This window comes from Garra rufa, chromosome 18 (genome assembly GCF_049309525.1).
Source record: "Garra rufa chromosome 18, GarRuf1.0, whole genome shotgun sequence".
Lineage (NCBI taxonomy): Eukaryota > Metazoa > Chordata > Actinopteri > Cypriniformes > Cyprinidae > Garra > Garra rufa.
In genome coordinates, this window is record NC_133378.1 from 30,252,856 (window position 1) to 30,316,280 (window position 63,425).

Below are 63,425 nucleotides of genomic sequence, written 5' to 3' on the forward strand. Positions count from 1 at the left end.
TAGTGCTTCATGTGCTTCGCGCACGCTGGGAGGACGGGGAAAAATTGCTTTCTCGGGCCGGGAGGGAGTCCCAGCAGCTTCCCGTCATAAATATCCCGCTCCTGGTCGGAAGCGCTCTGTGGCGCCGGCCACTCGATTTTGAGCCGCGCGGCCGCGCGTTCACAGACGTCCAGGAGGATAGACTGAGGTGTAGGCGCAGGGGCGTTCATCTGGGGAAAGCCGGAGGGCGGGAAGGCCTCCTCGTCCTCTGACATCCCGAGAAGGCCCGCGTCATCGTCGTCGCCGCCGGAACCGGCCGGTTCGTCGGTCAGCGGGAGGATATCCGCGAAGATGTCCTCTTCGGGGAAAGCAGGATTGGGCTGGTCAGCCCAGTTGAGAGACGTTGCACCCCGGGAGTTCCCCGGTTGCGCAACGTCATCACCGACTCCACCATCTGAGTCCGAAAGGTCGAGCTCGACGCACTGAGTCGCGGAAACTTTAAGACGGCGCCGCAAAAGCTTCTTGGGCAGCGCGAGGCAATGGCTGCAGTTCTCCGGGTTCTCCAAAGCCTCTTGCGCGTGTTGGAGGCCCAAGCAAACGACACAGAACTGGTGAGTGTCCTTGGCGGCTATTAGAGCTCCACACGCGGCCGGGCAGGCCCGTGATAAAGTACCGCCGGCAGAAGAGGACGACTTGGAGAGCGACATAGCGGCAAGAACTGGGAGCAGGTGAATGAGAGAGAGCGTGGGCGGCTCAGGATGCAGCAACAGGAACTGACCTGTCGGTTGAAAACAGACTCTCACGTCTGGCGGAGGCTGATCAGATGATTTGTCCTCCTGAAGACACAAGTGAGCAGATGCAATCCAACCGTGCTGGTTTACGCAGAGATCGCGAGAAGCGAATGTCAACTGAGAAAAGGTAGCGCGTGCAGGGGTTTTTATGCGCTCGGTAAGGGGCGGCCCCTTACCTGCCAGTGGGCACGCGCTCCTGTCTGTCAAGCCAGACTTGGTGCAATTGGATGCTTCTGCAGAGGTCAGGTACGGATGCCCTTCCCATAGGTGGATCTCGAACACGAGATGATGAAAGAGAACCAAAACTATGCGTGCAGAAAACCCAACACTGCTTATACGTCACGTGACTAACAAAAAGGTTGTGTTCTCAATTAAAAGTTTCATCTTGTGTTTCTGTGTATGACACCAGTAGAGAGCTGACAGAAAAGACTTACTATTTTATTTGTCGAAAGAATAAAGAGTATCCAAGACATATTCAATGTCAGCTGACAAGACTAAAAATTGCCAATGTGTATATAGCATTGATTCAAGAACCTAAGGGCTAAATGAGACACAATATCTCTTTCTTGTGTGTGTATTATACAGAAACATCAAGTTTCTGGGTCTCATCTAGCCTGGCTAACGCCAGACCACGTTATGACTTCGTCATGATTCATGGTCTGGGAACCACATGTTCATTTTCTCGTATTTGAGGCGTGGTTTACGAATGCCCAGAGCCGTTTATTGGGCGCTACGAATGTCTATCAAATGCGCCTGTGTGTAGCTCATAGCCAATCGTTTCAATCATACCGGATGACGTATACAGAGTGATGGTTTAACGCCAAAAGTTGCTCTTTTTTCAAAATAAACTTGCGTTCTAAACTACTTAGAACACTATCTAAGGGGCCGTTCACATGTCGCGCTAAAGTTCATTATTTCAAATGTAGACGCGCGGTATGCGCGCGCATAATGGAAGCGACGCGGTTGCGACGCGCTTGCGTTTTCCATGCGCAAGCTACAAAGCGGTTTGGAAAGGAGAAAGCGACGTGCCTAGCGTTTTCCACGCGTTTTTAGGCGCGACATGTGAACGTCTGCATCGAATGATAACTTGCTGCCATGCTGGATCCATAGTTATAAACAAACTGCTTCGGTGAGTCGCGACGCATAGGAGGCGTCATCGTCTTGCTGCTCCCTCCCCGTTCTGTGATTGGTTCCCTATCTGAGGTGAAATTTTGGTCCATGGTTTCCATGCTACCTTCCAACGTGAATAAAATCGCGCTGCACGGAAGGCAGCATGGGGACACCCAGGCTAGGTCTCATCGGTAATGGAAAATGGATCAGCACTCTCATTAAGGCAAAAGGCAGTCTAGGGAGATCTTAGTATGCTAATCCCAGGCTAAAGTTTTTCTTCCTGTGCACATTCATTAAGGTGTCTTCAAACTTTTTAAAAACAAGCCAAACAGCTTTGATGGAGAATAAATGGGTGACCTATTTAAAGCATGTCTACGTCTGGAGATCTATTTTTTAGCAACTAATAATAGTAGCAGGAGTAAAAGTTAAAAACAGTGACTCTGCATGTGTCTGTGAACACTGAAAACTAGCCACATATTTAAAACCAACAAACAAACATATGCAAAGCTTTCGTCTGAACAACAGGAGTACTCTAACCTGACACCTTGTGAAAGTTTGTTAGCATGAATTGTACTTTCAAGGCAGTTTATGTTCTTTCTCGAATGAAAGAGCTCAGAAACTCTGACACGACAGAAAAGGCAGAGAGGATGAAGCCCGTACACCCACTCCTCTCATGTGATGTGAGCTAACAAAGGGTCACACCGTTCTCAGCTAATTCCCTCAAAAGGTTAGTGTCGTTGCCTAGGAACTTTGTTTGTGTGGCCTATTCCATGTATATGTGGGTGGGTGTATGTGTGTGTGTGTGTGTGCCTGAGAAAGAGAAAGTTGGGAAAACAGAAGCAATACTTTTCTGTGAACAGCGGAAGCTAGCTGGTGCATGACACAATGTTTTACATACACACTGCAGTCTTATCAATCATTTTGGAAAGACAGAGGAAAGATTATTTTCTTGCACTATTTTTATGACAAATGAGTACATCCCCTTACACGGAAATTCTTATTCTCATGAAAGAAATTTGTGAAAAAAAAATTCTCATTCTCATTACATAATACAAAAAAAGGATATTCCCGTTATTTCAAAGCTTTTAAGCATCATTACTCCAGTCACATGATCCTTCAGAAATCATTCTAATATTTTGATTTGCTGCAAAGAAAAAAACATTTATTATTATGATGATGATGATGATGATGTTGAAAACAGGCGAGCAGAATTTTCCAGGTTTCTTTGATAAATAGAAAGCTCAGAAGGGCAGCTATCTGAAACAAATCTTTTGTAACATAAATGTTTTTTTATCATCACTTTTGATCAATTTTAAGCATCCTCGCTATATAAAAGTATTCATTTCTATCATTTCTTTTTTCTATACTGAATATATATTATTTTATACTGACTCCAATCTTTTGAATGTATAGTGTTACATAGCATAATTTTTACAAAAGCTTTTTATTTCAGACAAATGCTGATCTTTGGATCTTTCATAATCATAAAAGATGAAAAATTATAAGAATAATAGATAATAGTAATAATAAATGTTTCTTGAACAGCAAATCAGCATATTAGAATGATTTCTGAAGGATCATGTGACACTGACTGAAGACTGGAGTAATGATACTGAAAGTTTTGCTTTGATCACAGGAATAAATTACATTTTAAAATATATTCAAATAGAAAGCAGTTATTTTAAATAGTAAAAATATTTCACAATATTACTACTGTATTTTGGTTTGGTGAGCAGAAGAGACTTCTTTAAAAAACTTAAAATCTTACTGTTGAAAAACTTTTGACTGGTAGTGTACTGTGTAATTATATTTTTTTCACATTGCTGTAATGAGAATGAGATTTTTTTGCATTTCCATATGCTACAGACAATTAGGAGAGGGGTTAAACTGTCTTGAAAATATTGTCACATTTTCTCTATAAGAAATAGGGCTGGGTTTTGACACAAATTTCACAATTAATTTCAATTCAATTCTGATTTGCGATTATTTTGGACATGTATCAGGCACAGTACATGCCAAAAATCTCATGCTGTGAAATATACATTAAAAGTATTGATGTTGATGTCTTTCCACGACTGAACCACTGATTGCGCGGTTACGTGAGACAGGATACAGATTTCGTAAAGTTTTTTAACCTTCGGTGGATAATAAGCCTCCAACTCCAACACAATGGATTCGTGATGTGCTTTTTCTAAAGTTGGAGAAAATCAAACATTCTATAAGAGGCTCATTCTAGCCAGTTTAATAAAGCTTGGGACCCTTTCAAGCAATATGTCAGGGAGCATGTTTCATCATTGGACAGACTGAATTTTAGTTCTAGCATTTTTTTTATCAGTTAAACTTGTATTGTTGTATGCTATTGATTGTGAATTTTTCTTGTTTTCCTAAGCCACACTTTTATTTGTTTACCTTATTTATCTTTATTATTATTATTATTTATTATTATTATAATTTCTCTTTGTAATATTGCCTCTCATAAATAACTCTAAAAGTTTTTTAAAAAAGTTTTTTAACCTTTGGATGTTTATTTTGAGCTGTAAATGTTTCAAGGAGCGGACACGATCAAGTCGTGTGCGCTTCATGCTGCCGCTTCTGTTGAACTGAGACACTACAGCAATCTGTCACTCCATATTAAACAGCGCCAAAATGGCATTTATTGTTTGAATACTGCAATAAATTTGAAATCTGAGACTTTATATCAAAAGTAACAAATCACAAAGCTTATTGCGATTTATTGGATGGGATGCATGCTACATTCATCCCTTCATTTAATGAAAACAGTGTGAATTACTGTGAATTACTTATCATGAAATCAAGCAAAACACTATTTATCTATCTTGTTTTTTAGTCTTATGAGTTTTGTGTGAATTATGACAGTTTTTCATGATATTCCACAAAATGACAATAAGCGTAACACCAACAGGACGGTCATATTTGATACTGACAGTCTTGTTTCACACCAGTTTTAACAGTCAGTTGACTGCAGTTTACCGCAGCTGATGGCTGCAGGTCCTAGACTCTCTCTTGCTGTCTCTGTCTTTCTGAATCTCTAATTGTTTGGCTTGAGCACAGAAGCGTGGTAATTTGATTCTGGGCTTCCTCATCACTTATTTGCATGCATAGCTCTCTGTTTTATGGAGGGAGACAAATCTCTGCTTCACCAAACACTTAGTCCAGTAAAACACAGCGCTAAGGGCTCTTTGTAGCTCGGCTCAGAGTACACAGTGTTTGAGATCACCCACAAAAACAAGGTGCAAACCAATACATCACACTTTTGGACTGTAAATTGTTGTCATGTATTCAGAAACAGCTGCCAGTCATTTATACAATAAAGATGCACATTCATTCATGCCAATGTGTCCATTAGCCCAGGTGGACAATTTGTTTTTTCCATTATAGATGAGGGCTCAACTGGATATCATTATTGATTACAAGTCTCTCAGGTCATTTTTATATTTTTATAATTACCACTGTAGCCCCAGACAACCAATATACATACAGTTGAAGTAAAAAGTTTACATAACCCTTGCAGAATTTGCAAACTGTTAATTATAGTAATGTGAATTATAAATTAATTCTTAATACTGTGCTCTTACCCTTGTTTGTCCTGAACAGTTAAACTGCCACAAATGCTTTGGTTTTTCTGCATTTTTGTGTATTTGAACCCTTTCCAACAATAACTGTATGATTTTGAGATCCATCTTTTCACAATAACTACAACTTAGGGATGCAACTATTACAGAAGGTTCAAACACTCACTGATGCTTCAGAAGGAAACACAATGCATTAAGAGCCAGGGGTGAAAACTTATTTTTAACTTTTTTTTGTCTTTTGGGAAACATGCAAGTATCTTCTATAGCTTCTGCAGGGCAGTACTAAATGGGGAAAATATGATATTTAGGCAAAATAAGATAAATGCACACATCTTCATTCTGTTCAAAAGTTTTCACCCCCGGCTCTTAATGCATTGTGTTTCCTTCTGCAGCATCGGAACCTTCTATAATAGTTGCATATGAGTCTCTCAGTTGTCCTCAGTGTGAAAAGATGGATTGTTGGTAAGGGTTCAAATACACAAAAATGTAAAAAAAAAAAAAAAACAGAATTTTTGGGGCCTTAAGGGTTTTTCTGAAGAACAGCGGGCAGTTTAACTATTCAGGACAAACAAGGGACTCATCTAAACAAACAAACAAAAAAGTAAAAACACAGTGTTAAGAATCAAGTGTATGTAAACTTTTTTTTACATAAAAAAAAAAGTTTTTATAAATAAATAAACTATTTTCTCTTGTGGAGTATATATAAATGTCTTTTATGTGAAATATCTTATTTAAGTCAGTGCTAAATAAAAAAAATAACATGCATTTTGTATGATCCCATTTATTATGGTAAAATAATTAACATTTTGCAGATTCTGCAAGGTGTACGTAAACTTCTGACTTCAACCGAATATATATATAAATATAAATATAAATATATATATATATATATATATATATATATATATATATATATATATATATATAATATTTTACGCATCCACTCAAATGATGCTCATTATTATTTATTTATGTAATTAATTATCAGCATAACATGCAGTATAATGTAGTTAGCTTCTCCTTATCAGAAAATAAATATATTTGAAGCTACATATCACGATTTGCTCTGTAACTCTAATATTGCACTTTGCAGCCTCCACAAGTGCATGAGAGTCATGTGTTTCTTCAGATGATAATCTTTATGTCATCCCAAACCATGCAGGTAAAAATGTCAGCAGTATTACAGAAATGTCAGTAACATTAAGGAAGTAGTGGGTGTTTCTAGTAGTTAGTTTCATGTTGCTGAGAGACTCCCCTGTATTGTGCATTGTGGCATGCTTCTCTCTTCCTGTATTTGCAACTTGTTAGCTAACAACAGTGTACTTAATAGTCCTGTTGTGTGACAATGTTTAAAAAGTACATGCGCACTTATAAAAATATAAGGTCCGAAAAAATGGAATGAGAATAATTATTTAGTATTAAGAATCAAGTGTATGTAAACTTTTGAACGGGGTAATTTTTATAAATAAAATTATTTTCTCTTGTGGAGAAAAGACAGAAAAAACAGGTAAACTACTACTGAACTACTAAAGAGAAAATATGCAACGATGTAAATGACTGTTGCATAAGGCCACACATTTAATTAGGGCAGTAAATCACCCAGCCCCTTTCACTATCTCGCCTATTAAGTTGCATTTCCAACCCACTTTACCAGAAAAGCTGGACTTGGAACGCAACATTGACTAGACAGAGGTGGGGTGCGTGATTCTCACGCAAGTTAAAAATACTGCGGTTACAAACCTGTTCTAGTGATCTAATATTAGCTGTTCATGTATTATGTGCATTTACAATGCCATTTAAAACTATATTTAGAAACAATACTTTTGAAGCTCCATGCTGTTTGTACAAACTGTCACCCTGTATCAAGTCAAACTGCTGCTTTGTGTCTGCAAGTTTATTCAAGTGTTTTTCCCCTTCCTTTTCCAGAGAAGTATCTGATTGCTCAAAGGTTGCTCTTTCATAACACAGAAGACGTAATGAACAACTGAGTTTTCTTTTCTTGTTTTCAAAGTTATATGTATGTGTGTGTGTATGTGTGTACCTGGTATTCATCACGTTGTGGGGACCAAATGTCCCCACAAGGATAGGAATACCAGTAGATTTTGACCTTGTGGGGACATTTCTCAGGTCCCCATGAGGAAACAGGCTTATAAATCATGCACAGTGAGCTTTTTTGATGAAGTAAAAGTGTGCACAATCTCCTGGCTAGGTTTAAGTGTAGGGTAGGGTTAGGGCGATAGAAAGTATGGTTTGTACAGTATAAAAACCATTACGCCTATGGAATGTCCCCATAAAACATGTAAACCCAACATGTGTGTGTGTATTTGTATGTATGTATGTATATATATATATATATATACATATATATATATAACTGTGGCAACGTCTTTAAGATGCTTGACCTACCTGCAAAGCTACCTGAAAAACTATGCGCAAGTGCACCTAGGAAAACATGAATCCTAAATTTGCAAGGGTTTAGATTTAATTAATTAAAATATTAGGCTTTTATATAATGGGCTATATTAAACTATATTATTATTATTATTATTACTGTATTTATTGTACATATTTATTGTTGTAGTTGAATGATTTACATAAGTTTGCTATATATGTATATGTATATACACACACACACACACACACACACACACACACACACACACACACACACACACACACACACAGCAAACATCTCAATTATGATCAGAGATTGCTTTCATGTGAGAAACATTAAAAATGAATTAGCATAATAATATTAATATAAATAAACACATAAATAATGCTTTATTATTTTTACTGTTAGACTACATAGATATATTTATATAGATTATATAATAGATTTGATAAATAATATATACATATTTTAGACATACTGAGAATTTTGAAAAATAAATTTGCAAGCATTTAGATTGCAAAAATATTAGGATTTTATAATATGGCATAAAAAATAAAGAAATTATTATTATTCATAATTATACTGAGACATTTGAAATATAAATTTGCAAGCATTTAGACTGCAACAATTTTAGACTTTTATATAATGGCATAAAAAATTTAATGAATAAATAAATAAATATTATTACTACTATATTATTTATAATACATTTTTATTGTTGTAGTTAAATCATTTTTATATTGTGTCAAAATTCAGGGAATAAATAAATAAATAAATATATATATATATATAATTTTAATTATGCAAACATCTCAATAGATTGCTTTCATGTGAGAAACTTTTAAGATAAATTTGCAAGCATTTAGATTGATTAGATTAGGCTTATATATAATGGCATAAAGAATAGAAAAATATGAAAATATATCAATATTAATATAAATATTGTATAAATATTTTTATTCGTTTTACTATTAGACTACATAGATATATTTATATAGATTATATAATAGATTTGAAATGTTTTTAAATAAGTCAATGATAAAATATTAATTTTAAAAAACAAATTTGCAAACATTTTATATATTATATATATTATTACTACTACTGTATTTATAATACATTTTACTGTTATAGTTTAATGATTTAGATATTATTGTGTCATAATTCAAATAACAGAACAAATAATAGAAATATCACAAGGGAAACCGAAAAACGGGCTCTGCAGTTTGGTAATAAGTACACTTAAAAAAAAAAAAAAACTGACATAATTATTGCTTGTGTGATCAATAAATATAATTATAATTGCCCCTTCATGGGTTTCCCTTCTGGCTCTGATGGAAAATGTTCATTTTGCTGCTTATGAGCTGCTCTGTATTAGATTAGGTCAAATCAAATCAACTCATTGCAGCTTTTCCAAGGAAACACAGTGTACATCTGGTCAGTAAGGAGGACTGCCAATCCTGGTGGCTCTGGAAAGAGTTTCCCCATCAGCTGCGCTGCCTCAGACCGTTGCCAAGGGTGACTGACAGGATGAGAATGAGGAAGGGAGGAGGGGAGAGACGGATGAGGGGGAGGAAACCCGGCCAGCAGTCGCGGGTCTTCCCCCTGCTGGCCCGCTCCACCTACGCATGCTTCTCAGCATACACAACCTTCAAACAGACTGCTTTGCATTCCACCTGCTGATGTAAGGGTGAATCATTCACCTCAATAAAAGCAATGATTTTTGTCTCTTTAGGGCGGTGTAACAGGCGTTTCTCCACCTCAAACATGACACACTGTAAACAACAACTGACAAACTAGAAGTATTTGGTTCCCTCGCCGCCCAAGTGTCTCAAGATTGTTTCTCATTGTTTCATTTGGCTTCAAAGGGTTACTCCAACCCAAAATGAAAATTGTGTCATTAATCACTTACCCCGATGTCGTAAAAGCTTCGTTCGATATTCTGACAGCTCTCTGACCCTCCCATAGACAGCAATGTAGTTAACACGACCAACGGAGATCGGTAAAGTAATCCATGTGACATCAGGGGTTCAACCGTAATTTTACGAAGCTACCAGAGTACTTTTCGTACGCAAAGAAAACAAAAATAACGACTTCTCCGCGTCACCCTAGTGCCTAGACTTGTAGTCAAGACCGCCTAAACCGAGACCAAGACACTACCAAGACCAGAAGGTATCGAGACCAAGACAAGACCAAGACCAAGACAGACCATGTCAAGACCAAGACCAAGTCGAGACCAGAGAAAAAAAAACAGACTAGTGTTGAAGCTATGCAATAACTTGTATGAACTGCAGCATACTAGGGTTCAGCCACAGTTTACATTCAATACATATTAGACGGTATTATTTCAACTACTGGCAGAGCAATACAGAGACAGACCATGTCATGTGTGTGAGCTAACTGTAAATGTTTTTTCAGACTGGGTGAGATCAACTATGTGTAGCTATTGTATTGTACGTGCATAAGAACTCTTTGTGATCAACGAAAGCAAATTTTATGACCGAGGAATTCGCTGACATACTGACTGTCACTGTAATCTACTAGCTGCTGGATATGTGCTTGTCTCTTCTTTACACTCTACGCTACACTCACTGAGGCATAACCATTGACTGTTAATATAGAGGGCATAACGTTATATGGATGGATGAGCGCCAACGGCTGTCGCAAAAAAAAAAAAAAATCCATGCATGTGATTGGTTGCATTTGATTTGAAGGGCACAAAATATTAGTTGCATTATCAAACGTTGTGTTGTCGTGGATACCAAAGATTCTAGAGCGTGTAGGTTTTTTTTTTGAGCGTGTAGTACTGCTAAATTCCCGACCACTATGACGGTCTGAGACAGCGAGACCTTTTCAAGACCGAGAGGTCCGAGACCAAGACAAGACCGCCAAGGCCGTGACAAGACCGAGACCACGTAAAAGTGGTCATACATCACTACTAGTGCCACCCAAACGCAAAAAGCATACGCTTTTCTGTGTCTGTCAGCTGCGTCACGCGGATACGCTGTTTACATCGTTTACGCTTTGATTTGAATGAAAGCAGCGTATCCGAGTGACGCAGCTAACACAGAACAGCGTATGCTGTTTGCATTCAGTGGATACTCTCCAAAATGCATCAAAAACATTTGTGTTCCGAAAATGAACGAAGCTTTTATGTGTTTGGAACGACATGGGGGTAAGTAATTAATGACAACGTTTTCATTTTAGGGTGGAGTAACCCTTTAAAAGAGTAACAAAATGTACAGATAATGTACTCACCTCATGTCATCCAAAATGTTAATGTCTATTTTTCTTCAGTCATAAAGAAATTATGTTTTTTTGAGGAAAATGTTTCAGGAATTATCTCCATATAATGGACTTCTATGGTGCCCGTGAGTTTGAACTTCCAAAATGCAGTTTAAATACAGCTTTAAAGGGCTCTAAACGGTCCCAGTTGAGGAAGACGGGACTTATCAAGCAAAACAATCGGTTATTTTCTAACTTTTTTTTTTTACAATTTATATACTTTTTAACTTCAAACACTTAGGGTACAGTTAGGGTCGAATAACTCCCATCTCAATTTCTTGTTTGAACACACACACACCGTGAACACACACCCGGAGCAGTGGGCAGCCATTGTTGCGGCGCCCGGGCAGCAGTTGGTATTGAGGGTGGAGAGAGTGCTGGTAATTCACCTTCCCCACCGACAATCCCTGCCAGACCTGAGACTCGAACCTGCAACCTTTGGGTTACAAGTCAGACTCGCTAACCATTAGGCCACGGCTGCCCCCAACACTGGGTCTGTATGTCTGCAGCTATGTAGGGAGCGATTTTGAAATTGGAGAAGAAAATACATTTTTTTTTTTTCCGGCATAGTATGGAGTATGCATGCACATTGCAGAGCTACACAAGACAAGCGTTTGAGTTTAAAAAAGTATAAATTTGTATTATTTTTAGAAAATTACTGATTGTTTCACGAAGCTGCAATAAAACTGCATTTTGGAAGTTCAAACTCGTAGGCACCATATAAGTCCATTGTTGAGATAATTCCTGAAATGTGACCCTGGACCACAAAACCAGTCTTAAGTCGCTGGGGTATATTTGTAGCAACAGCCAAAAATACATAGTATGGGTCAAAATTATTGATTTTTCTTTTATGCCAAAAATCATTAGAGAATTAAGTAAAGATCATGTTCCATTAAGATTTTTTGTAAAATTCCTACTATAAATATATCAAAATGTAATTTTTGATTAGTAATATGCATTGTTAAGAACTTAATTTGGACAACTTTAAAGATGATTTTCTCAGTATTTTGATTTTTTTGCACCCTCAGATTCCAGATTTTCAAATAGATGTATCTCGGCCAAATATTGTCCTATCCTAACAAACCATACATCAATGGAAAGCTTATTTATTGAGCTTTTGTAAAATTTTACCTTATGACTGGTTTTGTGGTCCAAGGTCACAAATGTTTTTCTCAAAAAACATAATTTCTTTACGACTGAAGAAAGACAGACATTAACATCTTGGATGACAAGGGGGTGAGTACATTATCTGTATATTTTTGTTCTCTAAGTGAACTTCTCCTTTAAACACTTAGCTTGCAAAACAAATGGCAGGCAAAGTTCAAGACGTGCCATAAAACAGGCCGCAAACTGTAAAGCAACACAAGTCACACCTCATCTGACTACAGCTGCTGTGCTTCGCCTTCTTCAGCTCCTTGCTCGTCTTCTACAAGTTGCATTTCAGTGGAAAAAGCGTCACTGAATGTGTAAGTTGTGGCAGGACTAGTTTTTCGTAAAAGCAAAGGGGCCTCATCGGTGCGCAGGAAACCCTTTCAAAGTCACTCACTACCCACAGGCACGCCTGAGCTTGCACAGCAGCCGTGCACGCCGTCCTCCTCCAGAAAAGCCTGCTGCAAGGTCTGTGCAAAGGCACACGCTCGAGGAGACACATGTTAGAAACGTACTTACACCCACACGGAGAGAGAGAGAGCACTACAGAGAGCAGACACGCAGCAACTGTTGAGCTAGTCTCCTTCCTACACAGAGCAGTATCAAGAGTCCAAGCCACAGGGTGAAGCCATTTAGACTTCATTACCGTCTACAGGAGAGGGCATGAGAAATCATAGACTGTCTGCAGCTGAAACAGTCTAGAGTGAAACATTTAAGGACATATAATTATATCGTTTGTGCATGTAATTACTACATTTATGCAGGCTAAACGAAACCGAAACACTTCACAATAAAAACAATGAAACACTTCACGATAAAAACAACCACTAGAAAAATATTATCTCCATTAGGTTTCATTGTACAATTAACATACTCAGGACTGAGATATGCTTTTTTTCTGATAAAAATTGTGAATTAAAATGCATTTGAAAAAAAAAAGCTCCAGTTATTGCCAAAAATGTTGTGATTATACACCAATGTGACTATTAAATAAATATTTCTTATTATAATAATTTATTTAATTTAATAATAATAATTAAATTAATCATTATTTAAAACAATACTAAATTGATATTATTAATAATAATAAATAAAATGTTGAATTTTTATTATTATTATTAAATAAAATATTGAATTATTTTATTATTATTAAATAAAATATTGAACTATTAAACAAAATAGGCAATATTACTATTATAATAGTATGCCTTAAAATAAAAAAAAGTGTATTTCAGATAAATAATTTTATTTTACAGAAATTAAAAGTTACAATTCTAACATTTATTGCCATTTTTTCTTTTTTACTTCAAACATTAAAAATGTGACAAAATTAATTAATCTTATTATTTTTAAATAGAATATTGCACTATTAAACAAAATAGACAATATTACTATTATAATAATAATAGCTAAAAAAAGGGGGAATTTCAGATAAATTATAATATAATAATTTATTTTACAGTCAAAATTTAAAAATTACAATTCTAACATTTATGGCCATTGTTTTCTGTTTTACTTCAAACATTAAAAATGTGACAAAAATAAATAATAATAATAATTATTAAATTAAATATTGAACTATTAAATAAAATTGTTAATATTACTATTACAATATTACACCTAAAATAAATAAATAGTGTATTTCAGAATAATTATAATATAATTAATTTATTTTACAGTCAAAATGTAAAAATTACAATTCTAACATTCATGTAGTAAATTATTATTAGTAGTATTATTATTAAATAAAATATTGAAATATTAAACAAAATAGACAATTTTACTATTATAATATTACACCTAAAATTAAAAAGTGTGTATTTAAGATAAATTATAATAATTTTATAGTTCAACTAAAATTTACAATACTACCATTCATGGCCTTTTTTCTTGTTTGCTTCAAACATTAAAAATGTAACAAAAATTTAATGATTATTATTAATATTAAACAAAATAGGTAATACTATTATTATAAGATTACTACATATGTTGTATGTAAGATAAATTAAAATATAATAATTCAAATAATCCAAAAACTTATGCCATTTTTTGGTTTCAAATATTAAAAGTGTGACAAATTTTGTCTATATATCTATCATATAGAGTCTCATTTGCTAGTGTCAGTGTTTTACAATATAAACTCAGTACCAAGATGAGCTGTTAAGTCTAATTTGTGAAATATTTTTCTTTGTAATGAGTCAGTCGAAAGATTCACGAAACAACAACTCATAAATGAGTCAGTTTCACTCACGTCAATCGCTCTGAGTTGTTAATTCTTGAATGACTCCCTGACTAAACAATTAATCAGTTTTTGTTACGCTAAAAGGAAAAAGCGATTATGTGATGTGTTTGTTGTATTAGTACATTTGTGAGACTTCATTTGGCGGCTAAATGTTTCATATCTTCACCATTTTGTGTTTGTCTGCAGCCCTGATACTGTTAAGAATCTGCACCACACAACTAGCCAAAGAAGATGGTGGTGTTTTACAAACCACTGAATGGAAATGTGGGAATACACAAGCTGTTTGGGCCAGCAATATTCAGTTTTGTTCCCTCGTTTTTCAGAGATAAATAAGTACTCACCATTTGGCGAGGAAATCTGTGGCAAAAATGAATATTGACCTACATTCCATTCACAAAGCTAGACCTTCCTCTGTTTCTGTTGCGTAAACGTGGTTAGATCATGACTGAGCTTCAGGAAAGACGGGCTATTCCCGAGTCTAGTTTTCACTGAGTTATAAAAGCAGGAGATTACTGGGAAGACAGTAAACCAACCCTGTCATTTTCTGGCCAAGCCTATAAGGCTAGAGATTCCTCAGAGAATGAGTTACCATTATCAGGTAAGCTAAGCCAAAAGCTCCAGAGAGAACGTGGGACTAAATTAAGTCTTTTAATTTCTTCAGGGACATCCACAAATTTAGTATAGGCTTTCAAATGAGTCAGAAATACAAAACCTCAAACTAAAATAATACAGTGTTGCACCGAGATGGGTAAGTTTTGGTCACGACAGCAAAAACTAGAGTGGAAAAACAAGAATGACTGACTTTGGCAAAAAGGTGCAAATGCAGGGAAGACGAAAGAGCACTTCAAACCCCTACGCTTTAACTGTCGTGACTCATGTCGTGACCCAAAGACATTCGACAATGCTTCTGGCTGTTATAAATATGATGCATAACTGAAAGAGTTGAAATCTTGTATGGTGATGAAAGAGGACGAACTTAAATTACATAATCAGTTCACAGTTATTGGAAACCTTTAAATAGAAGAACGATAAAATTTATATTTACATAAACTCGTAAATGTATTATTAAGATTAAGTCTACTTTAAGGCGGGCATTTAGACAAGAGTGAAGAGATAACAGTAAAGTAAACAACAACAGTTGCTTATTCAGATGAGATAAATGTGTAACATTTAGCTCAAAAAGTAATATTTAGTGTCATGGTACACTACTGAATAAAACATTTTAAACCAGGCCGCTTTGTACTTTTTCGGCTGGTCAGATTGGGAGACCACCTTAGCCCAGATCAGACTGCTCAACCAGTTAGACCATCCTAAACCACATTAAAAACACATTAAGCTGGGTTCTTGCAGCATGATATTCTTTGAAGCACATTGGAGAACTAAATCAAACAGTAATTTCCAATCATTTAACATAACAGTATGACTCAGGAGCCACAATATATGCAAATAGTTCAGTGAAAGAAAATAACAAAGCATGTGACAAAACAACTCGAGTCAACAATTTCGAAGCAAAGAGGAAAACCACCAAAATGCAGTTAACTGGTACAATTAAAAATAGATTGCTTTGTGCTTTACAAAACACGACAGAGTTGCACAGCTAGTCTGTGTCTCAAACTCCAGTGGTCTATCTTTAGCTTACTAAAATACTAAACCGAATTATTTTCATTACGTTCGGTTGAGTTAACATGCATTTATATGGAACGGCGTGCTAAAAAAACACTATGGCGATGTTTCCTGCACCACTATTCACTTCAATACTACTAAGTTACTGAATTTACAGTCTGCTCTGAAACGTACATCAAATAGTCTGATTGTCAAACTGATGACTCATATGAGCCGGTTCTTTCTAATGAACCATAAACATGCAGAGCGACCAATGCAGAATGACTGTCCAAAGAATGAATCTTACGAGTCGATTCTTTTAGTAAATCAAAAACACGTACGAATCAAATACCATTATTGATGTATTGAACCGCAACTTAATAATTTCATTATCATTTTATGTTAACACCATGAGTTATTGACTGTTCATATGACAACAGAATATGAGATACACATATTGAGTTTATTTTATACAATTTTATGAATTTTAGTTTAATATTTAAATATTTAGAAGCAGAAAAGTCTGTGAAAAGCCATTAAAAAGTATACAAACTGTATTTAATTAATTTTTGTGCAAATGTATTTGTTAAACACGTTTTGAATCCTGAATCTTATCATTTGCTAACAACTGTTGAGGGCAGTAAATCTTTAAGACATTTGAAAAGATATTTTGTCGTCTAAGTACTAAAAGAAAGGAGTTCTAAATGGAAACTTTATGGAATCGAACTCGTTGATTCGAATTCCTTATGAATCCCATCGTTAACTAGACAGCATTCTAGGCAACAACAAACGCGAACACGCTTTTTGGACAGTCAGAGCTTTTGAGACAGTCACTACCATAAGAAATCATGCATAAAAACTTCATGCGACACAGTACAAAATCACTGTTGCTGTTTAAAAGGTTGTTACTTCTTTAAAACTCGCTAGTTTTACCACAAACATAAATAAACACTGGCGTTACCTTAATATCTTGAGGTCTGCAGCACCCGGTTAGTGATTCTGTCTGATCTTTAAAATAGACGCCGAGAGTAAAATCGTCAGTGTGAGGTGGACTTTGAAAACTGTTTCAGCGCTTAAGAAAATGAATAAATAAGTGGCGACGGAGGTAGAACCAGCTTCGTCTGTGAGAAAGCGTTAAGCTGTGTTTGCCCGGTGGAGAACTGACAGTGAAGTGAACACGCCTAACTGTGACTGACACTCCCATAGAGCCACAGCACCGCCCGCACTCATGTGTCTGAGCTGAGTGATGCACTTTGATCAGACGCTTTTGTGTGTATGGACTGCTTCTCATCGAGCGCACTAACTCTACAGATACATAGATAGATAGATAGATAGATAGATAGATAGATAGATAGATAGATAGATAGATAGATAGATAGATAGATAGATAGATAGTTTATGTATGATTGACTATTCAGCTTAAACTTTTTGGTTACATTTTTGGCTACGCATCGACAATCAACAGGGTGGTGTGATATTTAAACTATTGTGTGTGTCAAATGGCACCTCTTTTAGTATGATGTTTGGCATCTGAGTGATTGTAATTATATCTGTATTTTTAGGTTGTGCAATTGCTTTAACAGTTACCACATAATTAAGCTGCAATATATTTGATTACCCAGTGCTTGATTAACTGATACAGGAATTTGTGGTACCAGATTGTAAAAGCTCTAAACAAATCCTTACTTTTTTGAAAGGGATTAAGGACCATTTAATTTATTAGGGAGACGTGAAATAAAAGTGTTTTACTGTTTTTTATCAGAATGAAATCCTGACTAGATAGATAGATAGATAGATAGATGAATGGATGATAAAACAATAGACAGATAGATAGAACAACAGACACATAGATGGATGGGTGATACAACAACAGACAGACAGACAGATAATAGAACAAAAGACAGATGGATGGATGGACGGACAATAGAATGACAGACAGAAAGATGAATGGATAGATTGGTGAAATAACAAACAGACGGATGGATGGACAATAGAACGACAGACGGACAGATGGATGAACGGACAATAGAACGACAGACAGACGGATGAATGGGTAGATGGATGATAGAACAGACTAACAGATGGATGGATGGACAGACAATAGAATGACCGACCGACAGACAGATAGACGATAGATAGATAGATCAACAGATGGATAGATGGATGATAGGACAATAGATAGATAAACAGACGGATAGATGGATGATAGGACAATAGATAGATAAACAGACGGATAGATGGATGATAGGACAATAGATAGATAGAACTACAGATGGATGGGTATATGAATGGATGACAGAACAACAAACAGATAGAACGACAGACAGATGGATAGATGATAGATAGAACGACAGAGACAGAAGGATGGATGGATAGATGGGTGATAGAACGATAGACAGATAGAACGACAGAACGAGATAGAACGATAGACAGATAGAACGACAGAACGATAGATAGAACGACAGACAGAACGACAGATAGAACGATAGACAGAACGACAGATAGATAGATAGACAGAACGACAGATAGACAGAACTACAGATAGACAGACAGACAGACAGATAGAATGGATAAATGATAGAACAACAGACAGATAGACGGATGAATAGATGATGGATGGATGATAGAACAATAGACAGACAGATTGACAGAATAATGGATGGATGACAGACAGATAGAATGACAGACAGATGGATGGCTAGATGATAGAACAACAGAGAGACAGATAGATACACAGACAGACAAATAGATGGATGGATGAATGGATAGATAAATGGATGATGATAGAATGACAGATAGACAGACGGATGGATAGATGGATGGATGATAGAACAACAGACAGATATACAGACAGATAGAATGACAGACAGACAGACAGATAGATTAATGGATGGATGATAGACAGACAGATAGATAGATAGATAGACAGATGGATGGATGGATGATAGAACAACAGACAGATGGATGATAGACAGACAGATGGATAGATGGATGGATGTGTGATAGAACAACTGAGATAGACAGATGGATGCATGGATGATAGAGCAAGATAGAACAACAGAATGATGAGTGGATGGATGGATAGATTAATATTGCATACATACTGTACATGCAATACACAAAACCATAAGAGAATATTATTACCAAAATGAGACAGCAGTAAGTGTATTCGGTGTTGAGCAGACGCTGGTAATGAGAGCTGCTGGGAAAACAACGTGGCATTCCGATCCTCACTGGTACTATAATGGACTGGATTAAAATGATTTGCTGCATTAGTGGCAACAGGCTGGTCAAAGAAAATACCAACAACAGGAGGATTATTTCAGCATGAATGTGAATGTGTGCAGTTTGGCCTTAAAACACTAAACTGAGATCAGCAGATAGAAGTGACCACACCAAATAGCAATAATAAAAGCTTATAACACAATAACAGAAATACTTTCAAAACTTTACACAGATAATTTGCACTTTAGTGACATTGTGTGGTAGAAGAGAGAAAAAACAGCAAACATGAGGAAGTAAGCTCTCTTCTCTGGTTAGCGTTGCATTAGTCACTTTTAAAACAGCTGATGTAAACAACGACCAGCAAGAAGTTCCTGCTACCATGTGAATAATAAAAACAAAAGACACTGGTGTCGTATTGCAAAAATCGATGATATTTATTCATATTCTGTCAGTAACCCACAGCACAAAAGCAAGAATAAAAGACAAAAAACAAACAAACAGAAGAATGCCACATCCACGGACAATGCTGCAGCGGGAAACATGAGCTCTTTGAACGTTTCATCCCTGACATCAGATGATAAAACCTGAGAGTCAAGAAAGTCTTGCGTGTCCAGTAAGAGATAATGCATCGGTCTCATTTAATCGAACGCAAAAATGTGAACTATCATTTCATGAATGATACTGAAGGTGATCAGCTCCATCAGAACCAAGAAGTGAAGCACACTGGGTCATGTTTAATCTCTCCAGCTTCAGGGTGTGAATGCGACACGATGTGCAGAGAAGCCATGTGACATTACACAGCGATCATGCAACGAAGTGTGATAAGGCAAAGTTCACAGACGTTTCTCCCTAAATCACATAGACCTGGCTGAATATTGCAGAGGAAAACATTCTCGGTCCTTAGTTTTCAGCTCTTTGCAAAAAAGCTACTGTAAACAACGCAATGAGCATTCAGGTCTATGTAACACTGAAGCAGATGACACACAATAGCTCCGGAGATACATTTCAGAATCGCTTACATTTTCGGTGTCCGTGCGACGACAACAACAACGAAAAAAGCAAGCACGATGTGCATACAACACAACAAAACACTTTGGTTGCAGAGACGACTATCGTACAACACAAATTAAACTGATTCTCAAATCAACTATGTACAACGAAGGTACACAAAATAATATGCAAAATAAATTCTTATCCAGTCAATTGCACAATATACACAAACATTCAACCGTTCCATCTCTCTTTATTCTTTGAAATTCATCAAATGATGGATAAAAAAACAGTTTGGATGTAAACCACAGTAAACAGGTCCGGATATGATAAGAGCATCTGCAGGAAATCACACAAATATCAGCTGTGGTTTGGTCACTTTTCATAAGGATTTTATACTTCATGTTCGATTCATAAGCTTTTCATCCATCATTTATGGGTTCGCATATGGTGAATGCACTAGAAAAAAAAAAACCTTGAGGTCACTAAGACCATCTTGAAGAAGAAAAATCTGGTTCTGATTATTAATAGCCAGTGATGCCAGTAGAAAATGATCAAATAAAACAAATAAAAATATTAAATGTAAGTGAAATAAAAGTTATTAAATCAGCGGTCTATTTTCCATCATATACAGTTGAGGACAAAAGTTTACATACACCTTGAAGAGTCTGCAAAATAAGAGGGATCATACAAAATGCATTTTTTTTTTATTTAGCACTGACTCAGGTAAGACATTTCACATACAAGATATTTACATTTAGTCCACAGCAGTAGAAAATCATTCAAGTTTACATACACTTGATTCTTATTACTGAATTGTTACCTGAATGATCCACAGCTGTGTGTTTTTGTTGTTGTTTTGTTCAGGTGATAGTTGTTTATAAGTCCCTTGTATGTCCTGAACAGTTAAACTGCCCGCTGTTCTTCAGGAAAATCCTTCAGGTCCCACAAATTCTTTGTTTTTGTTTTTTAACATCTTTGTGTATTTTAACCCTTTCCAACAACGATTGTATGATTTTCAGATCCATCTTTTCACACTGAGGGACTCATATGCAACTATTACAGAAGGTTCAAACAATCACTGATGCATTAAGAGAGGGGGGTGAAAACTTTAGGCATTTAAAGTTCAGGGTAAATTTAACTTATTTTGTCTTCTAGGAAACATAAGTATCTTCTGTATGCAGTACAAAATAAATAAAAACAAAATAGGATTTTTAGGCAAAAAAGAAAAATGCATCTTCATTCCGTTCAAAAGTTTTCACCCCAAGCTCTTAATGCATTGTTTTTCCTTCTGGAGCATCAGTGAGCATTTGAACCTTCTGTAATAGTTGCATATAAGTCCCTCAGTTGTCCTCAGTGTGAAAAGATGGATCTCAAACTGAACAAAGTCATTGTTGGAAGGGGTTAAAATACACAAAATGCTGAAAAACCACAGAATTTTGGGGACCTGAAGGATTTTTCTGAAGAACAAACTGCTCAGAACAAAAAAACTGACTCATAAACAACTATCAAAAAAAAAAAAAACAGCTGTGGATCATTCGTCTAACAACAGTATTAAGAATCAAGTGTATGTAAACTTTTGAACTGGGTCATTTTTATAAACTCAATTATTTTCTTTTGTGGACTATATGTAAAAGTCTTTTATGTGAGATCTCTTATTCAGGTCAGTACTAAATAAAATAAAAATAACATGCATTCTGTATGATCCCTCATATTTTGCTAAAACAATTAACATTTAGCAGATTCTGCAAGGTGTATGCAAAGTTTTGACGTCAACTGTATCCTCTTCATCACTCAAGAAAAACAAACATCTTCACAAAACGAGATCCATGACATCTTGTTTTTCCAATCACCACACAGTGCAAACACCGAGCAGAGTTCTGTATCTAGCATACTTTAATCATAGCTCTATTGAAATAAAAGAGATCCATGGTAGTTAAAACACTATTCTAAATAGCAAACTGAGATGAAGACAGCAAAAATGTCCACTACTCTATCAGAACAAGAACAGATAGCATATTTGTCTATATTTCTTTATCATCTGTATTTACAGGAATCTTAACTCGTCTTAAGCTGTGAGTGACATATATTTGCTCTCAAGAGGGAAATAAATGTTAAAGGGGAAATTAGACATCACTTCAAATCCGCTTGATTTCAATGTTAATGTTAAAACGTACGTGTACCATCGTCCCTGATAATGTTTCAAGTTGGTTTTAGTCATTAGGGTCCACTTTTTTGAAAAATGTCCATTTAAGGCAAAGAGAATAGGGAATGCTGGAAGTCCACGAGCGGAGAGCCTGTGTCCTTCCTTAAAATTTGAGGTAACGACAGCCCGAAGAGGTCTTGACATTATTAGTGGGATGAACTGAGATTTTTTTCTTTTTAGAGGGGGGAATCAATTCAGTTTCTGTAAACCCCTTTTCTGCTTTTCATCATTAGCACCCACCTATGTACAGACTATAAGATCTCCTCGACGCCGTGAGCGAAGATCATAACCAACCCTGGCTCCAGAATCATATCTTCACCCATGTGCTGGTTCTCACAAGCCATCACCACCACGGCCTGCTTTCCCGGAATGCGCTTGGCCACATAGTTTTCGTAATATCGGCGGTTCATCTGCCGCGTCTCCAGCGTGGCCAAGCCCTGAGGCCAGTTACGCTCGTGGGCGTTCTCGATGAGGTCATTGACGATCGACAACGGGCATCCACTGTCTATGAGCGACCGTTTGATGACGGCCTGGAGGACGGCGTCGGGCGTGGAGATCATTCCTCCCCAGCGGGTCACACGAGCAGGCTGGAGAGAGTTCACCCACCTGTGGCCACACGAGAGTAGTTAGTTTGAGAGTCATCTGTTTAGCAATTATGGAATTAGCATTACGGTTATTCATCAGTATTTAAGAGCAAATTACATAATTTACCTCTTAATGTCTATAAGTAGTCTTAATGTATCCATAAATGTCTTAAGTAGCATGGGTATATTTGTAGCAATAGCTAAAAATACATTGTATGGGTCAAAATGATTGATTTTTCTTTTATGCCAAAAAACCAGTGTTGTTTTTGACAACCATCTTAGATTTAGTCTTAGTCTTTTGGACTAAAATGCTTCTTAGTTTTAGTCAAATTTTAGTCACTTCTATATGTGATTAGTTTTAGTCCAATTTTAGTCGACGAAAAGTCAAAAAGGTTTTAGTCTAGTTTTAGTCAAAAAAAGGGAAAAAAGTAGTCTTTTAACAAATTAATGTAGGTCAGTAAGTATTTTGCTGTTGGGTAGTGTCACTTATAAGTTCTGAAAATAGCAGATCTATAGTTCAACACAATGTGAGCTTCCGGATCGACTATTTTCACCAATAATTACAATAATGAAGGAATGGTTTTAGACATAAAAGACAAACAAGGATGGAATGCTAAAACGGCTTGCCATACTAGTATAGTAAAGAGTATTTAATGCTAAAACGGCTTGCCATAGCGTCAGATACTTTTTAAGTTTTAATTGGCATGCACAATAAGCGGAAATGTCATGCATTTTAAACGTCTGACGGACCACCCACTAACATTTTCGTCTATTCTCGTCTCGTCAACGAAAACTCACACACGTCTCGTCATGTTTTAGTCATCAACGAGCCATTTTTATCTCGTCATCGTCTCGTTATCGTCATGAAAAAAAGTGGCGTCAACGAAATGATTTCATCATCGTCATCGTTGACGAAAACAACACTGCAAAAAACAAAGTAAAGATCATGCTCCATTAAGATATTTTGTAATTTTCCTACTGTAAATATATAAAAACTTTTTTTTTAGTTTAGTAATATGCATTGCTAAAAACTTCATTTGGACAACTTTAAAGGCGATTTTCTCAATACCTTTTTACTGATTTTTTTGTTGTAAACCTGAATATATAGTTTTAAGTCTAAATATATATATGTAAATTGTGAATATGTACTTTTAATTCTGAATATTTACATGAAAGTTGCAATATATAGATATCAGTCTAAATGTATAGATGAAACCTGGATATATAAGTGCGAATCATAGATATATCTATAGAGGTTAATCTCAACATATATTTATAAATCAGAATATATAGAGGTAAACCAGAATGTATAGTTAGAATTCGGAATATATAGGAGTAAATCATAATATAGATTTAGAAATTTGAATATAAAAATGTAAATCAGAATATATAATTGTAAGCCTGAATATATATATACAAATTGTAACATAAAAATGTAAATCAGAATATATAGAGGTAAATCTGAATATATAGTTTTAAGTCTGAATATATAAATGTAAATTGTGAATATGTACTTATACTGTAATTCTGAATATATACATGAAAGTTTTAATATATAGATATAAGTCTGAATATATAGATAAAACCTGGATATATAAGAGTGAATCATGAATGTGTATAGAAGTTCATCTGAATATTTTTTTATAAATCAAAATATATAGAGGTAAATCAGAATATATAGTTAGAATTCTGAATATATAGAAGTTAATCAGAATATAGATTTAAAAATCTGAATATAAAAATGTAAATTAGAATATATAGCTGCAAGTCTGAATATATAGATAAAAATTGTAATATAAAAAATGTAAATCATGAATATATGAGACCCTGGACCACAAAACCAGTCTTAAGTCGCTGGGGTATATTTGTAGCAATAGCCAAAAATACATTGTATGGGTCAAAATTATTGATTTTTCTTTTATGTCAAAAATCATTAGGAAATTAAGTAAAGATCATGTTACATTAAGATTTTTTTTGTAAAATTCCTACTGTAAACCTATCAAAATGTAATTTTTTATTAGTAATATGCATTGTTAAGAACTTAATTTGGACAACTTTAAAGGTGATTTTCTCAGTATTTTGATTTTTTTGCACCCTTAGATTCCAGATTTTCAAATAGATGTATCTCGGCCAAATATTGTCCTATCCTAACAAACTATACATCAATAGAAAGCTTATTTATTGAGCTTTCATATGATGTATATATCTCAGTTTTGTAAAATTTAACCTTATGACTGGTTTTGTGGTCCAGGGTCACATATAGAGGTAAGTCTGACTATATTAATGTAAATTGTGAAAATGTACTTATATATTGCATCCTTCATGTATATATTCAGAATTATAAGTCTGAATATACAGATAAAAACAGGATATATAAGTGTGAATCATAAATGTGTAGTTAATCTGAATATATAATTAAAAGTCTAAATAAATAGAATCTGAAATATAATAATATAGATGTAAATTGTAAATATATAATTGTAAATTAGAATGTATATTTATGTCTTGAGTATTAAATGGAAATCTGAATATATATATAATAATTGTGTACATCTCAACATAAATACAGTATATATGTATTAGGCATGTCAATATAGACAGATGTTTTTATTACTTTTTTTAATAAAACAGTATGCCTATGTATCCTGCAGACATTGTACTATAATAATTAATTATTATAATTAATAATTAAATAACTGTAATTATTGCTGTAAACTGTTATACAACTGCTTATTATATATATATATATATATTATTATTATTATTTTTTTTTTTTAACAGTTAAACAGTCTGTATTGTATACATATTGACTTAAAAGATACAGGAGAAGAACATATCACTCACTCTAGGATCTCATTGTACTCTATGCTCTCCTCCAGGTTCTGTAAATTAGGGTTAGCGCTGCGTATCGCTCGCATGTAAGCTTTCAGGAGCTGGATGTCACGTTTCTGAATAAGACAAATCATGAGGATATTAAAAACAGTGTGATGTTTGCTGATCAGTGCAGAAAATCCAAGATTTTACACTCAAATTCACTTTGACATAATAACAGTGACATTTATGCAACTTCATAAGGCATAAAACACAGGTCTGACCTGTTCTGCAAGTTGATGCTTGTGCTCAGCTGCAGTCTTTTCTAAATCTGCAATTTTGGTCTGCTGTTGCTGCACCACGCTGCGTAGGTGCTTAATGCAGTTGTGATTGGGCATCTCATCTTTGGGCATTTCGAGCCTGCAGAGTAAAAAAAAAGCAAATGTGATAAAAAGTCAAACAAACAATTAACAGCTGTTCACACAGGATACATTCTTGCATTTAAAAAAAACACTGATGCAGAGCTGAAAAAGACGCTGAGGAAGCAGAGAACTATGGCACTACAGTCAAACACATCTATATAGTACATGAATGGGCAAAGTGGGAACAAGATGAGTATAGTAGATACCCGCAGCCTTCTTCACACGTGACGGGACGTTTGGGGTTGTGCTCGCAGTCCTTGAGGTGTGACTGCAGCTGGTCGAGCCGAAGGGTGGCCGTGCAGCCAAAGCCGGCATTATCACAGGAGATCTGCAGCTTGGAAAGCATGTTACGCATGATGCGGGGAACGGGTCGAAGATGGGCGAGAGTCACCACGGTGCGGTCCACAGGGCAGATCTGCTGCTGTGCAAACCACTGTGTGATGCAGGCGTTACAGAAAGCATGCTCACAATGCGGGGCCTGAGAGAACAGACAGATTGATCAGGGTGTAACTCAACGCCCATTGACTTTTCTTGCTAACTGAAGTGCATTTTTCACACACTTCGCACTGTGTAACTAGGAAAAAATAGCTAAGTAAATCCACTGGCAATAAAGTATTACTATTCTTGTTATTTTATTATTAATGATGATGATGATGATAATAATAATAATAATATTAATAAACAATTCTTTTTTATGAATTAATGAAATAACTTATTGAATAATAATAAAGTATTATAATATTATTATTGTTGTTGGTTTTAAAAATAATAATAATTGTATAATTACAGGATTTGTAATATTGTTAATCTTATTTATTAAAGTAGTAATGATAATAATAATAATAATAATAATAATAATAATAATAAACAATTATATTTTTAAATACTTAATAAAATAACTAATTGAATAATAATAATAATTAATAACAAACAATTCTACTTTAATAAAATATTATTTTATTAATATTATTATTTTTAATTACTACATTAATAATAATAAACAATTCTACTTTTACATTATTAATAAAATAGCTAATTGCATAATAAAGTATTATTGTTATTATTGATTTTAATTTACTTTTTTATAAATAAAATGGCTAAAAGAAAAATAACTATTATTGTTATTTTATTACTATGGTTGATTTTAAAAAATTATAATTATTAATATTATTAATTTTAATAATTAAATTAATAATAAACAATTCTACTTTTCTATTAATAAAATAACTAAAAGAATAATAAGTATTATTGTTACATTATTATCTTAAACAATAATAGTATTATTTTATTAATTTATATTAATTTTAAATTAAAATAATAATAATAAACAATTCTAATTTATTTCTGAATAAAATAACTTATTTTTTATAATTGCATAATAATAAAGTATTATTGTTGTTATATTATTGTTATTGTTGATTTTAAGAAATAATAACTGTATAATAATGGTACTATTATATTATTAATATAATTCATTTTAATTATTAAATTAATAATAATTATTATTATTATTTTATTAATTAGCTGTATTAATAGTTTCATAATTTTTTTTTATTCATTTTATTAAGTAAACATTGTGTGTGCGTGTGTACTTTTTTGTAAGCAATATTTTTACAACCATTTTTACAAAATTAGAATTTTAGACCCTTGTGAAGCACATTCACTCAACGATCTTGGAGCAATGATATCTAATAACCGCAAGCTCATAATGTCATGACAGAGGTTAAGCTTCTGTCAATTTCTCAAGGTGTTCTAGGTTGAATGAAAATAAATATCGACCTGCACTGGCTCCTCGAGCACCCCGCTGCAGATGGGACACAACAGATCCTCGTCCACCTCTCCTTGGAACCTGGTGACGTCGTACCCCATGGCACATTACCAGAACCCTTTGATATCTGAAATGAAACAGGCAGGAATAGTGCATTGAGAACTCAGCCGGTACAATCAAATGCCTGCCAATAGCCTCCGAGACAGGGATGCATGAGAAGAACTGGATGTACAACAGGATGAAACAGAAAACTTATAGCCTTTGTTGGCCATTTTTAGTAAAAATGAAACCAGCACAGGAAAAAGAGGAACTGAAAGCAGGCCTCAAAAAGATTTAAACCTTTGTACTTTGTACTATTTGCATTTTTTTGCATCTTTTAGTTCACTAAAAGTTCACGATTTGACAGCTGGTATGAAAAGTACAATTAAATATGACAAATTGATAACATATTCTCATGTACATCTTCTGGGCAATCAAAATGATAAACTCAGTATCAGAGTACTCTAAAAAGCCTAAAAACACTGCTCACGCAAATAATAGGTAAAGAATCACTGACTGATTTATTTAATTACATTGAACTTTTTTTTAAATACTTCAATTCTGCTGATACTACTGAAATTTGGCCAAAACAAGGCCCTTTTTCACTTCGCTTGTGGAACAGCCTTTGCACCAGGAGCGTGTCAGTGATGTTAAGACGTTTTGGAACAAATATCACAAAACTCCTTAGAAGCACTAAAAGTAAACTGATAGAGGTTTAATGAACAAGGCATTTTGAGCCGAACATGGAAGGCACTCAATGTCCTGCTACAATACAGATGTAACATAATCGCATTTCCTGTACAAAGGTGACCTTCTTTTTGTTCTTTGTAGAGACACTAGGTCTACACAGCTCTCTCAAGTGAAAAATGCAATGTCTGTGTGTTTGCGTGTAGGCTGGTATGAGATTACTAATGTGGCTAAGAAGAAATATGGGTGCGCTGCAAAGTGTGGCGGCCTACTTAGTAACCCAGCATAATGGGAAAGCATTTTTAATGGCCTAGAGATTGCATTAAGATTAACATTGTGAGGATGGAACACTTCTTTTCTGACTTCATTTTGAGAAACTGCAAACTGGAAGGCGATCATAATCAGTTAGTGTCCAAATAACAAGTGTGAGATAATAAAAACGACTGTTACATTCAGTTTTTTCCTAAGTTTTTGGCTACGTTCTCACTGCAGGTCAATGTGGCCCAAATCTGATTCTCACATGTGACTCAGATCTGGGTTCTTCTAATGGCAAACTGCATGGAATCTGATCTTTTCAATTCCAATTTGTGGCACTTCCATATGTGGTACTTAATCCAATACAGGTCAGATGTTTTGCAATGTGACTGCAGTGTAAACAGTCATATTGGAATTCATGCGACTTTCACGTCACTCTAGATCGACATTCAACATATTTCCGTGATTTAACATACCCAAAGTTATCAAGACAGTTGCAAAAGGTAGTCAGTTGAAGAGTGATGTATCAGAACTCACAAGTATTACAGTGACCACTCTTTATACAAGCAAACATGAGGTCTTGTATCATAAGTTTCAAAACTCTGCTGTCTTTTGTCAAATCCTTGTCTTTATTTTTCATATTGCCTGTGCATAATTTTGCTGGCTTTTGTGGCAGATCACACGACAAATAAATACATAATCGCTTACGTAACTTCCTCCATGTTTACTTACGTATGACAGTGCGCTGCACAAGTGTCGCTATATCCACAGTTTTCTCACATGTGTCTCAGATCTGTTTTTCTCATGACAGTGTGAACGCCACAAACTGCATGGCATCCGATCTTTTTAACTCCAATATGTGCCATTTGCATGTGGTACTTAATCCGATACAGGTCAGATGTTTTGCAATGTGACTGCAGTGTAAACAGTCATATTGGAATTCATGCGACTTTCACGTCACTCTAGATCGACATTCAACATATTTCCGTGATTTAACATACCCAAAGTTATCAAGACAGTTGCAAAAGGTAGTCAGTTGAAGAGTGATGTATCAGAACTCACAAGTATTACAGTGACCACTCTTTATACAAGCAAACATGAGGTCTTGTATCATAAGTTTCAAAACTCTGCTGTCTTTTGTCAAATCCTTGTCTTTATTTTTCATATTGCCTGTGCATAATTTTGCTGGCTTTTGTGGCAGATCACATGACAAATAAATACATAATCGCTTACGTAACTTCCTCCATGTTTACTTACGTATGACAGTGCGCTGCACAAGTGTCGCTATATCCACAGTTTTCTCACGTGTCTCAGATCTGTTTTTCTCATGACAGTGTGAACGCCACAAACTGCATGGCATCCGATCTTTTTAACTCCAATATGTGCCATTTGCATGTGGTACTTAATCCGATACAGGTCAGATGTTTTGTAATGCGACCACAGTGTGAACAGTCATATCGGAATTCATGCGACTTACATCACTCTAGATCAAGATTGTTCTAGATCAAGACTGTCACTCTAGATTCTAGATTGTTTTTCCAACTCTGTGGGTTGAAGCGACCCCATTAACGTGATATTGACCCCCTGGAACGCGATTGGAATAGTTTTGGACTAATTTTGATAAGCAAAAATCTGGCAACCCTGTTCGTATTGTTTATTTGTGCATGTGGGTCAGCCTCAGTTTCTATTTTTCCATATTAAAATGTTACGGTAGCAAAATCATACTCCATGTAGCTGTATATTTAAGATTAAATACACCATGGATGCTTGTGACTGTATCACTTAGCACTTTGTGGCAAGTAAAAGTAGAATGGAAGTAGATTCACAAAATTCACTATTTAAGGATAAAAAGAAAACCTTTTTACAAAATCTACACAAATTTCTGCTAACAATTTCCATTTAAAAAGACTGCAGTGACATATTTTGAATATATTTGAGTGTTTTCAGTGCCTACTTATTATTTTGGTATCAGCTATTTAGGATAAACTCTAGAGCTGGGTTTTGACACAAATGTCATGATATAATTCCATTTTGATTCACAATCTTGCAATTCATTTCAATTTCCAATTCAATATTGATTATTTCTGATATATCAGGTAGAGTAGATTACAAATTTTCTCAAGGAAAACAAATTGAATATGTTATATGGTGCATATATTTAACAAAATGCTTGCCTCTAGAGTTTTAATTTTTCTAGCTAATTGGTTTATGATCACAGAACATATTTTTTCTTAATTTTCTTTTAAATTTCTTAATTTTTTTTATTTAACCTTTATTTAACCAGAAAAGACTCTGAGATTACAATTTGCTTTTACAGGAGTGTCCTGACCAAAAAAGGCAGCATCAGTTTCATCACCATTTTACACAACACAAACAAACTAAGAACACTTTAAACAATTACATATCGAGTAGGGCTGCACGATAGATCATTTCAGCATCGTCATCGCGATGTAAGCATGCGCGATAGTCACATCATGGCAGTCACGATGCAGGGCAAAAAAAATTTATGTGTGTCTGATTTAAAAATGTACTTTCTATATTTCTAAACTTTCTACTCACGGATCTATATTTGTCTAAAATAAAGTAATTAACTCATGTTTAAAGGTTCTTTAAAAACTACAATGCACACATTGCTTCTCCTACTTCATGCATGCAGTCTCTGTGTGCGCATGGCGAAATGAGCACGGGACGGGAGAAAAGCGCCGAAATGGAAGATTTGGTCGTAAAAAGAAACGCAACGTCAGTCATATGGAAGTATTTTGGGTACAAAAAGGATCCTGCTGACCAAAAACAGGTGCTTTGTCGGGGGTGCCTGGCAGTTGTTGCCACAACTCGCGGAAACACTACGAATTTAAGGGACCGTTCACATGTCGCGCCTAAAAACGCGTGGAAAACGCTAGGCGCACCGCTTTCTCCTTCTTTCCAAAGCGCTCTGTAACTTGAGTGGCGTCTGCCGTTGCTAAGCAACCATGACCCGCGCTCTCCTAAAGACGCGGAAGTTTCAGCAAAGATAAATAAACAAAGATAAATGGATTTCCAAAACTAAAAATTGCTTGCAGTAACTCTGCTGCTAAAAAATGTTATCCCTGTAACAGCTATGATCAGCTGTTCCTCCATCTTGGCTAAGCTTTTAATGTTTTTCGTGAAAGGAAGAAGCTGATTTCCCTTTCATCAGGGTAAAAGCAACGTTCATTATTAATTTCATATTAGATTTGCCTGAATTGACAGTGAATAAGGTGAGTCAAACTGTTTATGAAACTACCCAAAATAAGCTTTAAAAAGTATTTTATTTCAGGGTTTTGATTATACTGTACTTGTACATTTTTTTTATTCTTTGTGAATTGTTATTTGATTTTTAAGCAGTTCAAAACAAACTGATGAACATAAATGAATTTGTACACATCGCAATATATATCGCAAGAAAAAAATATATTGCAATGTAATTTTTTCCCAATATCGTGCAGCCCTAATATCGAGCCATCTTCCATTTGCCAAATAACTGTTTTAAAATAATCCAAAGACAGCATATTTTGTAACTTTTAGTATTTTAACAGACATTGTTTACAAGCTGTTGGATGTCTTTCCACTGATTAAATGATTACATGAGACTGGATATGGATTTCAGTAAGTTTTAGGCTACATTTCTTATTTAAGAATCGTTATTGTTTTAAAAAATGAGAATCCGTTCAAATCAATAATTTTTACCCAGCCCTAATAAACTCATTCCTAGACTACAAATGTGTAATAATTTAATAATAAATAATTTACAAGAAATTACATCTGTGTTAGAACAGACAGAAAGCAGACCTTTTGGCACCACAGAGCACTGAAGATATAAACCATACTAGAATGCATTAACGTCAATGAAAAATGCATGATCAGAGTGATTATATAACACAGTAGCATTAAAGGATTAGAAGACATTCTCTCTACTACTACATCAGGTAAAACATTCAGACATAAGAAATGTGCATTCGTACCTCACTAAAGCACAGCCCTCATGATCCCTGTACAATGAGTCGTCCTCATGTGTCAGGTGGGCAAGGCGATCTTCCTTACGATGCAAGACCGAACATCCCGCTATAAGAAAGAGAAAACAAGACATCTATTACATAATCAATATACTGTTATTTATTTCAACCCAATTTAATTAAGATTAAAAAAGCCAGTTTGAAACATTTCCTGGAAGACAACTTTGGCGTATTTACTGTCAATTAGTCCACTGCCATTTCAAGATGTTTTGTATACTATAGCCATCATCATTTAAGCCTACGGATGCTTTTCCTCCCACTTTGTATCTTGAGTGGAAATCCAAACCCATTAATGCCTTAATGCATCGCAATCGAATTAAGAGCCAACTCATTTAAGAAGCTGATGATGACTTATGGGTGGAAGCCACACATCCCTATGTAATCTTTGGGCTGGACGGTGATGTAAAAATTTCACAATATATATTCGGGTGGCCATCAGTAGGCAGAAATTCAAGAGCAATTATAGCACTATGAGTCGAATGTGGCTCATCCAAACAGAGTTTGCCTGCCAGGCCAAAAAATACCATAGACTTACATTGAGCCATATATAGGGACCAAATCATCACAGAGGCTTGTGCCTGGGCTGGTAGTAAGTAGTCACCCAGAACACCCTAACAACACCCTGAAAAGCATCCATTACACCCTAGCATTACAGCGATGAGTTTTCACTTGTGTAACTTCTGAGCCTGGACCACAAAACCACTCTTACGTTGCACTGGTATATTTGAAGCAATAGCCAAAATTACATTGTATTGGTAAAAATGATAAATTTTTCTTTTATGTCAAAAAATCATTATGATATTAATTATGATTAAAGATCATGGTCCATGAAGATATTTGGTAAATTTCCTACTGTAAATATATCAAAACTTTATTTTTGATCAGTAATATGCAATTTATTAAGACAAATTTAAAGGTGATTTTCTCAATATTTAGATTTGTTTTGTATCCTCAGAATACAGATATTCAAATAATTGTATCTCAGCCAAATATTGTCCTATCCTAACAAACCATACATCGATGGAAAACGCATTCATTCAGCTTCCCGATAGTGTATAAATCTCCATTTCGAAAAGTTAACACTTATGACTGGTTTTGTGGTCAAGGGGCACATTTAGACATATGTCGCTTTCTCACATCCCACTGAAACAAAGCAGATGCAGTCAGCAAGGATTAGACGTGTGTGATGTAAAGCACTTTTATCCATATCTATTCTGTTAATTTGCTAAAACAAAGCCAAAGCAAAAAAGGGGCTGCATTATGTAGACACAGCATCTTCTCTTCAGATTCATAACAGTTCTGCGAGGGGTGGTGTTGTGTCCCGGTAGGCTGGTGGTGACCTAATTTTAGCTTGTCTAAGCAGACGGTGGGGGAGAGTGTGGGTGGTTTAACACGTTCTCCCCTCAACCCCCATTTCAGCGATGGCGTTCCTCGCTTTTATCAGAAAAGATCTGGTTTTGTTGCACGGATACATGATCACCAAGAGCATGTTTGGAAGCACACAGCTGCGCTGGCACAAGTTTACCAGTGTCAAAAGCGTTTTGTTTTATTAAATAAGTGTAAACATCCTGAAATTTTGGACCATTGGACAACAGGTCTGACAAATGCCTGAAATGAAGTATGAGACCATAATATATTGGCAAAATGGTAGTGGTACGCTGTTTAGCTTGAGATAGATTATATATATATATATATACATACACACACATCAAAAATCTCTATGACAGTTCTATCTGTCAGCATACAATACTGGATAACGTTAGGGGTTAATGTTAAACGTACAGATGTAGCCATTTAAACAAGAAGCATATTGGTCATAAATATCAGCTGAACATTACAGACAACCATGAATATGAATACAATGTCATGCAGGATTCAAACAGACAGGCTAACTGTACGTCTGCCAAAATACATACAGTAATGAGCCAGACAGTACAGGACAGAACAGCTGCAAACATCTGTACAGCTATTAAACCTCCTGGCGATGCAAAAAAAAGCTTCTGCCAGCCTGAAACAGGTCTGCTGATGTGTTTGAGCGAGTAGGCGCTTAGCATTAGCCCGTTCGCTAACGGTACTGTACAAAAACAACCAACATAATCATCAAAACCACGGGCCTTTCTTAGTGCGTTCGTGTTTTGCGCATATACAAAGGAACTAATGTCTTAAAATGTCTTTTATTCACTGTTAAATTATATGTGAAGCGTATGCGTTGATGCTAAGGAGCTAGCGTGGCTAACTAGCATGAAATCCAACTAGCTGACGCATGCCGAAAGAGCAGCTTTGGTCTTCTAAACATTACACCGCACGTCTTTAAATTTCACATAACAAATTTAGCTACCACTAAAACCATTGTAAATGTCATTTGAATACGGTTCTGATCAAATAACGTCTTGTTGTGTTCATGTTTCGTTATTGGATTTTCCTCCAGGTTTTGTGCTACTATCCGGTAATTTTACAGGTCGACATAAATAAAGCGTTTAAAATCACTCAGCAGGACTGTAATACCTGTTTCCGTAGATCGCAGTATTCCTCCCAGGATTAATGTGGTTTCTGGATTTGGAGGCTGTGATATTTGCGGTGATCTGACTGAGAGATGGCTGATTTCTCTTCCTGAGCCGAGCGGATGAAGTCTGACTGAATCTGCTGCTGCGCCTACAGGACAGTAGCATGAGTGGAGGAGCAATTATACCCTGATTTACTCTTAAATATATAACATGCATACTAATCTAACAGCGTCTAAATATTTGAATTATGCAGAAATTATTTAAAAAATAATTGTAATCATCTATCTATTCATATATCTCTACATGCAACATGAACAGACACAACTGAAGTCAAAAGTTTACATACATCTTCCCTTTATGGGAAACGCTGTTCTTCAGAAAAATCTGTCAGGTCCCACAAATTTTTTATTTTATTTTATTTTTTTTTACCATCTTTGTGCATTTGAACCTTTCCAACAATGACTGTATGATTTTGAGATCCATTTTCACACTGGGGACAAATGGGAGACTCATATGCAACTATTACAGAAGGTTCAAACGCTCGCTGATGCTCAAGAAGAAAAAACTGAATTAAGAGACAGGGGTGTGAACTTTTGAACAGAATGAGGATGTGTACATTTTTCTTATTTTGCCTAAATATCAGATTTTTTTCATTTGGTATAGCCCTTCAGAAGCTACAGAAGATACTTGCATGTTTCCCAGAAGACAAAATAAATTAAATTTACCCTGATCTTCGAATTCCAAAAGTTTTCACCCCCCGTCTGTTAATGCATTGTGTTTCCTTCTGAAGGATCAGTGAGGGTTTGAACCTTCTGTAATAGTTGCATATGAGTCCCTCAGTTGTCCTCAGTGTGAAAAGATGGATCTCAAAAACATACAGCCATTGTTGGAAAGGGTTCAAATACACAAAAAATAATCTGTGGGACCTGAAGGACTTTTCTGAATAACAGCGGGCAGTTTAACTGTTTAGGACAAACAAGGGACTCATGAACAACTATCACTAAAAAAAACAAAAAAAAAAACAAAAACACAGCTGTGGATCATTCAGGTAACAAAACACAGTATTAAAAATCAAGTGTATGTAAACATCTTTTATGTGAAATATCTTATTCAGGTCAGTACTAAATAAAAAATAACATGCATTTTGTATAATCCCTCTTATTTTGGTCAAATAATTAACATTTTGCAGATTCTGCAAGGTGTATGTAAACTTTTGACTTCAACTGTACATGAAAGTTACGTGGACATGTCAAAGTAGGACTGCAACGGGCCAATACGTCAATATATTTGACAGGAGAGAGTGAGAATGCGTTGAATTTACATCACATAGTCATGAGGTAAACCAAGTTGATCAATGCCTTGCCGGTGTGTGATCTCTGATAGGCTTCAAGAGCTGCCTGCTGGTAAAACATTAACCTCCTCTTCATAAAACAATGCACCATGCCTCATGCTTAAACACTAAGATACTGAGAGGATACTGGAGATCATGTAAGAGGTTTAAGCCACTGCAGAAAATCATGGGTGGACAAACAGTCTGGTAAAGAGCTGATCAGTTAAAGCATATATTTTTTACCTTGGCCTTTTGGAGTCTTTAAATACTTTGCATGACGTTGCAATGTGCTGCTTGTAAGCCTGCGATTTAATACTCTTTCAAATGTTGGTTTTTCATAGCTATGTTTCTAGGAAATGCAATGCAAAACTCTTTTGAATACAGATATTTTGGTCATTTTGAGACATTGTTGAGATTTCTCCTAAGCTGTAGGAGAAGCATATTGGAATATTAGGATTATTTTCTTAAAAACTTGAGTAAAAGTCTCAAATTTGTATCCTTTAAACTTCATTCCATGTATAAGGAACATGTTACAGAGCTCTCACTCATGATTTGTACAGTATGGATCATAATTTATTTTTACCAGCTGTAATTGGGATTGGTTTCGAAATTTAAAATAGTGTTTTATTGACATGCTAAAGTGATTCATATTTATTGCTATTTTCCTTAAGGACGACTCTAAGCTTCAAGCTTGTGCTCTACCACTGTGTGATTTCTGTGATGATACCAACCATCCTTATATTGGCAACACACGTCCAGGTCAACAAGTCGAATGAGAGCACACAAGTCATATCTACACGGGAACGCTTAGAGGAAGCTTTGGAAGAGCAGGTACCACAATTCTGTCAAAACATAACGTTTAAGTAACCAATGACTGATTTAGTTGCTTGTCTTTGAGAGTCTACAGTGACTATTGTGATTTACGCGTCCCTACATGTCAGGTAAAGTAGATCTACCACATTCCTTGAGGGATTTTTCAAAACATAAAGAGATCAAGTGCTCTTTGCTTGAGGGTTACACTGAGTGCAAAAACCTTATCAACAATGACTCTGATGCAATCAATCAAATTTAACTAGGTTGAGTTGTAGTTTCAGTACGTATGTTGAAATTCTTGGATTGGAGTTATGGATTGCATCATGAAGACATTAACATGTGTGAACCTTGAAAATGATGTTGTTAAAATAGTCATTTGGATTTGATCTTCTCTCAAGGGTTACTATTTGCAACGCCTGTTCCTTCAGTATGGGGACAATGGGACTTTGACCTATGAGGGTCTGCAGAAGTTGCTAGGCAGTTTAGGTCTTGGGGAGGTTAGTGTCCTGGAGATCCGACATGGTGGAATGAAGCCCCAATCTCATTCCCACTCACATGAAGACCATCATCATCCTCATGAAACCACAAACTCACCTCCACTTAAAGAAAAGTAAGCTGGCTAAAGCTTTGTAATCTTCTCTACACTTTAAATTTACAATCTTCTTTACACTGACTGATTATAAAGTTAACGTTTTAAAATGTTGGCTGACCTTTTATTACTTCCACAAAACCAGAGTTAATTTTCCTTGTATTTGATCTTGTTATTGTTTATAAAGTTCCAATATAGTTATATGCTCATTCCAATGACTAATCCATTCAAATATTCCACCCTAGACCTTACACTAAATCAGTTCTCAGCGGATCTCCTGCAGAATGGGGTCACTCAGACTATTTTCCACACCCTGGACACAGACTGGAAGAAAGTGTGTCACTGCTCTCAGACCATCCGACAGAGAAACACCTTCATGGGAATGTGAGTATTTGCTCTTAAACTTCCTGTTAGAGTGATTCAAATGGACAAAGTCTACTACCGAATTCTCTTCATTATCATATGACCAAAGGTCTGTTGATATCTTGAGGTTTGCAGACAGTAAAATTCAATTCATTGTCCTTTCCTGTTCTGTGTGAGGTACACAAACTATTTTGGAGAGAGATAAACACATAAGAGGACTCTGCTGAAAAGATTGCTTTGAACTGGTTAGTTCTGGTTTACTGCGAGTTCAGCTGGTGGGCAGAGTGTGATTTAATGCTGTATATAAGCAAAACTTGGGCAGAAAAACTGGCAAAGCTGGTTGAGCTTTACTAATCTTCTGGTGATGCTGGTTAATCAGATCTTCCCATACTGTGGACGAGCATCTACATAAAAAAACATTTATGCAGTATGTAAACACACAAGTATAGAAGCCAATTTCTGGCACACAAGAAAAAACATATAACTATGAGAAAGTCATAATTATTTTATATTTAGTTGATTATAAGATAAAAAGTCAACACAAACACTAATGATGATTTGAAGTCATAAGTATGGGATAAAAAAAATCATAATTCTATATGTCAACCATTATGTCGAAATTATGACAAAATAATGTGGTAAAATGTCAATTTTGAGATAAAAAACTAATACAACAACAATAAAAAAATGTAAAATTATGAGATAAAATATATTTACGGCACAAAAAGTTAAAATTATTACAAAAAACAAATATGACAAAGTCAAATTATGATATAGACATTTTAAATTATGCTATAAAACATTGAAATTATGTTAAAATGTTAAAATGTCATATGTGACCCTGGACCACAAAACCAGTCATAAGGTTAAATTTTACAAAACTGAGATATATACATCATATGAAAGCTCAATAAATAATGTTGTTAGGATAGGACAATATTTGGCCGAGATACATCTGTTTAAAAATCTGAAATCTAAGGGTGCAAAAAAATCAAAATACTGAGAAAATCACCTTTAAAGTTGTCCAAATTAAGTTCTTAGCAATGCATATTACTAATCAAAAAATACATTTTGATATATTTACAGTAGGAATTTTACAAAAAATCTTCATGGAACATGATCTTTACTTAATTTCCTAATGATTTTTGACATAAAAGAAAAATCAATAATTTTGACCCATACTATGTATTTTTGGCTATTGCTACAAATATACCCCAGCGACTTAAGACTGGTTTTGTGGTCCAGGGTCACATATATTGTACATAAAAAGTCATATGACTTAAAAATCTGGAAATTATGAGATAAAAAAGTCATAATTATGACTTAAAAATGACTTATTACACACTGACATAATTATGAGATAAAAGGTCAAAATTACGATTTGAAGTCATAATTATAAGATAGAAAGTCATCATTCTAACATATGTCAATAATTATGATATTAAATTTATGACATAAGATAGTGAAATTGTGTTAAAATGTCAATTATGAGAAAAAAAATATGGTACAAAAAGTTGAAATAATTACAAAAAATGACTTAGTCAAATTTTGAAATTATGAGTTAAAATGTAATATATGTACATAAAATGTACATAAAAAGTCAAGTGACTTAAAATCTGAAAATTGAGATAAAAAAGTCATAATTATGACGTAAAAAAGGAAAATTCTGACATACTCATAACTATGCAAGTCATAATTATGCAATAGAAAATCTAAATTATTACATATTTAGTCAATTAAAAGATTAAAAAATCAAAATTGACAAACGTCAGTGGACACTGTCATAATTATTAGATAAAAAGTCAAAATTTCAAATTAAAGTCATAATTATGAGACTTAAAGTCTTAATTCTAACCTATGTTACATTTATGATATAAAAACACAATTATGAGATGTCGAAATTATGACATGAGATATTTAATTTGTGTTCAAATATATAAAGTATAAAAATAAATATTTATAGCACAAAAAGTTGAAATGATTATAAAAACAAAAACAAATGACCTTCTCAGTGAAATCTCTGTCCAAGCACGGATCACCATTCTGACTTCAGTATAGAGTACAGTCCGGCGTTATTATTGCAAAAAGACTATATATGTTCCTTCAAATATTGATTTGAGGATATTACATAATATCTGACAGCTGAATGCTATGGTCGACCAATTAGAATTGAGTAATCCAGAAAGCCATGTAAAAATGTTGAATCTGAATCTCATGGCACGTTTCTTATTCCCTTATTGCAGTGTCTAAATGTTACCCAGCTCTTGTGGAACTTTGGGCTGGGCCAAGCAGCCCATATCACTCCTGCCCATTTCACCTTCCTGTGCCCTGCCCTCCTGTACCAGATTGACAGTGGAGTGTGTCTGCGGCACACAGAAGACGAATCAGAAGGAAACCAAACCAGTGAGGGTTTCCTGAGAGGTGTGTGTGTGTGTGTAATAGGTTTCTGTCAAGTGTGATATCTGAATCAATTCTGTGTTTATTTTCATGATAGAGCAAAGTTTTAAAAAAAGTCATTGTATCTTAGCACTAGGATGGGCATCCTTGGCACTCTTTGTTATCAGTTTGCCTTCCCTGGTTGCTCTGGGACTGACACCCCTGCTTCAACCGTCCATCCTTCAAATATTCCTCTGCCCGATGGCTGGCATGGCAGTGGGCACATTATGTGGAGATGCCCTCCTGCACCTCCTGCCTCATGTAAGAAATACAAAATACAATATTAAGCATGATTTTAATAAAGTATGTGATATAGATGTATGTTTGTGATTTCAGGCCATCTTCAGTCAACACACTGAACATCAGGATGCTGTTTTCAAGGGTCTAGGTGTGTTGGGAGGACTTTACCTTCTATTTGCCTTTGAGAGCCTTCTGGGACTTAAACAACACTTCAAGGTAAGTTTCATCCAGTGGGACTTTAAGTATAACGTGCTGACTTAAAGGGATAGTTCACCCAAAATGAAAATTACCCCATGATTTACTCATCCTCAAGCCATCCTAGATGTATATGACTTTCTTCTTTCAAATTTATAATTTATAATGGCAGTGATTGGGTGTTGAGATTTTGAAGCCCAAAAAGTGCATCCATCCATCATAAAAAGTACTCCACATGACTCCAGGGGGTAATCTGACTCCAAAATCTCAACACCCATTCACTGCCATTATAAAGCTTGGAAGAGCCAGGATATTTTTAACATAACTCCGATTGTATTCGTCTGAAAGAAGAAAGTCATATACGCCTAGGATGGCTTGAAAGAAAGTCATTGGGTAAAAAATCATAGTGTAATTTTCATTTTTGGGTAAACTATCCTTTTAAGTGAAAATCCTTATTCTGGGGAAAGAGATGTGGAGGTAGAGGTTTTCCATTTTTTTTCTCTTGTTTGACCCCTTTTTCAAACAGAATTTAAAGAAAAGGAAACGTGATGCAGAGTCTGGAAGAGAGCTGGACGCACTGCAGGGTATGTTTATTTTCAGACATTTGAAAGTGCAAACCAGAAAGAAAATCATTGATTATTATGGAATTATTATGGATAAATTCATCTGGACTCTGTCATAGGTACTTCATCAGCCAATCAGAATGAGAGTTCAGGGCATGGCCATTCTCATGGGCAGCCCGGACCAGAGAAGATGGGCATCAGAAGCATGGCATGGATGGTGGTCATGGGAGATGGGATACATAACCTTACAGATGGACTTGCCATTGGTACATAAAAAATATTACTGATTAAAGGCGTATTAAAGGGATAGTTCACCCAAAAATGAAAATTCGGTCATTAATTACTTACCCTCATGCAGTTCTAAACTAAACCTTTGTTCATCTTCAGAACACAAATTAAGGTATTTTTGATGAAATCCGAGCACTTTCTGACCCTACATAGACAGCAATGCAACTACCATGTTCAAGGCCTAGAAAGGTAGTAATGACATTGTTAAAATAGTCCATGTGACATCAATACTTTTTGTGCTATGTGGTACTCTTGTGAATGAGTGTTGAAGAAGGAAGAGAAAGAGAAGAATTGTTGAAGTCGTTATTTTTGTTTTCTATGCACACAAAAAGTATAAATAGCTTTATAAAATTAAGGTAGAACCACTGATGTCAAATGGACTATTTTAACAATGTCCTTACTACCTTTCTGGGCCTTGAATGTGTCAGTTGCATTGCTGTCTATGCAGTCTAAAATATAAAACTGTAATTTAGTGCACTTTTGCATTCTGATTGTACTCTGACTTCTAATAAGGTGAATGGCTTTTCCTTCTTTTCACAAACGTCTGTTATGAGAGTATGTAAATTTAGTAAGCAGATTACGACAGCAACAAATGCATGCATACAACTATCCACTGTTGACAGTGTTATACTGTATTTACAACAGCGAATTCCACTCACTTAACTTTAGGGGGCTCCAAAGTCGCAAAACACACAAAACTACATACAGATGCTTTCGTTTATGAATAAAAGCATTTTTTATTCTGACACTTTATTCTTAAAGGATTTGTTGACTTCCAGAATAAAAATTTCCTGAGAATTTACTCACCCCTATGTCATCTAAAATGTTCATGTCTTTCTTTCTTGAGTCGGAAACAAATGAAGACTTTTGAGTAAAACATCCCAGGATTTTTCTCCATATAGTGGACTTCAATAGGGATCAACAGGTAAAAGGTCCAAACTGCAGTCTCAATGCAGCTTCAAAGGGCTCTAAACAATCCCAGCCAATAAAATAAGGGTCTTATCTAGCAAAACAATTGTTCATTTTCAAAAAAAAAAAAAAAATTCCAAATTTATATACTTTTAACCACAAATGCTTGTCTTGCACTAATTCGACCTCACGTTTGAGTGACGTAGGCAGAAGTACCAACCCAGTATTTACAAAGCAAATGTGCAAAGAAAGTCAAATGCCCTTAAAAACAACATTGGACAATTTTTAAGTTGGAGGACAAAATGAGATTTAAGTTGAATTTTTTTTTTTAATTGAGATGAGTTTTCGTCCTATACCCTACCTTTTTCACCCGAAGTACACAGACGAAGAACTAGAGTAACATTTTTACTCTTTTTTTTTTTGAAAATGACATATTACGCTAGATAAGACCCTTATTCCTCGGCTGGGATCATGTAGAGCCATTTGAAGCTGCATTGGAACTGCAATTCGGACCTTCAACCCATTGGGCACCATTGAAGTCCATTATATGGAGAAAAATCCTTGAATGTTTTCCTCAAAAACCTTAGTTTCTTTTCGACTGAAGAAAGAAAGACATGAACATCTTGGATGACATGTGGGTGAGTAATTTATCAGGAAATTTTTATTCTGGAAGTGAACTAATCCTTACAAGTTTCCTTGTTCTCTTTTAGGTGTTGCATTTTCTCAGAGTCTGACAGGTGGACTTAGCACTACGATTGCTGTGTTCTGCCATGAGCTTCCTCATGAGTTAGGTATGTTTGAGTCATTCCTATTATATATATGCATGTTCATTATGAATTATCAATATTGCATGTGTACATTTCTGTGCTTGTGTCTGCAGGTGATTTGGCGGTGCTGTTGGCTGCAGGTTGGCCTGTACGCAGACTGGCTGTGTTTAGCATCATCTCTGTGCTGCTGGGCTTTGTAGGAGTTTTCACAGGAACTGCACTGGGAAACCAGTGGGCGACACACTCACCTTGGATTCTCACCATCACCGCTGGGGTCTTCCTTTATGTAGCGCTCGCTGACATGGTAATAATCTTGATTGCCAAAATACAGTAATGTTAATTTGACTGCTTCATTTGAATTTTGAAAGCGAATATGTGACCCTGGACCACAAAACCAGACTTTAGTAGCATGGGTATATTTGTAGAAATAGCCAAAAGTACATTGTATGGGTCAAAACTATCAATGTTTCTTTTATGCTAAAATCATGGGATATTGAGTAAAGATCATGTTTCATTATGATATTTTGTACATTTCCTTCCATAAATGTATCAAAACTTAATTTTTGATTAGTAATGTGCATTGCTATGAACTTCATTTGGACAAATATAAAGGTGATTTACCCAGTATTTTTTTGCACCCTCAGATTCCAGATTTTCAAATATTGTCCTATCCTAACAAACCGTACATCAATGGAAAGCTTATTTATTCAGCGGATGATGATGATTTATACATCTCAATTTAAAGAAATTTACCCTCATGGTTTTGTGGCCCAGGATCACATGTAATCCATATTCATATTTGTATTGAATACAACATCTTTATATAACTTAAAAGTTGTGACTGTTTTTCTAGATGGCTGAAATGCTTCACGGAGATGCTGGATCGCTCAACCCTCTGAAGCGTTTCCTCCTGCAGAGTCTTGGCCTGCTGATAGGGGGCGCCATCATGCTTTGCATCGCTCTCTTTGAGGACCATATTGCTGTTAGCCTGGGAGAAGTCTAAGGTTATGCAGACTATCCAAATGAGTTCCTCAGGACATCACACCAGAATTTCCATCCAACCAGCAGCAGTATTATGTACATATCTCATCCCATAATGAACTACTGTGTGGATATTCTGAAGAAAGTGCACTGGATGGATTGCTATGAAAAGAGATACAGTGGGAGGAACTCATTTATACGCATCCTCAGGCAACTTTTCAACCCAAGATAAGTTTTAGAATTTTATGTGGGAAAAATACTTATTACAGAATGATGACATCTACAGAAAATTCCAGGGCTCAACTATAAATGGTCTGAAGATGGTGTTTCGAGCCTGATGTAACCATCACTGTGTTATCAGCATGTCTTTCATGTATCATATGAATGTCTTGCAATTTAAAACACTGCTTTAAAAAAAAACAATCTTTACAATATCCATAATGTCATTGTTTCCAACAAATTATGATTTATAGCCATCGTAAAGTTATGGATTATAGTTATAATTTATTATTCCTTACAGTTTTATTATTTTTAAATCTGAATAATTTCAAGCAATTATTGCAAAATAACACTTTACAAAGTAAAAAAAAGGTCTAAATAAAAACCTAATGTTTAATGAAAAGTATATCTCTTCTTGACAGTCATATTAATATAGAAGCTTTTTTCAGCCACAGAATAAAAAGTAAAGATAATAAAAATTAAAGACTTTTTTCTTTATATTTATAGCAATAGCCAAAAATACATTGTATGGGTCAAAATGATTGATTTTTCTTTCATGCCGAAAATCATTAGGATATTAAGTATAGATTATGTTCCTTTGAGATATTTTGTAAATTTCCTATCATAAATATATCAAAACTTAATTTATGATTAGTGATATGCATTGCTACGAACTTCATTTGGACAACTTTAAAGGTGATTTTCTCAATATTTAGATTTTTTTGCACCCTCAGATTTCAGATTTTCAAATAGTCTCGGGCCAAATATCGTCCTATTTTAACAAACTATACATCAATGAAAACGTACTCGGTTACTAACGTAACCTCGGTTCTCTCTAGAGAGGGAACGAGTACTGCGTAAGAAGTATCTTACGCTAGGGGAAAATCCTTTTCTGCGAGATATTGAAGCCAAAAATTATCCTTAATTTTGAAATAATGTAAAGCGCGTTGCAGCAGCATACAGACATAGGCGAAACAGCTTGCGCGCCTATTGGCTGCTCTGCGGCAACTGCAGCAGCCTATTAGAGCGAGGCCTGACGCGACGCCAGATCCAATGGGGGCATTTCGCGCCCTTTGCGTCGCTTCGCGCCCTTTTCGTAGCTTCCCGCCTAAAAGGGCGTGGTCTAGACCTATAAATATCGCTCATAGGCAGCTATTATCTGGTTTTTCATCATCAAAGCAACCAGAGCGTGCGCATGCACGGCAAGATACGCAGTACTCGTTCCCTCTCTAGAGAGAACCGAGGTTACGTTAGTAACCGAGTACGTTCTCTTACAAGAGGGAACGAGTACTGCGTAAGAAGTATCTTACGCTAGGGGACCCAGTGTAAAACGCCGTGCATGCTGAGATCTGACACCAAAGACCCAAGGGCGAAAGCCCAGGGTTCATACAGTTCATAATCACCTATGGAACTCACAGGGAGTCCGGGGAAGAGGGAGGGGCAATGCCGCACTCTTCCACATAGTGCAGCGTCACTCAGATGCTAAGTAAACGTACATACAGGGCGGGGTTACGGCCTGAGCTGACGTAAGAATAAGGGTCTTCACACAGTTTGCTCAGACACATCTTGTGCTATCACTTTCACTGTCGACCCTAGAGCTGTGCTCAGTAGACGCAGCATTCCGAGCTGATAACATCAGGTCAGACAACACTGAACATCTAGACTGACAGCAATCTGGCCTGTAAGGCGGGAACCTCCAGGTTGTAAAACCTTATAAATGTAGACGGAGAGGCCCAGCCCGCCGCCGTACAAATATCTTGCAAGGCAATCCCACTCGACCACGCCCACGATGAGGCCACGCCCCTCGTGGAATGTGCTCTGACACCTAGCGGGCACTGCATGCCCTTGGAAGCATATGCCAACGCAATAGCATCAACTATCCATCTGGATAAGCTCTGTTTCGACGCGGCCAGTCCCTTGGGACGCCCGTAAAACGAAACAAAAAGCTGCTCTGTCTGTCTAAAAGCAGACAAGCGAGACACGTAAGCTCGTAATGCCCTGACTGGGCATAGGAGGCTCGCGTCCGTTTCCTCATCATTGACCGGTAGGGCTGACAGCGCGATGACCTGTGCCCTAAACGGTGTGTTGAGTGATTTTGGAACGTAACCATGTTTGTGTTTGAGTATGACTTTAGAGTCATTAGGTCCAAATTCCATGCACGTCGCGCTCACAGAGAGTGCGTGCAAATCCCCTATGCGCTTCACTGAAGCGAGAGCCAGCAGAAACACGGTCTTAAGAGACAGGTATTTCAAATCAATAGTCTGCGGAGGCTCGAATGGTCCACCTTTCATGGCCTCTAGTACCACAGAAAGGTCCCATACGGGGACTGTGGGAGGTCTGGGGGGATTTAGTCTTCTAGCTCCCCTCAGGAAGCGAATAACTAAATCGTTCCTTCCTATTGACTGACCTAGCGTTGTGCTCGAGAACGCTGTTATGGCCGCCACATAGACTTTGAGCGTGGACGGGGTTCTGCCCTTGTCCAGCAGCTCTTGTAGAAAGGAAAGCACCTCCATCACACCACAGTCAGTGGGTGACGAGCCGCGAGCTGCGCACCAGCCCGAAAACACTGACCATTTTGAGGAATAGAGCCGTCTCGTAGACGGGGCTCTAGCCTGCGTGATCGTGTTTAATAGTCCTTTAGGGAGTTCATCATATATTCGCTGGTGGCCCAGACATGAAGGGACCACAGCTCTGGGTGAGGATGCCAAATCGAGCCGCTGGCCTGAGAGAGAAGGACTCTCCTCACTGGTATCGGCCACGGGACAGTGCTCGTCAGCTGCATCAGCGCTGGGAACCAGGGCTGGTTTTCCCAAAACGGCGTTATCAGCAGTATTGAACATCCTTTTTCGCTGACCCTCTCTATCACCTGAGGTAGGAGAGAGACGGGGGGAAAAGCATAGAGATGACGGCGGGGCCATTCGTGGGCCAGCGCGTCTCTGCTTTTTGAGTAAAATTCCAGACAGTGAGCGTTGTTCGGAGACGCAAACAGGTCTACTTCCGCTCTGCCGAATTTCTTCCACAGTAGTTGTACTGTCTGTGGGTGTAGAGACCATTCGCCTGCTGGAACATTGTTCCTGGACAGTCTGTCTGGCCCTATGTTTAGAAGCCCCGGCACATGCGCTGCTTTCAGCGAGCGCAGGTTGCGCTGAGCCCATACCAGGCGGCGTTCTGCAAGTCTGTATAGGTTTTTGGACCTGAGACCGCCCTGGCGATTTATATAGGAAACCACTGACATGTTGTCCGAGCGGACTAATACATGGTTTCCTTTTATTTGGGGACAGAAGCGCATCAGCGCGTTCTGTACTGCCAACATTTCGAGGCAGTTGATATGCAGGAGCTTTTCCCGTTCTGACCACTGGCCAAAAGACGGTCTGCCCTCGAGCAGAGCCCCCCATCCCGAGGTGGACGCGTCCGTAGACACCACTTTTATTCTCGAGGAAGTCCCCAGGCTTACACCTAACTGGTACCAGTCGATTGCTCTCCACGGATTCAGGGCTGTGACACATTACTGATTGACCGTGATACGAAGCCGACCGGGCGCCCACGCTTGACGCGGGACGCGCGCTTTCAGCCAGAACTGCAGTGGGCGCATACATAGCAGACCCAGCTGCAGAACTGATGACGCTGAGGCCATGAGACCCAGCATTTTCTGAAATTTTTTGAGCGGGACAGACGCGCCGCAGCGGAACGAGCCCGCTGTGCGCTGAATGTCTGCTGCGCGCTGTGGTGACAGCCGCGCTATCATTGACAGCGAGTCCAATTCTGTGCCCAGGAAGGAAGTTTTCTGACTGGGGGATAGTGAGCTCTTCGCCCAATTGACTCTGAGACCCAAATTCTCGAGGTGATCGAGTAACATGGTCGTATGCTGTACAAGCACTGAGCGAGACTGCGCTAGAATCAGCCAATCGTCCAAATAGTTCAGTATGCGCACGCCTTTCAGTCTGAGCGGAACGAGCGCTGAGTCCATGCACTTCGTAATGTACGGGGTGCCTGGGACAAACCGAACGGCAGGACTGTGTACTGATATGCCTGGCCCTCGAAGGCGAGTCTCAAAAATCGCCTGTGACGTGACGCTATCTGTATTTGAAAATACGCGTCTTTCAGATCCACTGACACGAACCAGTCTCCTTGGCGAACTTGCGCGAGGATTTTTCTGGTCGTGAGCATCCTGAACCGACGCTTCACCAACGCTTTGTTCAGTTGCCTTAGATCTAATATGGGTCTGTGACCCCCGTCTTTTTTCGGTACCAGGAAATATCTGCTGTACAGCCTCCCTTCGCTTTGAGCTTGAGAAAGGGGCTCTATGACCCCTTTGCTCAATAGTTTCGCCACTTCGGCTCGAAGCAGGTGTGCTGCTTCTGTCTGCATTGTGGTCTCGACGCGCGCTGTATAGCGGCGCGGACGTCGGTGAAACTGTAGCGAATAGCCTCCTTTTATAATGTCCAGCACCCATTTCGAGACCCCTGGAAGCTTTTCCAATGCGTTTGCATGAATAGCTAGAGGCTGAATACGAAGCGCGCTCCGTTCTTTCATTAACGGAGTGGTTTCGGTATGCTGTGGCACCAGAGACGTGCTCGTGACATTCGGGGCGTGGGGCACGCTGATAGCGGGAACTATTATGTCTGTGTGTGTATGTGGTTGTGTGGCAACAGGCACATTTAACACACTGCAAACACCGTTCGCCTGCATACACGTTAGTTTCGTTTGTACAGAAACCTTTTGACGTGCATAATGTGATGTCTGTGGGCACTGTTAAGTGGACACGTTTACCACATGTGAAGCGCAATCGATCTGAGCCGATTTTATGTTCGCAGGGTCTGTATGACAGGTTGTGCTTGTGTGTAGAAATGAGCACTGGAGGAGTGGGCATTTTTGACTACACGTGAAACACCATCGGCCGTGGCCGGGACTCCAGAAAATACACTCTATTGGGGGTTTATCTGGGTAGCCGTGAAAACAACCTTTGTGTGCAGGCAAGCGGGCGACAGAACCGGCTTGTTGGCTGCAGCAAACACTGGAACAGTCACATTTAACACACTCCAAACATCGTTCGCTTGCATGGAGCGAATGCACGCTGATTTCATGCAAAACGTGCTCGTGATATTTGAGGCATGGGGCACGCTGATAGCGGGAACTATTATGTCTGTGTGTGGATGTGGCTGTGGGGCAGCGGGCACATTTAACACACTCCAAACAACGTTCGCCTGCGTAGAGCGAATGCACTTTTGGTTTCGTTTTCACAGAAACCGTTTGACGTGCATAATGTGGTGTCTGTGGCCACTGTGAAGCGGGCATATTTACCACGTGTGAAGCGCAATCGATCTGAGTCGATTTTATGTGCGCTGTGCTTATGTGTAGAGATGAGCACTGCTAGTGGGCATTCTTACACGTGAAACACCATCGGCCGTGGCCGGTTGTGAAGCGCAATCGATCTGTGTCGATTTTATGTGCGCTGTGCTTGTGTGTAGAGATGAGCACTGCTAGTGGGCATTCTTACACGTGAAACACCATCGGCCGTGGCCGGTTGTGAAGCGCAATCGATCTGTGTCGATTTTAAGTGCGCTGTGCTTGTGTGTAGAGATGAGCACTGCAGTGGGCATTCTTACACGTGAAACACCATCGGCCGTGGCCGGTTGTGAAGCGCAATCGATCTGTGTCGATTTTATGTGCGCTGTGCTTGTGTGTAACGTTAGAGATGAGCACTGGTTAGTGGGCATTCTTACGACACATGAAACACCATCGGCCGTGGCCGGGACACCAGACAATACACTTTATTGGGGGTTTATCTGTGTAGCCGTGGGAACGACTTTTGTGTGCAGGCAAACGGGCGACGGAGCCGGTTTGTTGGCTGCAGAAAACACTGGAACAGTCACATTTCCTGGAACTGGACGAGCGAATAACTTTGGTGGGGGTCCGGCAACAGCGGGACTCATACACCGTCGTTTTCCCAGTTGTGCTAGGACGATTTCGGAGGCTCAGGTTTCAACTCAATCCTGGGCCGCGGGCCGCGTCTGGCGGGGCGGCGGCCAGACGAGAAAAACGTCAGAAAGCGTTAACCACGGGTGCCTCTCAGCAACGGTGAGAGACCATGTTACGCAGCGCTGACGCGGCTAGGCGGCGGCGAAAGCGCGGCGAAGCAGGTTTGACGTCTGACGGCAAGCTTTAGAGGGGAGGGCCGACTTAGCACGCCGTCCAGCGGAGGGCAGACATAAGTGGGCTGCTATCGCCTCTTCTGAGCAGCATGCGCGTTCCTGCTTTGGCGGGAAACGGAAATCAGAATCAGAAACCTCTTCCTCCTTCATGGCCCCCCTCGTCAGCGGCGTCGATGGAAGCGGTGGCAGACAGCGGCCGCTTTACGTCCGGAACAGAGGCTGACGAGGTCGATGAAGCAGGCGGGCGAACCGGCGAGCTTTGTCGGCTGGGGGAAGTGTCCGGGGCCCGCTGGGCACGGCGCTTTTTACGGCGCTACACCGCGGCGGGCGGGGGAGCAGTCTCAGTGAAGAAGGCAAGGCAAGTCCTCAGAGTCACCATTGGCATCTGCACGAGCCGTATGAAGGCATCTTTAAAAAGACGCTTTGCTCTTTTTAGAGAAACAGTGTGTATCGCAGCGGCGACACACACTGTAGATTATAAAGGATATAGGCGCCGGAAAGCGCAGCAGGAATGCACGGAAGGCGGCGTGGCCAGCAGCTTCAGTGGCTCGTCCCGCTGAGATGCTTGCAGTCAAACGGCGGCTTCTTATCCGGCTCCAGCGATGCGTGTGCTTCGCTTGAAGGATGAAAAATCAGATAATAGCTGCCTATGAGCGATATTTATAGGTCTAGACCACGCCCTTTTAGGCGGGAAGCTACGAAAAGGGCGCGAAGCGACGCAAAGGGCGCGAAATGCCCCCATTGGATCTGGCGTCGCGTCAGGCCTCGCTCTAATAGGCTGCTGCAGTTGCCGCAGAGCAGCCAATAGGCGCGCAAGCTGTTTCGCCTATGTCTGTATGCTGCTGCAACGCGCTTTACATTATTTCAAAATTAAGGATAATTTTTGGCTTCAATATCTCGCAGAAAAGGATTTTCCCCTAGCGTAAGATACTTCTTACGCAGTACTCGTTCCCTCTTGTAAGAGAAGCTTATTTATTCAGATTTCAGATCATGTATAAATCTTAATTTCTGAAAATTACCTTTGTGACTGTTTTTTCTCACAATTCTGAGTTTATATCACAGTTTCTAAGAAAAACAAAAGTGTGATTTGGTAGATGTAATCTCAGTAAAGTCAGAATTGTGAGACACAATTACCCTTTTAAAATTTTTATTCTACATAAAAAAACAACAAATTCATATGATTCGTTAATGAAAATATTAGCAGGGTAAGTATCAGTCTGAACTAGTGGCTAAAAGAAAAATACACTGAGCCCTGAATTTTGTTTTGAGCTGTCAAAATATTGAGAAAACCGCCTTTGAAGTTGTCCAAATTAAGTTTTTTGCAATGCATATTACTAATCAAAAATTAAGTTTTAATATATTTATGGTAGGAAATTTACAAAATATCTTCATGGAACATGATCTTTACTTAATATCCTAATGATTTTTGGCATAAAATAGCTATTGCTACAAATATTCTCATGCTATGTGGTCACATAATCACGTAATATTTAGTTTAATATTTATTTGTGTTCAGAGCAACAGAAGACACACGCAACAACAACTTGTATGTAGCAATAGCATTTTATTTCAACATTACCAATTCTAAGCCACGATACTGAATGACAAGACCTACTGGCTGCAGCAGTTCATGAACCTGACTAACAAAAACATATGGGATTTTTTTCTTTTTTTTTGTCTTTAAAGTCAGAGACCAATTCATTTTTAATAAGCTCAAATTAAAAATGATTATGTTCTTTCTTACTTAAATACATGTACAGAGTTTCACATCTGTTAGTAACAAGTAACCATTCACAAGCTCATACTATGAATTAACAAGGCAAAGTGCTTTCAGGATTGCATTGTCACATAAGGAAATGAATGGCTTGAGGTCTTTTTGTGGGGTTGAAAGGGTGAGGGTTCTCCTTCCTCTAAGTCTAGGAGGGGGGGTCACGCGACCGTCCACCGAATTCGCCCCGTGCCCCCAGGTCCAAAATGGATATGTACAGAGGTACAAAGTTGGCAGGGTGGCAAATAGCTAACACGGATTAGCCAGTGACCGGCGGCGTAGTTTTTTTTGTTTTTTGTTTTTTTTTGGAAGGGCGTAAGGCTAGGGAACTCTACATACCCCATTTTTTAGTACAGAATGAATGTGCATAACTCAAACCAACCAACCCCCTTTCAAACCCCCACCACCAGTAGAAAATTGAGTTGTTGCTTCAGTACCAAAGGCATACAACCATCCACGCACTCTACTGAACTCGACCAGATACACGTACATACCATGAAGAGCTGTAAACTTGAGTTCAGAGCGCTCACAGTGAACATTTAGAAGTGAAAGAAACGGGAAAAACGAGCACGAATGTCAATGCCAGCTAGCATAGGCTGATATTTTTCCCTGTTTTGTCAAAATAAAGCAAAGGAAGAAGCGACAGAGGCAAGACACATATGACATCATTTGAAATATCATGGGGAGAAAGTTGAATCTGAAGAAAAAAACTAAATCATAATACAGTCTGGCTTCACATTCCAGTGGTACGCTGTTGTGTATACACTTATATCAAATATTATGTTACACACAGACAGACACAGTCAAGTACGCTAACTGTTGTCTTATATCACCGATTGTTGGTTATAAGTTATATATCTGTTCCATATACATATATATTTCCATTTGTCAACAATTGGTGGAGTTTTCAATGCATCAAGCTGTAACACAGAGGTAGGATAATGCTACTTAAAATGCCTCACGTTCGCTAATTCTAAACCGTTGTGTCGGCGATGGGTCAGGCTCGAAGCGGAGCGGCAAGCAAGTGGTGATCTTATTGGTTGATATACGGAATCGGTGTGATGTCGTAGACCCTGCAATGGTCCCAGGCTTCTGCTGGTGATGGTATCTCCTACACGAAGTTTTCAACTTAAAGACAGGATAAGAATATTTGCAGATATGTCGATGAGGTATACAGGGTTGATATGACCCCTGTTCGTCGCACTCGCACAACACATACACACCGGGTGCTGCCCTACACGATCGCTCGCTGTGTTTCCATCGTCGAAACGGTTCGCAGAGAACGGCCGGAGTTCAATACTCAAGTAAATAGTGCAGTTTTGTGGCTTTGTGTGTTTTTTTTTTTAATGTCAGGGTCACGTTTCCTTCACGTTTCAAATACTTGGCATGTTCAAGATTCAAGCAAAGCTTGGAAGCAATGACGGCAACCCTGTATTAGCGGAAATAAATGCTTCCCAGTCGTTCGTTCCTGCGTTTTGGCGACGGAAACACAGCCACGGTGTAGCGTTTTTGCTTTTTTTTCGTAACAGCAATATTTTGGAAAGTCTCAAAGACGGCGGGTCCTAGTGAAACTGGATTCAAACTCGGTTTAAGCCAGTCGTTTCGAAATGGCCAAATCCTGCACACATCCAATTCACATTCAGTTTGACTGAAATAAGGCTCTCTCAGCACTGAAATCTCTTATGTCGGATTCAGTTACAAGAAGAGGGTGTTAACCTAAGGTGCCACAGATTACATAGCCAGGCCAAAAGCAGCCAGAGCCAACAAATCTATATTTAGAAATATACAATTGTCTCTTGATACTTGTATTGCTTGTTCTTGAATGAAATCAAGTGGCCATCTCTACAGAGACATACATTGGTCCTATTGTGAAATACTAGATTACTTTATTCAGTGTGCTCCCTGTGATATCAAATATGAAATCATTGATTGCTTGAAGCCAAAATGAAGGACCTTAAAGTAAGATTACTATATGACTTCTGGTATTTGTTGTCAACGGTACTCGTTTTGTACAATGAAATTCAAAAGGAATGTTTATGATACAGGTTTCATTTTTTCAATTTTTCAACTTATTTAGACATTAAATGACATGTGATCTTGATGGCAAAACTAAAAAAAAAGAAACTGATCCAAAGGATCAGCAATGAAACGTTCTTTGGTACCGCATAACATATGGCCCAAAGTTCAAATGTTGTGTGGGGAGAAATAAAACCCTGCATATTTCACTGGTGACGACAACAACAACAACATTCAAGATACCATTCTCTAATCTCTAATCCAAAAAAAACAACAACTGTAATTCTAGGCAATGCGCTTCACTTTTGGTATCAAATCAATTGATTAGAGGTAAATAAACAGGTCTAAACACCCCCCAACACACACACGCATGCACACACACAAACATGCCACGAAAGCAGACACTGACTTTAAGTGGCGCTGGAGAAGGTACATGGAAAACGGCACTCTCTGACCTATCAACCAGTGCGCAAACAGAAATGCCATCTTTCCAGTAAGCAAAGAAGTATTGATAAGGCTTTGACACCTATCACAGTTTCCACCAAGTCCATTGTACATTCCACAAGAAAGTGCCACTTATGGAGGCAAAGCAGGAAGGAGTTCAAATTTGTAGAGGTCGACCGATATTGGTTTTTACCGATACCGATAGCTAGGTTGGACCACACTGGCCGATACCGATTAATTAACCGATAGTTTTTGAAAATGGATACTGAACGGCAACTAAAATAGTGCTCTACTATTTAAAAAAATATATACTAAACCATACTTTGTAAATAAATAAAAATATTCATATTAATTATATATTGATCATTAGTTATTTCATAGTTCATTAATGTTAACAAAATAAACTTCAAAATTTAACAATATTACAGTAAATGTTGAAATTAACAGACTCTAACAAGGAACAACACTTCTATTCTACAGCTTTCATCAATCTTAGTTGATGTTAATGGGCTCATTTTAAAGGGGTGTGAATCTTTACATTTTAACAATATGTAAAATTGCAGGTTTTATGCCTTTTGTTTATATTTGGAATCTCTGTATGTCAGTAGGCCTACTGCCATCTTAAAATTAAGATTCAATTTAATTACGATTTTCAATATCAACTAAATATAACCAGGCGTCACATTCTCAGTTTTCAATATTACTGCACATGGCTACATTTTCATTTACAATTTATATCTAATTGATTTTTCCATTATATAAGCAGGCTTCTTTTTTAAACAATTAAAGTGTTCTTTTTTCTTTATCATTTGATTAATTACTGATGAGATCGTAGACAGTAGCTTCTTTAACAGGCTGCATTAAAACGAATGCACAGATCTATTTCGATTTATCAAATGTTTTGTCCTGCTCTAAAAACATAACTGACTGTGTACTGTACATCAGTTTCGTATAAAAGTATTCGAAAATGCAAGTGCATTTAACCGCATCAGCAATAGAGCTTTTACGAACAAACCCAAAGCACAAGTGAAAGTCTGTCAGTGCGTGAGTTTTGTGCATCTAATAGTACTGCATTACAAAGGACAGAAATGAAGGCATATGTAAAGTAAAAAACTGCGGTTGAAAGTTCACACTGTCAAACAATGCACATGTAGCTCACAGTGCAAATCCTGTGCAATGAAGCCCGCCGCGTCTCTAGCGCGCACATGTGCCATATGCGGGAAAACACGCTCATTGAAGAGAGGATTGCGATGCATCCGAGAATCCTTTTTTTTCACCCACCCTTAATGAAACCGGATAAAAGTGCAGCGCTGCGTTAACGGATAACTTGCAGGTATCAAACACACACAGGACATGTTGTGTAGTTCAAGCAGAAATCTAAAACAGTTTATTTAATCACCAAACGGGCAAATGTTTACTTCAAGAATGATAAAAAAAGCAGCAAAGGTTAGATTAAAGAACAGATCAAACGGAAAGAGAAAGTGCGATCTATATCGTTAATTGCAGCCATTTCAGAAACAATTTATTTTATGTTATACATTTATTTTTAAATATTATTTGTTTTGTTTCAGTTTAATATGTTAATTACGAAAGAAGTTTGTGTAATTTGTAAATGTCATAAAGGACGTGGTATGAATTGGACGGCAATACGCCGGGAGAATTGGAGAGGCTCAGACACAATTTTTGACCACTTCGTACGTTTTTATTTGTGGAAAATCCCTTCTTAAACGAATTTCGTTTTGTATATTTTTTATCTTCATTTTGAATAGATATTTTGTTGATTTGTTATTAAAATAAAATAAGAACCGGAAAATGGCATTGTAAAATAAAGTTCGTAACTACCATGCTTCCGCTGCCTGACGAAAAGGCTAAAACATAAATTATAGCTCTATATGAAGCATACAGACATTATTAGAGCTACAGAAATAAAAAAATATTTTGCTTAAATGCAAAATACTTAATCTTCCAGCCCAGGGTCAACATTAACAATGATTTGGGACAGATCTGCAATCTGTAAAACTATGGCGCGCTGTGACTCGGCAGGATTCTGTCGGCTGAATGAACACAGTTTGCTTTCTCACATCACGTCCTTAAATCTGCAACTTTGCTGGCTAAGAATATCACCAGCTGGATATAAATCAATACAAATATATGGTAACAATCCTGACATTAAACATTGGTCTGGGGCTTAACCTCTCATACTCTATGACAGCGGAGCGGAGCGTGAGCCGCTTCAGCAAAGAACGCAACCCGGAAAAACTATCGGCAAGGATTTTTGCCGATAACCGATAGGTCGGCCAATCAACTATCGGTGCCGATTAATCGGCAAAACCGATACATCGGTCGACCTCTACAAATTTGTACAATCCGAAAAAAATAAATAAGTGAAATAAAATACCCTGCTTAAAGAAAAAAAAAAACATGATGGATGACGTAAGAGGGCATTTTCCTCCATTAAGGATACTATGGCGCACAAAAAAAGTTATTGCACTTCAGTCCATTTCAGGTGGATACTTTGACGTCAATACAACATAGAGAAAAGGAGTCATGCCAACATTCTACAAGACACTGGGTTACAACTAATCTCCAATGCATTACCACACGAAAACGACACAGCACACGTCTACTTCACTAAAGAGTTCACACGTTGTAAAACTAAACACGTTTTTTTTTTCTCCATACAGAGTTCACTAGCTAGAACCGATTTGCCGTTATAGTTGAATCCGATTTACAAAGGTTGTTTATTCATCCGCGGTGTGGTGAGAAATTTGATCGCGAGTTTCGACGGCTCAAAACGCAACCACGTGGACGGTGGCTATTTTTGAAACGTACAACAGTTGTTCATTCATAAGGCTCACTAAAGGTGTTAATGGAAGACCATACCCTGTGGCATGTACTTGATAACAAAAGGCACAATCCCACATACTCGTCACAAAGTGTAGTACTTTAAAGAGATGAAAATGCTTACAGACTCCAAAGAAATAGCAGCATGCCACGCGAAGCAGTCCTTTTCTCAACCGAAGCCAACAAGTAAGGTCAGTGTTAAGATTTACAGAAGGTCCGTGATTGAAGCTCTGGTGGCACTATGCAACTCTGCGAGATAAAAAGAAAGGTTCCTGCATAGCTTTTTTCTTTTAAAATATGAAAATGGTTTTTAAAGGGATCCCTAGGTGCCCTGTCAGATCAGCCATTCAGTCAGGCTCTGGCGGTCTTCTAACTAGCCTTATGAAAACAAGCTGCTGGCGAGAACAACAAAAAGCAGCTATTTTTTCGATTAGTTCATTCGCTTGCAGATTTACAATTTAAACTAGTAGCGCTTACTGAGTAGAAACACGAACACTAAGCCAGGGTGAAGGACATCATTAAGTTCAAGAGCACCCCTTTTGAAAACGCCAATGTTTTCCGTTTCAAGGCCTCAAAACGGGACCTCAGGTTTTCCAGTTGCATGCGTAGCTAAAAGCCCACCCAAATTTCATGTACCAGTATGTATAGCACGATAGATTTTAAGGACAGCTAGTTTACGAGGTAAGATTGACACACTTACCACACTTCTTGAGGAATTATGTACAGCACATCTTCTTGTGCTCTTGTTATTTACCTTGTTAGAAATATTAGCATTTATAACATCACACAAGTATCTACGACCTAAACGTTTCAACTAACACACCGAAAAAAGGGGAGAAAATGTATCTACGCTCTCTTGTATAAAATAATTCACCATAGGTTTTTTTTTTTTGTTCCTTAGATGTATTTCCAAATCTTCTACCCGTGTTCCCATGCAAATTGGTGTTTTAGAAATTTAGGACAACCTAAACCCCAACATTATTATTATTATTATTATTATTAGATTTTTGCTTAATGAGTAAAGTTGATCAAACATCAGCTGTTCGGAATCAAATCTCTCAGCTGAATGTTTGAAACATGTATTAAACAAAAAGACAACTTTTCTATGTTCTAGTGCAAAAAACCTCCTAATAAATTTCATGAAAATGATTCTTTTGAGGCCAGAGGCCATTATGGTACATCTTTCAGCAAGACAACCTATAGAACAGTGTGCTTCTTACGAACCTTGCCGGAACGAGATCCCAGGTTAACGACAAAATCTCTCAAGTGCTGCGACTGCTGAACGATACCGTTTCCTCTTAAGGCAAAAAGTTGGGAGATAGACATAGGTTAAATGAAACGGGTGTTTTGAGTATTGCCTTAAATGGATGTGTCTTCAAGTAGTAGGGACGCTGAGGTCCACTGAGGTAAATCAGACATTCTATCAGCCATTAATACCTTTGCGAGAAAAAAAAAAAAAAGGGAGATATCGATACAAAAACGCGAGGATGAACATACAATAAGGACACTGAGTTAGCTACAATTAATCTGCTTTCCAACAAAATGGTTACAATTATTAGACGACTGCCTGCATGTAACTGCAACCATTATAGCTTGGTCAACAGGCAATGAAAGCTGGCCCTTCATAGCAAAAGTTGCGTAAAAACAAGCTGATAAAACAAGAAAAGCTATGTAAATGTGTCGTTTTGGTAAATGTCAAATTTGCCCTTCGGTTAATAATGAAATTAAGGCGTTTCGTAATTCCACTGCTTAGAAATAAACCTCAATTGTCAATGGTTTGCGGGAACTGTTACAATGGAACAATGTTTTTGAAGGAGCCGTTGACTGAATGACTCAAATCCAGCTACTCAATTTATAAGGGCAAATGCTAGGTTATGGCTTCGCCATGAAAGCTTTCAGATGGAGGCAACTCCACCAAGGGCCAACCAGCCCATCAGTATAGCTTAGTTACGATATACTGGCATTTTTAGACAGTCTGATTGCGAACGTACTGGCAATATTTAACACACTATGTGGGCACAGTAGCTTATGTTAGCTTAAACGATTTTTTTTGGTAATGGTCTTGACGCACACTCAAAAACTGAACCCAAGATATCATTCATTCACATTTTTACAAACGTATCAAAATGAGAAAGGAAAAAGAAAAACAGTTATGGCACTAAATGATTTGAGGGAGGAAACTCCCCTCTCTATCCTAGAAAAGTCTTGCCACTTTGTGACCGGTTCCCTTATTGTTCGTACACAGAACATCTAATGCACCAACTCAGTCTATTAAAACATCTGAAAGGGTTCAGTTCCAAAGTTCCTGTTGTCAAGCTAATTATTCACTCACTAACTACTGCATACAAGTTTTTTTTTTTTTTACCAACATCGAAGCAAGCTGCTACCATCATGGCATACATTCGACAAAACATTTCCGACGATTTTAGTGCAATGCCAATAAGACGATTAGAAATTTGAGGAATTAAAACAAATACGTTTTAGTTTGTTTTGGCTGGATAAGAATTACTCCCGCTAATAAATAGACAAAGATCACCTCTAAATAAAAATGAGCTCCAAGATACAATCGAAAGCAGCACTTTTTTTTTGCACCAAATGAAATGTATTCCTAATCACAGGCTCCACGGGCACTTGTTTTTCCGAACTCAACTACTAATGTGGTATGACTAGCTAGACTAAATTTATAAATAATTATTTTTCGTTTGTACAACTACAAGCAGTATAACTGGCAGTGCAAATAACTTCAAGCTCATCAACTTGCACTTTATTATCGTACCCTGTGCTGTCTAGACACACGCACTGATTCCCTCCACCAAACCGCAGCAAAAGTTATTTGTACGTGATAAAGTCAAGCTCAAGTACAGGTAAATAAGCTCGAATTAAATTCCCACGAGGGACGTCCTCTTAGTCTTGTAGCCCATTTAGAAAAACACCGCGATATAAGTCGACTAGTCTGATTTGCACGCATGCACGTTTGTACTCTTGCAAGTAGAGGTCAGATATTTGCCCATTTACAGCTTGTGATAGATGCAAAAGCGTATTTTTTCATCCTTTTTTTGTTACCGAACAAGCAAGTGCTTTATATCAGGTCTGCGTGGAGTGGAGAAACTTGTTTAAGCAGCCAAAGACAAAGAGGTCATGAATCAGTATAAATATGCTCTCCACACAGCCTTTTAAACATCTAACGTTACCGTTTTGTTTGTCTATACACCTTCATTCACCAATTAAATATCAGTTAAATGTTACAATACTTCAAAGCTACTCTATCTACATCACTAAAATCCTGATATACTGTAAAGAAAGCAATTGAGAACAAGTCCACATTTCACACTTGAAGTATGCATTAATTCTTGGATGTCTTCCTAATTGGGAAAAATGTGTTGAAGCTTTTGCTCGTTTAAGAAAAAGAAATCCATGGCAAAATTAAAAGCCCTTTCAACTGATTGTCTCATTACTGACTGAGCATATATTGCCTGTTTGTGGTGCACAAACAAAAAAAGGGACGTTTCAAACACTCATTCACAATGTTCTTATTTTGTGTTTAGGTGCAAAAAACCTAATGGAAGCACAATCTTAATTTTGTTAATTAATCTACCTTTGGCAATAAGGAAGCATCAAAAAGAGCAGGGGTGACTTATTTCAGTGCTTCAATTTAAAAGATAATGCCTTTTTTTTTTGGATATTCCTATTAAAATAGTATTTAGAAATCACTCAGCTTTGGTCATACCCATGACTGCTCCCCAACACCATAACAAATGTAAAAAGGTCCAATCAGTCTTGACATATACACTCCCCAAAGTGGGTTCTGATATATGAATCATGCGTTCATCTATTCAGGTAATCAATAACGGATTTTAGTGAAATACTTAACCCATGTTTCACTGGTTAAAGCACCATTTGGACGACTTTAGGGAGCGCATATGGCGAGTTTGACTGATTGGACCTTAGGCAGACGAAACTAAATTCAGTAGGCACTGTGAAAGCAACTCCACACTAAATATTATAGCAAAGCAGTAGATATCTTATGAGGCTCAGAAATGAAAAATAAAAGGTCCCAAGGAGCAAGCACTGTGTATGACGTTTGCCTCTGTAATGATGTTTGTGCTTTCTATACTTCCTTAGTGTAGCATCTTCATAATGTTGTTTCATGACACTATAACCTCCTTTTTCCTCGGTCCACCTACAAACAGTGATCTGGACTACCTATTACCTTCATTGTAAACCTAATATGAAATTTCCACCTCAAACCCCATCCCTTTTCTCTCTAACACGTAAACAAGCATTATATATCAGACCCCTCTCTCTCAGGAGGTCATTGGTCTTTTGGCTTAAGGTAGTATGGTTTCCCTTCTGTCAATATGATTCTGTTAGGTTTGCTTTATTCCTGATCTGTGCTAAATCAGATTGCACCTCACATAAAAACCTTGAAACGTAATAATCAAGTATGGGATGAAAAACTTGGACTGTTGAGCAAAAGTGGATGTCACACGTACACGTGCACGCACGCACACAAACACACACAAGACCACTATCAAATACATGGTCCCGCAAATTCATGCAAATCTAGTGTAACCCGTTTAAATTGTTCCTCAGGGCAGGCTGTAAATTCCTATGCAAGGCCACAGCGTCACGCAAATAGGAGGCATGATATGGAAACCCATCCATTATCACTGTTACCATGGAGACACACAGCTGCATAATTCTAACATGAACCGAGTCGAATCGACCGCGAATAAAGGACTGACTCGCCAGTGAAGGATACTGGTTTGAAATAGATGGCTTAGATTTTAGACTGAATGGACAGCATCTAAAATGGGAGTCAGGCGGAGGTGGGTGGAAA

The 63,425-nt window shown here is 37.4% G+C and overlaps 2 protein-coding genes across 2 annotated transcripts; one reads left to right on the plus strand and one right to left on the minus strand.

The window, feature by feature from the left end:
* Window positions 1-19,781: 19,781 nt before the first annotated feature.
* rnf41 (ring finger protein 41) lies at window positions 19,782-35,827 on the minus strand. The gene is made up of 7 exons (XM_073823343.1): window positions 35,670-35,827; window positions 33,114-33,213; window positions 28,164-28,279; window positions 26,591-26,862; window positions 26,247-26,382; window positions 25,996-26,099; window positions 19,782-23,173 (listed from the first exon to the last, which is right to left on the minus strand). Exons 3-7 carry the CDS (start codon window positions 28,251-28,253, stop codon window positions 22,819-22,821), a joined length of 957 nt encoding a protein of 318 aa, XP_073679444.1. The 5' UTR covers window positions 28,254-28,279; window positions 33,114-33,213; window positions 35,670-35,827; the 3' UTR covers window positions 19,782-22,818.
* Window positions 35,828-37,084: 1,257 nt separating this feature from the next.
* On the plus strand, window positions 37,085-45,762 carry slc39a5 (solute carrier family 39 member 5). The gene is made up of 12 exons (XM_073823342.1): window positions 37,085-37,205; window positions 37,670-37,829; window positions 38,210-38,421; window positions 38,646-38,784; window positions 41,007-41,184; window positions 41,291-41,460; window positions 41,536-41,655; window positions 42,161-42,218; window positions 42,317-42,463; window positions 44,105-44,185; window positions 44,275-44,465; window positions 45,015-45,762. The coding sequence occupies exons 1-12, from the start codon at window positions 37,102-37,104 to the stop codon at window positions 45,162-45,164; spliced, it is 1,710 nt and encodes a 569-aa protein (XP_073679443.1). The 5' UTR covers window positions 37,085-37,101; the 3' UTR covers window positions 45,165-45,762.
* The last annotated feature ends 17,663 nt before the right edge of the window (window positions 45,763-63,425 follow it).

Excerpts from the sequence above, each read along its gene's own strand:
- rnf41 (XM_073823343.1), bottom strand. The coding sequence starts at position 28,253 with ATGGGGTACGACGTCACCAGGTTCCAAGGAGAGGTGGACGAGGATCTG. Across the intron at positions 26,383-26,590 it reads ACGTGTGAAGAAGGCTGCGG|GCTCGAAATGCCCAAAGATG; the intron begins GTATCTACTATA and ends TTTACTCTGCAG. Across the intron at positions 23,174-25,995 it reads GAGTACAATGAGATCCTAGA|GTGGGTGAACTCTCTCCAGC; the intron begins GTGAGTGATATG and ends GTGTGGCCACAG.
- slc39a5 (XM_073823342.1), top strand. The coding sequence starts at position 37,102 with ATGCACCATGCCTCATGCTTAAACACTAAGATACTGAGAGGATACTGG. Across the intron at positions 37,206-37,669 it reads ATGGGTGGACAAACAGTCTG|GACGACTCTAAGCTTCAAGC; the intron begins GTAAAGAGCTGA and ends ATTTTCCTTAAG. Across the intron at positions 41,656-42,160 it reads GACTTAAACAACACTTCAAG|AATTTAAAGAAAAGGAAACG; the intron begins GTAAGTTTCATC and ends TTTTTCAAACAG.